This window comes from Gopherus flavomarginatus, chromosome 4, assembly GCF_025201925.1.
Source record: "Gopherus flavomarginatus isolate rGopFla2 chromosome 4, rGopFla2.mat.asm, whole genome shotgun sequence".
NCBI lineage: Eukaryota > Metazoa > Chordata > Testudines > Testudinidae > Gopherus > Gopherus flavomarginatus.
The window spans coordinates 74,661,965-74,734,053 of NC_066620.1; the positions used below are offsets into that span (position 1 = coordinate 74,661,965).

Sequence of the window (72,089 nt, forward strand, 5' to 3'; positions counted from 1 at the left end):
ACCAGGGAGTCCAGCAGGGGGGTGCATATACAGGTCTGAGACAAAAGGTCACTGAGAATCTACGACCTGTTCGGTGGAAACTGTCCACCAGAAATTATTGTCCATGTTGGACCTCAGGGTTGTTGGGGAATCCCCTAGTGCAGCCTCTCTCAACCTGGGGGTTCCAACCCAAAAAGGGGTCGCAAGGCTAGTGCAGGGGAGTCACGAGTAGGGTCACCATATGCCAGAGCCACAGCTGTTGATGCCGCAGTCAGTGCCAGAACCATCGACGCTAGTATGCAAGTCGACTGGCTCACTGTTGAAATCCCGTGTCGAAAGTGTGAGCAGAGGCCAAAAGGACGCCGAGACCACTGATGCCAATCTGGAACTGTGGCTCTGCCCCTGGTTTTCATGCTAGGCCGAGGGCATCCAGAATGGCCACTGAGGAGCTTGCCACTGGACCGGCCATGGTGCCAGGTAGGGATGGTGGTCTCGGTGGGAGCAGCACCTCCTGCTCCTACTGGAACATGACTCTTTTTCCAACTCTGAGGTTTCTGATTGGGACAATCACGAAGGAACAGAGTCCCTTAGTGCCAGTGATGGGTGCCACAAACTGGGGGACCGGAGCGGCTCCTCCATGAGGGCAGCCAGTGCTGGGGGGGATGCGCCGGGGATGGTGCTCACATAGCCATCATCGCCGGCTTGTTCATGGATTCCACTGGGGCCTGAACCACTGCCAGTGACCTCACCTGCCTTGGAGGGGAGGCTGGTGCCATAAGTGCCAGAAGGCCCAATGCTGCTTCGAACGCCTCCAGCGTGGAAGAGAGCTGCAGGTCTTCTTGGTGGGAGATCAGTGAGCGATGAGGGTCCGGACTCGACTGGACCCCCGCTGGGGCAGGAGTTGACATGACCCGTGGCGACTGGGCACTGGATGGAGGGTTACTGACCGCCTGGTCCTTAGACCTGGTTGGGAAATAGCCTCTCTCTGACCTCTTCTTTTTGTGTGGCACCAGGGTTTGAGACCAGTGCCTCACAGAGGTCAGGGTTCTGTGTGCGGAGCCATGGTGGTGCTAAGGGTCTCTAGAGGAGTCCTTCCTCGGCACCAGCTCACGCATCGAAAATGCCAGCGCACTGTGCACCAAGGAAGCGGTGCTTGGGGCTGGCTCCCCCACACCAGTTTTTGACTGAGGCCGAAGCGCTGCCTCCATGAGCAAAATCCGGAGGCGCTGATCTCTGTCCTTTAGGGTCCTAGGGCGGAACCCTCTGCAGATCTTACAACAGTCAAGCATGAAGTGTGCGGGTCACTTCTGGGCATAGTCCTGCCAGTCTGTACAAGCCTTAAATTCCGGGGACAGAGGCATGCCCCGGTACCAGGGACTGTCTGGGGGAGAAGCCCCACAAAGGAAACTTATGAAGCTATTTACACTAACTATACAAATAAGAACTATTCTACAGACGCTCCCCAGGTTATGCAAGACCCGACTCATGCAAAATTGCACTTACAGAAAAAGTTCCATAAGCCAGAAATAGGATTTTCGAGTTGCGGAAATTATTGCGTTACATATGAATATACATTTCTGACTTACGCAAAATTTGAGTTATGCAAGGCTTTCTGGAACGGAACAATTGCATAAGTCGGGGGGCATCTGTACTACTATATACACTAAAAAGAACACCGTGAAGAACATGTGCTTGCCGAGGCAAGAGCAATGGGGAGTTCCATCTAGCCCTCACAGGCAGTAGAGAAGGAACTGATGGGGTGGCGTGTCGGCAGGGTCCTATATTGAGCGCCATGAAGGCACGACTTCAGGGGTGCCCACGCCAACCCTATGGCTACTGCTGGAGAAAATCTTCTGGCTGTCGTGCATGTGGTGCGCGCACACCTGATTGGAATTACCATGAACAAGCACGCGAAGAAGAACCCTATGTTCTGTTCTCAACTCTGCCACTGACACTGTGTGAGATGGGCAAGTCATTTCATGGCTCACTGCCTCTGTTTCCCCATCTGTAAAAAGGTTTTATATGCGTAATATAGGAATGTTCTGAGTTTTGCTCAATTAATGTATGCTAAGTGCTTTGAGATCTTTAGATGAAAGGTGAAACGAGTGAAAAATACTTATTCTGTAAGCTTCCCAGAACAAGGACCATTTCTTTCTTTCTATATGTATTATATACAGAACCAAGCTTACTGTTGATGCTTAACAAATAACTGAGTTAAAAGTAAAAAAAATTGTAAGAGCATAACCTTTATTCACAATGGCCTCCTCAACTGTTCTTCTATAATTTCCCTGTTACACAAAGATTTCTGATTTCCTCACCATTATCTTTCCATTCAAAATTGAGCATAATTGTTATTTAAAAGACACACTGTTAATCTAAATGTGAGCTCTCAATTATGTTAAAAAGGGGTGCATTTTTTCTGTCAATTCCCATATTAACAGAAATGTTTTAATGATTTATTTTATTTTACATTTAAATTAGCAGCATTTTTTGGATTTCCCTGCTCTGTTTAAAACTGAAGCAAAATACTGTGTACTGGTGAAGGAGAACCTGAAATGGAACTGACTAGTTTCATTGCGTAAGGTGGGTAAAATACAAAAAGTAAACAAAAAATAAATGTTGATAATTAGAGTTGTAAAATACTTTCAATTTTAAGTGCTATTTTAAAATAGAAATGTTATTTTAAATATAAAAGTTGATAGATAGTATCCCTTTAAAATTTCAGCCATATTAAGAGCCTCACTGATCTGCTTGCTATCTTGATCTGCAACAGTCCTATTCCCCCCCCTCACTTTTTCAAATGTAATTCTAAAATCATTTCTTGTTTCTTATTTGTCCTGTTTTGTGTCTCACTTATACATCTCTCCTCTTTCCCATCTCCTGTACAATACTTCTTTCAATAACCCTTTTTCAGACATCTTAAATGTTTGTGTTCAAAGATACAAAATCCAAGGAAATGCTTTCATGAAGATTTTACTGGCATTACAAACGCTGTGTCAGATTCTGATTTCTATGATGCCACTGTATATCCAGACTAACTCCAAATTTACGCTGGTGTAACTAAGTGGCTCATTAGTTCTACAGGATAACCCTAATTTTCATCTACTACCATCATTGTAATATAATCCCTGTAACGAACAGTATTTGTTTCAGGATCTACAGCAGCAGACAGCATCTCCTCCATTTCTTCCTGTGTAAAAGGTTCACCTGCAAGAGGACAGAAATGTCAGTTGGTCCTGATACTATATATTACTCAACCTTATCCAATAGACTTAGTGTCTGGGCTCTCCCTTGAAATCCTTTTGGTACTCAGACAGAAGACAGGCAGACCCAGGACCCAATTCTTTCACTTTCACCAGTTACTTGCAGTATTGTTGTAGCTGTGTTGGTTCCAGGATATGGGACACAAAGTGGGTGAGATAATATATTTTATTGGACCAATGTCGTTTGGTGGAAGAGACAAGCTTTCAGTTTTCACAGTGTTCTTCTTGAGGTCTGGCAAAGGTCACCTTGTGAAAGTGTTTGCCCAGGGGTGATAAAAATAATGATACATGACAAAACCACTTTATTTTATGTTTATCATTTTTCTAGGACTTCCCCGTGTAATGGGGAGTGATTTCAAAACAAAAGCTCTAGTCAATCAGGATGAATTCTCTTATAGGCAGCATCTTTTTTGAGGAACCTAGGAATGGCCCTACTGGGTCAGACCAAAGGTCCATCTAGCCCAGTATCCTGTCTTCCGACAGTGGCCAATGCGGTGCCCCAGAGGGAATGAACAGAACAGTTAATCATCAAGTGATCCATTCCCAGCTTCTGGCAAACAGAGGCTAGGGACACCATCCTTCCAGGAAACCTTCCACCATTTCACTAGCACCAGTGCAGCTAAACTGGGATAGTAATAGTGGGACTGCTAATGTAGACAGGGCACAGCCATTTTCACCATGGCTGTACCCTGTCTACACTTGTTCTCCCACAGTTGCTACCACTGGTGGAAGAGCGGCACTGAAATTAGTGAAATGGTGGGAGATTCCCTGAAAAACATTAGCTTCTGATTGTCCAAGGAACTGTAGATCTTTCCTACATTAGCATAACACATTTTTCAACTAGATACAGGTACTTTGGAGGAATGATTTTATTCCTTCTCCCTGCACAGGATGAGCGCCCCTCTGGTGAGCAGTGCACTGTATGCATTAAACTTCTTCCTCCAACAGCTACACTAGAGAAGTTCAAAATTCTCTCATCTAAAACTACCAGAGTTTGTTTTCCCCACATATTCAGTCATAGACTGATCTTAACACCAAAGGCAAATTAGGTTGTAGATGGAGCGGTATTTTCTCTACTACTGTTCTGTTAGGGAATCTTTCTTATGTTTTCAGACATGCTGTAAGACCTTGAGCTTTCAATCACTCCACATGCTACCAGAAAGAGTTGTCAGTAATTGTAATTCTTCAACAGTGTTGTCTGCATATTCACACTTATGGGAGAGAAGCTCCTAGTGGAGCCTGAAGGGAAAAATGAATTATCAGAAGACACTGCTCCCTCATCCCAAGAAATGTTTGCGTGCCTCAAATCCACCATGGATAGCATCAAGGCTAACTCAGGCAGCCCTAGAACTGAGACACTGAGAAAAAGAGTCAGTTACATCCTCCAGATCTGAAGTAGATCTCAGTCTATTGGCTCCCTTCCATGAAGAAGAAAAACAGAGGCACATTGGCACAGATGGACCATCACTGTCTCCCAAGAGAGGGAGAGCCTGAAAGAGGAACCAACATTTCGAATCCACCCAGACAATTCCTAGATCCACTGTGATATTTCCTCTTCCCTCTCTGTGGTGGCACCGAGTCCTTCTGTTCGGAGAACCTCTCTGAGCCCCCACACTTGAGGGCAAAGAAGAGCAGAATCTAGACCTTCACAAATATCAAACTCAACTGAAAACCCTGATCCAAAGAGAGGTCAGTATGTTGGAGGCTCCTTCAGTGCTAAGAGAGACTCCAGAACTGAGGAAATTGCCCTGGCTGTACCATCTGGTTCTTGTCTGGGAGGAGGCACTGTCCAAGTTCACAGCAGTAAGGATGTCTTGGCACTGAGAGACTTAGATGATAGAGCTGGCCTCCTAAATGACTGAGCATAGTGTTCCACTGAGCTGTGCCAGAGAAAGGACAAACTGCAGCACCAAAGTCTTCTGTTTTCCTGCTGCAGGTGGCTTAAAAACTGATGAGGGGCTACTGTGTCCCTGCATGAGAATAGGGCCCTGAACCGAGGAAAGGCCTTGGAAAGTCAGGAGTGAAGTATGTTTGTCTTTTTGAAGTCAAGGCATAAAGAGTTGCTATGCCAAACAACCCATACAACAAATACAAACACTTCAGGCAGCAGATATGTGCATCAAACTCTGGGAAGATGGAAGGGCATAAAATACACTGCTTAAATTTGGTCCTTATGGATTGGACATAATGCCCTTGAACCAGAAAAGAGATGGTCCTGCAAGAAAGATGTGCATTGGCACAGAAACTACCTAAACAACCTACAGTTCTAAATAACGTATTAACAGAAGATCTTTGGTTAAAAAAAAAGTAGCTCCTCATACATGGAACATAGGTCCCTCTATCCACGGGCTGTCATGGAAAGGAAAGAAATGAATTGGTTGGAAACTGTACAACCTCTTATAAATTTGACTATTTGATGCCACAAAATGGTGCTCATCTAGGCACTGATTTTCTAGAAAGTTCTGGAAGCTCAGTGGTATCAGGGTACCTGTCACAAGTGGAAATATGCAGATGCCATCTCAAAGAATTGTTCATGATTATTATTAAACTGTATTTTTTTTCAAGTGCCAGAGGTATATATGACATGGTACAAACAGTTAAAGAGATAATAATATCCTTTCTCTGGAGAAGTTGCAACTGAAAGGTTTTGTTCTGCAGCATTTACTCAAGTGAGTATTCTTTTATTAAATATAAGTTTTATAAGTTAATTAGCAAAAATCTTTACCTTCTTCAGTCATATATTTGACTAACTCCTCTTTAGTAAGATGTCCGCATTTATTCTCATCTAAAACCTAAACAAAATAAATAAATAAAACCTTTTGGCTTTTAAACTTACTGAGTCAAGATTCAGTAACTATTTCCCCCTTAACTAGATGCTTTAAAATTGTGGTTACAGACCTCAAAGGCACGTAAAAGTATGTCTTCTGGAATAGGCCGGTATCTGAAATAATTGAATTAGAACAATTAGTGCCACAACTTGGAGGGCTATGCAGTTTTGGAGGCAGGACCTCACAACAGTAACAAAACAATACACAAATCCTAAACACTAAAGAAAAAGGAAAACACTGAAATGAAAATTTACTTACAAACATACTTGCAGCTTGCAAGTTATGTGTGCTGCAAGAATATATATGCAAGGAAACAGTGTAATCCAATCATGCAGAACTACCTGTCACTGAAGTCAGTTGGAGTTTTTTATGCAAGAGAACTTTGCAGCATTGGATATAAAACAATGGGGTTCACAAAACTTTTAAGTAAAGACACTCTCACCTTTTTTTAAGAATAAAAATAAGTTCATTACAGGTAATACTGTTACAATGAAGGACAAATGAAAATACATCAAGGCCACCTGTAATTGAAAAGACCACTGCATGTCTCTGACTAGTGTGTATATATAGCTTTCTAGTCCAGAGCAGTTAACCTTTTAGACTGCTAATCATGTACATTTACTGTGCATGGCAGTTATTTTGTTAAAACATTAATATGAAGCTGATTTATGTTATTAGAAACATGCTTTGTCTTATCCATAAATGAAACTCGTGTTTGCAAAACCTGATGATTAAAGACCTTTATTTTGATAAAATCTCTTTAGAGACACACAAAATCAGATTAATGGGAAGTTTATTTTGATTCACACTATAATAGAGAAGCAACAAACTATCATAATTGACAGTGACTATAAACTCTGTGATATTATTTGTGTGGTTTTAGTGACTGTAAAACATATTTTTAGATAAAATCAGCTTGAACTAAAATGCTCATCACTATCAAAATCAGAGTTAAAAAAAATCAAAATATTTACTTTTTCCAGTTACATTAAGGCATACTTGATATCTTTGGTCAAAATCAACCACCCATGGATCTGAACCAAGCTACAACACAGGAAAAAAAAAATCTATTTTTCCATTACCTTCTTTCCATTAATACTTTTGTCATCATTGGAAGAAATTTTTCCAAACGAATATACCCAGTAGGTTCTTCTTCTTCTACCTGATATGAAAACAGAAGGATAGTAAATTTAAATCTTAGACAACACATTAGAAAACTAAAAAGAGAACCAGAGAACCAGTTGGCTTCTGCATTAAAATAGCAGGGTTAGATTTTGACTAGTCCTAAAGTTGCCAGGCAGGAAAGAAGTGGTTGGATCTATAAGACCTCACTCATCCCCGAGCGGCCATAAGTAAAGTGGGTGAGTAGGGGCAGAACTCAGCCAGACATAGAGGAGATGTAAATTGCACTCCACTCCCATGTAGCAAGAGGGGAGCATGGGTGGAAGTAAGCTGCACTTTCAGTCACCCCATTGTAGAGCAAGAGGGGAACAGGAGACTCTGAGTCAGAATTCTTTTCCATGGCTCCCTGTCAGGTGGCATGGCTATACCCCAGTCCATATGCAGGGCTGAGCATAAAGGCTCAATCTAGCCTATAATTGTCATGGTATAATTCCCCACTCTGAACCTTAGCATCCAAAACATGGGGTACCAGCATGAATTCCTCTAAGCTCAATTACCAGCTTAGTACTTGTAATGCTGCCACCAACCAGGAATTCCAGTGCCTGGTACACTCTGGTCCCCCCAAAACCTTGCTTGGGGTCCCACAAGACCCAGACCCTCTGGATCTTACCACAAGGAAAGTAAACCCTTTCCCTCACCGTTGCCTCTCCCAGGCTTCCACTCCCTGGGTTACCCTGGAAGATCACTGTGATTCAAACTCCTTAAATCTTAAAACAGAGAGGAAAATCCACCTTCCCCCCTCCTTCTCTCTCCCCCTCCCAGACTCTCCCTGAGAGAGAAAGTAATCCTAACACAGAGAGAAAATTAACCTCTCTCTCCTTCCCTCCTTTCTCCCCACCAATTCCCTGGTGAATCCAGACCCAGTCCACTGGGGTCTCACCAGAATAAAACAAACAATCAGGTTCTTAAACAAGAAAAGCTTTTAATTAAAGAAAGAAAAAACAGTAAAAATTATCTTCGTAAATTTAAGATGGAATATGTTACAGGGTCTTTCAGCTATAGACACTGGGAATACCCTCCCAGCCTAAGTATACAAGTACAAATTAAAATCCTTTCAGCAAAATACAAATTTGAACTCCTTCCAGCCAAATACACATTTGCAAGTAAAGAAAACAAGCATAAGCCTAACTCGCCTTATCTACCTAGTACTTACTATTCTGGACATATAAGAGACTGTATCAGAGAGATTGGAGAGAAACCTGGTTGCACGTCTGGTCACTCTCAGAACCCAGAGAGAACCACCACCAAAAACTAACAGCACACACAAAGACTTCCCTCCCTCAAGATTTGAAAGTATCCTGTCCCCTGATTGTCACCTGACCAGAGAACCAGCCAGGCTCACTGAACTTGTTAACCCTTTCCAGGCAAAAGAGACATGAAGTACTCCTGTTCTATTAACCCTTAACTATCTGTTTATGACAATAATAAATAAATAGTAATGATACATTATATGCAGTAGTTAATTGATTATGCTAGGTGAATATTACTGGGTTTTGTTCTCAAGAGTGTAAGGCAGAAAATCTAGCATCTAACTAAGGCCATGTTTACACTATGAACTAGGGAGTATGATTCTGCTGCTCAAATATTTGCTAGCTCTCATGGAGCTAGTGTAAGTATAAATAGCAGTGTAGCTGCAGTACCATGAAGCAGTGGCAACGGAAGCGCGTCTTAGCTGTGCCAAATACACACTCACCAGTTTCAGGCAGGTTTGTACTCAGCATGGCTAAGCCGTGCCCTCCACTGCTGCTGCCCGTGCAACTGCAGCTACACTACTATTTATACCCCTGCTAGTTTGATGAGAGCTAGCCTGGGTGTGTATATGTGAGCAGGGGAATTGTACCCTCTAGCTTATAATGTAGATGTAGCTCAAGAGAGTGTGCCAAAGAGTGTGCAATAGTAGATTTTTCACTTTAATTTAACTTTTTCTAAGCAATTTATGTAAGTTTTTTATAACTCACTCAATCATCACAGCATGTGAGTGAAATACTTGTGATCAAATAAAAAAATTAAAAGGGAGAGTCTATAGCCTCAGACAAGCTACAGTGGGAGCTCTGAACAATTCAATATTGTCCTCTAGTGGTTAGAAATTTGTGCAAAATGCTCAGTAACCGATACTAAGTTATCATACAAAGTGTTTTTAAAGTTACAGTATACTCTCCCCCAAAGACTGAATGGTTGTTTCCAGGTATTGTACAGCCACACTGTGCTGTCAAGGGAGAGGCTAAAGTGGCAGAGGCTCTCAATTCAAGGCAGCCTAAAACAGACAAAAGGGTGAGGAAAATGACAAAAAAAAAAAAAAAGGCTTTTCTTGCCAACCAAGTATATTAATGAAAGATTTTCTACACACCGTAGAAAAGACTACAGGGACTTCTAGCAGGGATCTCAACGCATTCCTACACTTCCACAGGGGTCAAACAGCATGAACAAAAAGAGTTCCTAATTGTTCAGGAACATGCCTGTGTTGAAGACTTCAAGTTTCACTCCCAAAAGGAAAAAACTCTAGGCTACACTGTGCCCACCTTTGTATAGGCACAGAGCAATGGGGTTTAAACCAACCCCATATGGGGACAAGACACACTCTCAGTCCTTGCACTCATACCAGGCAAGAATGGAAGAAGTCTAGCACAGGCAGTGGTTCCAAATTCTTCAGGAAAGAACGGAGAAAGAAGGGTCCTGCTGCCCTTTTTTGCATGATCAGTGGAGTTGGGCCAGAGGAGGGGACATCACATGGAGCACCCAGTTAAAGCATGTAGCAGCAGCTACTGTGTGTACTCTCTCTGTACTCTGAGAGGCATTTTGGTTGCCTCAGGGGCAATGCTTCTAGCAGCAGCCACCAATGAAAAGTCCATCTTCATCCCCCACCCCTTCAGTGCAGACAGTGTCTTGAAGCTACAGTGTTGCCCTCTGTCTGCTGTGCCTTATAACAGAGAATCTTTTACTAGAAAATGAAGTTGTTCTACACATGAATAAAACTGTCTTTGATCATTACAGGGTTGTTTATTTTAAAGCTGAATCCACTGTAAAGATGCAATAAAATAGATGGCAAAAATTAATTTCTCTCTCATGACATAATAGTCAATAAACTGAACTATTTCATGCTTCACAAATATTGAGACAATGACTGTAGGAAGGGTGTTTTATGAAGCACCTATGTTCCAACGGGCTGTAGGTCAGGAAACCAAAAAGACAGAAGTAGTAATGTGGTAATTTATAGGAACTATACAGAGACATCTTATATTATACGTTAACTAAGGTCCCAAAGGGCACATAAAGATCATACTGCAAATAAATCATGTTTAAAAGCCAAAACCATTAGGCTTGATCCTCTCAGGTGCTGAGCACTCTCAACTGCCATTTCCATCAATGGGATTTGCAGCTGCTCATTACAGGGCTAAATGTGGTCCTAATTTTCAGACTGGGAAGAAAAAAAACATAGCAGCTCCAGAATCCACAACGTAACAAAAACATGTATATGTGACTTACAAAATATAAAGTATTAGATTTGTCTCTCTTAGGAGGTTTACTGTTTGCCTTTTATCCCAATAAAGCATTTCCTGGTAAAAGAATTCTTTAATCACTGATAATGGACCTGCTACTGTGAGGTGATGAGCAACCTCAACTCCTACTGACCTCAAAGTGAGGGAAGCAACCCCCAATTCATTTGCACTGTAGGCCCAGAGATGTCTTGGGGTTTTCTCTACTCTAAAATGCAGAAAGACTGAAAATAGGTTCTTTTCCTAACACTGGACAGGTGGTAATGAGAGGCCAAATAAATGCTTTACTTTAGGTCCTTCAAGTTTTTCAGATGTTTATCTTCATCTTATCCACCTTCATAGTCACTCCTATCTTAAAATTGCTTTTTCACTACAATTTCATCTTCTTACCTGTATTTTTTTGCTCTCTTTATGGGGGCTATGACAGTAACAGCTACTGTGGGGTGAAATATTTAAAGCATTATTATACTCATCTATCTACTCTAGGTTCTTTTGTGATCTCCATTACCATAGTATCTGAACACTGCACAGTCTTGTGAGTATTATTACACTAACCCCTGCTGTGATACAGGGAAGTATTATTTTCCCCATTTTACAGAAGGAAAACTAAGTGACTTGCTCAAAGTCACACAAAGTCTATGGTGGAAAAGGTTTGGATCCAAGGTCTCCAGAGTTCCAGGTCAGTGTCCATCTTCCCTCCATCCCCTTCCACTTCTATTTTGTAAATCTTGGACCAGGGTGAGGATTTTCTTTTATCAATAAACAACAACCCAAGTGGTTATTTTTTTTGTATTATTTATATTTTGGAGCACAATTTCTCTTTCCTCAGACTGTCTTCTACTTCTTGGTTGAAGATAGGAGTTGGGGAACTCTGCTGATAAGGGAAGCAAAACCACAGCAGGCAGGCTGTAGCACACAGGACAACTTTCTATTCTGCTGGTTCTTTGCACTTTCTCCTCATCTAAAGAGCGGAGTCAGCAGGGCCAGGGAGTGGAACCACTGCTATTTGAGACTCTAGGGGAGATGGAGTTGGCATACAGATAAGAGGCAGGGATAGCAAAACTTTTTGGGTGGGAGCCAAACTCCAGCATCATGATGTGTGTGGTTGATATATATACCTCAGGCTACTTCCAAGGGAAGAAATCTTCCAAAATCAAGGGATCTTTCCTTCCCCCAAGGTAGCATTTCAACCTGATATCACCTGCAAAAGAGAATAAGAGGAGGCTGTGGTGGGAAATATTATTTCTGCTGCTGTGTCCCACATTCTGGCTCCACCCTATGCATCATCACTGTGGTGACTCCAGCTTCCTACTAGAAACTGAAAGTAGAGCAGGAACTGAGCAGACAAATTACAATCTAAAATCAAAGTGTTCAAATAAAAAATAAAAAAATTGGACTGGTGTTTACCAGTAGAAGTTTCCTACTCCCTGCACTTAATTAGGGGAGTGGGAACTTGGATTTATAGGATGAAGTAAATGAGCAAGAAAAGATTACTTACTAGTTACTGTGCATCTTCAAGAGAAAGCTTTGGACATTCACACTCATATGACTGGCGTTTCTAGAACCTTCTAGAAAGCCATTTCTGTTGGGGCTCCAAAAGCATCACCTCATGGCACTGAACATTCAGCACTAGGTTATATACAGAGTTGCAGCTTCCAACTATCTCAGTTTTTTGTTGTCTGCAGCAGAAAGCAAAGGAACTAAGTTGCTTGTTCAGACCATTGTATGAGAACTCAAAACCTCCTGTTTTTTTGTAAATAGCTAGACTGTAGAATATTACTCCCTTTAAACCTGAATTTAGACCTGTGGGATGCAATTTTTAGTTTCAAAATGTATTTGGACCAAATTCTGCTTAGTTACACTAGTACAACTGCATTAATTTAGAAAAAACCAAACCCTTTTAAATGTTATATTTAAGAATAAAGATTGCATAGCAACTTTAGGAGAAGACAATCATGGGAGAAAGGATGAAGACTCAAAGAGAATCAGGAAAAAAAGGGTTGGAATGAGGAGGTTGAGCCATTTAATATTGGTAAAGGTACATTAGTTCAATGTGCTGAGACATTCTTAGCATCGGCATAATCTGATAAACTGGTTTAGTAATCCTATTGTCTCTAACTTTCATGCTGTTCAAATAATTGTGACCTAGCATTACAGAAAAGGCAATACAATGTTTAAAAGCCAATTAAAACAAACATTAAAGTTATTACAAACCCACAAAAAGGGGAAAATCACCATTAAGAATACAATCAGATCCTTAGCTCCCCAGTTATGTTGAACTGCTGAAACAAAGGAGGGTGCACTGAAATAGACTAAATAATGCACCAGACATGAAATATGTAGGAATCAAGGGGGACAGATGAAGAATACATGGCAGGTCTTCCCTCAGAAGCTTTTTGAGGTTAAAGTCACAACTTCAATACTATTTCATGAGTTAATTGGTATTACTTGTTCATTCTGTTTGGCCTGATTGTGTCAAGAAGTTAATACAGCTGGGGTTTGTGTAACCTGATCAGTTTGGAACTCACTTTTTTATTTTTCCATCAGCAAAGGAATATTTTTTCTCGGTTCTTGACAAAGAACTTCCCCACCTCTTGGCACTGGGTCACAGTAACCATCCTTACCAGAAGACAGAAGGTATTTCCACATAGCACTTTGGAGCAAGTCTCCCAGACCAGATTGACAGACTTGAGGTTGTGGGCTTGCACTTTAAAAATAGCTGCATAGGCAGCGCTTTGAAGCTGCAGCTTGGGTTGGAGCTTGGACTCTGAAACCTATGGAGGTGGGTAGGCTTCAGACCCTGAGTTTTAGCTTAAGCTGTAACTTCAAAACACTGTCTATACAGCTATTTTAGAGCACTGGTGTAAGCTCCGCTAGCTCAAGTCTGTCAGCCAATGCATAGCCATACCTGGAAAGATTCCATCAGTGTTGCTCCCATATCAGCCTTAGGGGTTGCTCAGGGCAATCTGAGGGACTCCCTTGCTAAGTGACCTGTCTCCATAACATTTCCAGCCTCTGGGAAACAAGCTCAGGTCTCCCACACAGCAATGCAGAGATCAAAACTTTTGTAATTTTTCTTCAGTCTTACAATTTACAAAAGACAAACCGCTTACCTCTGCAAGCATATCATGTAATTCGCTCTCACTTGGGCAGCATCCTAATGACCTGATGATTGTACCAATCTCTCTGAAAAATAAAACATTTTTGTCGTTAAATCTAGAGTACAAGAAAACCTATGGCAGTTATATAGAGTACAAGAAAACCAGCTATCAATCCAGAGCAAGTGTCAGGGTAAATGAGGAGGGTGGTGGTTTATAGTGAGGCCTTAAAACTAAGTTCCTATTTGTTTCTGTGGACATTAAAAATCTCATGGCACTTTTTGAAAGAGTATGGGTTTGCCCTTTGGCCTTAACCCAAAATCTCCTCTCCCCCTGTTGCAGTGCAGTGTGTTGTATGCAGATTGCTTCCTGTCTGCAGTTCTCTTTCTCAGTATGGCTGGATTTCAGCAGGGTCTATATTTATACTGTATACCATAGTTAATAAAGCCCTTGTGATCCACTGAGATGAAAAGTCCTGTATAAATGTAAAATGATTTTAAAGTTATCCATAAAATATAAATGTTACTAGAGGTTCAAGGTGGGTGCAGCATTGCTGAGTGAGCTTCATCGAAGTTGAAACCACCACTACATGGTCAAGATTACCAGCCTGGCTCTATGTTGCACGCACACATTAGTGGTTCAGGAATGGAAGAACATACTATCAAATCTAGTGCACTTGTTATGAAGTTCCAAATAAAATTTATGACCAAACTGGTGATGCCTCAAATAGAAACATAAATTAAATATCAAGAGATGCTATCTGACAAATTTAAAAGGGTGTCACAGTGTGCATATGAATTCATCTGAAGTTTCTTGAAAAATGGGCAAACTGATTTGAATTGATTAAAAAAAGACCCAAACCACCAAACTTAATTTTTTTCCAATTTTGAAAAAACTGTGAATTTAAAAAAATATATCCACCCATCTCTGCACTTCCCAGTTGCATCTTAGGCCTTGTCTATATTAAAAATGCCTTGCCAATATAGTGATACTGGTATTGCTATACCCGTGTAAGTGCTAACACAGGGTGTTTTTCTGTCAGCATATTAACACTTCCTCCCTGAACAACATTAGCTATACTGATAGAAGAGTGCCTTTGTTGGCATAACTGCGTCTATACTGGGGGTTTGGCTGGCAAACCTAAGTCAACTAGGGAGTATGGTTTTTTCACATCTTGACCGATGTACAAACTTTATAGAGTAGACCTGGCCTAGTATCAGAAGAAAAAAAATACTATAAAGAAAACTTCTCATGATATTTCTGGTGTGATGTAAACCAAGAAACACAGGAACTCTTGTGTGTTTCTTGAAATTTTTCCAGTCCAATTCCAGAGCAAAGAAGTTCAGATAACCTTGCATAACATCCATGCTATAGGATGCTTAAACTTTTGAGGTTCATCCATCACTGCCAGTGCATCTAACAGAATTAGAGTTTTCTAGTGGAAGTTGTAGGATGAAAATAAAACACTTACAAAACAATCACATTATTACAGTAACACCCAAAATGTGCTAGGCACTATATAGATGTAGAGGAAGGCACAGTTCCTGAAGAGCTTACATTCAAATCGCACATATGATGAAAAGTAACAGCAGCAGCAGCAAATGGGAAATAGTAGGACGGGTGGACAAGGGTTGTAAAAATAAGGCCATGTAGGTTGTTTTAGGTGTCCAGGATTAAAAGAAGTTAAAAGCCAGGTTGTAGTGGTGGCATAGGGTAAAGAAGCTTTAAAGACCCCAGCTGAATCACTATCTTTCCCTGCCAGCCTCCCCCTCCCAGTTGGTGTACCATCTTTGGCTTCTGCCAGTGTAGTTTCTAGCACACAGAAGTGACAGTGACTCTAAGCATAATGCTCACCTACTTGATGAATCTGAGTTAGTGAATCATAGTTTAATGCTCATCTAGTTAATCTGAGTTTATACTGCAGGTGAAATATAATCCTAATGTCATATTTATCAAATAAAGTGTAATATTTTGCAGGACAAACTTAGCATAAATCACGAAATAAAATCTTTATAATTTATTTTGTGAGGAGAAGAAGAGCAGAACATCTTCCAGTGCAAAGCTTGTTTCTTTTTAGTTTTGTATGTACATGCTTAAAGGTCAGGTCATATATTGGTATTGGCTTTCTGCAAATAGGTTTAAATCTCTCCTTGTCCTCAAGGGTATCTGATGTTCCAAGAAATAATATTCATAATGCTTTTATGACCATGGTTAAGAATTGTGCTGTACTGCCACCCTCTGACACAACATAATCACCTATTATTATTAATGTGATAAACATTGGGATAAAAGAAACTGCATTTATGAATCAGGGAAGGGTTAGTGAAGAAATACTGTTAATGATTTTTATAGGGTAATAATTTTGACATGAAGTAGTGAGTTTGTTACATTTAATAAACCTTCTAACCTCCCCTTCCATATCTTATGGTTTATCATCTCAAGAAAGAAACTGTCAAATAAAAGTTTATTCCCATCATTTCATTGTCCCAGCATTTCCTTCAAAATGAAATGAAGATTTTTGCAAACTTCGTGGTGGGTAGCATGCTTTGACCACTGTCCATCGGTCAAATACTGACCAACACTGTCTCATTGTTTCCTTGTACTCCCCCGCCTGTCTGTATCTATCTGTTATCTCATCTTATACTTAGCTTGTAAGCAACTTGGGAGAGGGACTGGTATTTTTTGTGTGTGCATGCACATGTGCAGTGCCTGTCACAATGAGGTCAGGGCTCCTGTGCACTACAGTAATACAATATACAGAAGCAAATAACAGCTAAAATGAGCACCTAGTAGATAGAAATATCAAAAGGAAAAAGAAGACTAATTTAAAAGCTCTTTCCTAGCTAGGTCAGGAAAGACAGTAAGGTGTAAGCTGATTTCCTCATTGGTATTCAAAATGAAAGAACACACTTTTCTCAAATACTTCCACAGAAGCATGAGTAGCTACAAAGGCTATGGCTACTCTACAGAATTTACAATAGTGCAGCCGCACTGATGCAGTTGTAATGCTGCTAGTGCGGACACTGTAACCCTACAGGAGCGAGCTCTCTCATTGACTTAATTACTCCTGGCTCTGCAAACTGCAGTAGCTATGTCAGTGGGAGGAGCTCTCCCATTGACATAGCACTGTCCATGTCAGCGCTTAGGTCAGTATAATTTATATTGCTCTGGGAGTTGGTTTATTCATACTTCTGAGCTACAAACGTAACTTATACTGAGGTAAGCTGTAGTGTAGACATAGCTTAAGTTGTACATGGAGACATATCCTACAATTCTGCACATCCAGTTCAACTGAAAAATTATTTCGTTTGATGTCTGAGGAAAAGCCAGAATGTCCTAAACTTGGAGAGCTTAGTAAATATGCATGCTGAAAAAGTACTGATTTAGGTCATCAGAATATTAAGAAATTCAATAAAAAAGACTGTGCAGAAAATATAAATAGATGATTTAATTACTAACTCTCTAGCTCTAGATCAAAGAGTAATACTAATTAATAACATTTTTAGATGGTTATATCCAATAAATTTATAAATATATAAAGGAGATCCAGTGGTTATAGTGTATTTAGATTTTCAGAAAGCGTTTGACGAGGTCCCTCACCAAAGGCTCTTAAGCAGGTTTCCCTAGGATAACAGGGAAGGTCAACTCATGGATTGGTACCTGATTAAAATATAGGAAACAAAGGGTAGGAATAAATGGTCCGTTTTCAGAATGGAGAGAGGTATATAGTGGTGTCCCCCAGGGATCTATATTGGGCCTAGTCCTATTTAACATATTCATAAATGATCTGGAAAAGGGGGTAAATCATGAGGTGGCAACATTTGCAGATGATACAAAACTACTCAAGATAGTTAAGTCTCACGCAGACTTCAAAGAGCTACAAAAGGATCTCACACAACTGGGTGACTGGGCAACAAAATGGCAGATGAAATGTACTGTTGATAAATGCAAAGTAATGCACATTGGAAAACATAATCCCAACTATACATATACAATGATGGATTCTAAATTAGCTGTTACTGCTCAAGAAAGAGATCTTGGAGTCGTGGATAGTTCTCTGCAGTCATCCACTCAATGTGCAGCAGCAGTCAAAAAAGCAAACAGAATGTTGGGAGTCAAGAAAGGGATAGATAAGAAGAAAGAAAATATTATATTGCCTCTATATAAATCCATGGTACACCCATACCTTGAATAATGCGTGCAGATGTGGTTGCCCCATCTCAAAAAAGATATATTGGAATTGGAAAAGGTTCAGAAAAGGGCAACAAAAATGATTATGGGTGTAGAATGGCTTCCGTATGAGGAGAGATTAATAAGACTTGGACTTTTCAGCTTGGAAAAGAGGAAACTAAGGGGGGAGATGATAGAGGTCTATAAAATCATGAGTGGTATAGAGAAAGTAAATAAGGAAGCATTATATACTCCTATTCATAATATGAGAACAAGGGACCACCAAGTGAAATTAATAGATAACAGGTTTAAAACAAACACAAGAAAGTATTTTTTCAAACAACGCACTGCCAATCTCTGGAACTCCTTGCCAGAGAGTGTTATGAAGGCCAATACTATAACGGGCTTCAAAAAGGAGCTAGATAGATTCATGGAAGATAGGTCCATCAATGGCTATTAGCCAGGATAGGCAGGAATGGTGTCCCTAGCCTCTGTTTGCCAGAAGCTGGGATTGGGAGACAGGGCATGGATCGCTTGGTGATAACCTGTCTGTTCATTCCCTTTGGGGCACCTGCCATTGGCCACTGTCAGAGGCCAGGATACTTGGCTTGATGGACCTTTGGTTTGACCCAGTTTGGCCATTTTTATGTTCTTATAAATATTGGGTAAATGCATGGCAAAAAAAAATCCACAATCACTTTCATTATTGCCCCTGACCCTACAAATATGCTTAAAGTATGTGGTATGAGAAAGTAATGGAAAATACTCACTTAAAGATAAGCATGTATGAAAGTGTTTCAGAATCAGGGCATGTTTCTTTCAAAATAAAGTATTAAAATAGACACTCTGGGATTCATGAGATATTATTTTCAAGTAATCAGCACAGATATTTTTAAAAATTGAGTTCATGCCCCCCTCCTTTTTTTCCTTTCTTCAGGTTGTATAAAAGAAAGCTGGAACATTTTTAAAGGATTTCTCTCTGGTTTTATTTTATAACTATCAGGAATGTCAAGTCTTCTCCCTAGTTCTGCTGTAAGGCTTCTTGAGGGGTGATTCGTCAGAGGTGTGTACTGTGTGCTCTCATCCCTTAACTGGAGAGGTTGGGGTGCTGAATCTTTTTTTAAAAAAGGGGGAGATGGGAAAAAGGGTTTAAAACTGTCTGAAATAAAAATCTCTTCCACTATCAATTTCAGTCTTTCAGTTTTCAGTCTCTTCTAATGTCATAATGTCTTTAGCTCTCCAGTCACCCTTAGCTATATTTACACTGGAGAACTGAACACCTGGTAACTGAATTGATTTGAGATTCCACTAGTGAAAAAAAATTGTTCAGTGCATCCACACTAGTAAAATATGAAAAGAATAATGAAAACACGACTGAAAGTAAATGCTAATGACAATGGCCTATCTCTGAAGTCTCTTCTCTGAAACTCAATCCTGTGTTTATTATATAAAACAATATATATATATTAAAAGAGTGTAAGGTTGCAAAGCCAAAGACTCAGAAGTTAGGAAATGCCAGAATTAAAGTTAATTGTATACCCTTTAGTTGACCACCTTGTGAGTATGCCTTACGATACACTCTTTAATTACCAGATCACATTCCATTATTTCCACAACTCTCCTGTCTCATTCTGGGCACAAGATGGACAGTGCTCACTGAATGAGGAGCTATTCAATACTTTTTTTTTAATCATTATTGTTCCATGCGTGGACCCCATGCCTTATTTACTCCACATTGTTCAAAACCTGCTCTCAAGACAGAATGATTTATTTCCTCAAGGACTTTTCAGTGGTGTTTATCACTGCAGTATCTCAGTGCTTCACATATTTGTGAATTTATTTTCACAAACATCCCTGTGAAGTGAGAAAGATATTATCCCCATTTTACAGAGAGATTAAGGTTAAATGTGTCCATTAATTTTGGGTGCCCAATTTGAGAAATCTAGGGCCTGAGTTTTCACAGTACTTAGCGTTATATACCACTTTATATATGCAAAAGATAGCTCTCCCCATTAATTTCAGTTGCGAGTGCTCAGAACTTCTGTGAATCAGACTCAGGTCTCCAGTTTGGCACCAAGAAAATGAGGATGACACAATCAGTGCCCACCTATGAAAAGTTTGGCTTTAGTGATTGGTCCAACATAATTTAGGAACTCTGTGGCAGAGGAAGGGATAAACTCTGACTCTCCAGGGTGGCAGTCAGTTGCCTTAACCATGAGGCCATCCTTTCTTTTCCTAGAACGCCTCACCTCAGTCACTACACACTTTCCAACTTCTGCAACAATGATGCACAGGTGCTACAGACTCCTTCATTACACAACCCTGGTTCACCCTGTGACATACTATACCCCATGTTACCCTCTGTACCCACATATCCACCACTATTATATGATTATAATATGTTTTGTACAAAATATGCCTTGTGAAGTATCATTTGAAAAGTCTTAATTTGATGAACCTCACTATCCTGTTTAAATGTGTGTATCATCATTATTTATGAAGTTATAAGATTTTGTTATATGCTTGTTACTGAAACATGTTGAGAGTCTGGGAAACACCCACCGACTCTTCAGCTCTTCAGTAGCAACAAAAGAATGACCAATACCCAGTGTTAAGTGACCATCACTGGCCATGCACCAGCAGGGGAGTTGTAAATAAAAAATGTACAATTTGTAATGAAGGATGGTCAGCAGCTCATGTACACCAAGGGGGGTAGCTTAACCCCCATGATAGCATGGATTTTTCCAGCACCTGGAGGAGAGTATAAAATAAGGGACAGTGACATCATCAGTTCACCTCTCTCCTCCCCCATCTCACGATCTGGAAGCAAGATCATTTGGATGACAAAGAAAAGTCTCCTTGAACTGGAGGGATGGGATGGTCCTAACTAGAAGGCTTTCTAGTTAGTATGAACTGTGAACTGAAAACAAGCTGCAGTGTCCAGTAGGGTTAGAAAAACTGATTCAAATCCTGCTTAGCCTGATAAAGTTTAGGATTTAGTATGCGTGTTTACTTATTTTTTACATACTGTGACAAAAGTTCCTCCTTTACCTTGGTGGGTCCTACAGTTACTGGCAGATTTGCTCACCTCAGTGATCTTCCCCTCTGGTGGAACCCACAGTCTGGGTCAACTCCTCCTGTGTCTGATCAGAAGTTGCGAGGTTTGGGAGGAACCCGGGCCCGCCCTCTACTCCAGGTTCCAGCCCAGAGCCCTATGGATTGCAGCTGTCTATAATGCCTCCTGTAACAGCTGCATGACAGCTACAACTCCCTGGGCTACTTCCCCATGGCCTCCTCCAAATACCTTCTCTATCATCACCACAGGACCTTCCTCCTGGTGTCTGATAATGCTTGATTGTCTGATAATTCCTCAATCCTCCAGTAGCACATCCACTCAGTCTCAGTTCCTTGCACCTCTTGCTCCCAGCTCCTCACATGCACTTCCTCACCTCTGGCTCCTTCCCACCTGACTGGAGTGAGCTACTTTTTAAACCCAGGTGCCTTGATTAGCCTGCCTTGATTGGCTGCAGGTGTTCTAATCAATGTAGCTACCTCCACTGCCTTCTAGAAAGATCTTAATTGGCCCCAGGTGCCTTGATTAACCTGGAGCAACTGCCATTTGGTTACCATAGTATTAGGGATTTGTTTAGCCTGGGGCTAACATACCTGTTCCTCAGTACTTTACTGTAGCCATCTGGCCTTGCCCCATCACAGTACCCAACTCCAATCTATATGCCTATCACTTATAATCACTTAAAATCTCTCTCTCTCTAGTTTATAAACTTATTTTGATGTTTAATCTAAACCAACGAGTTTGTCTAAAGTGCTTGAGGGGGATCTGCTCAGCTTACAGAGGCTGGTGCACATCCACTACACTTTGACAGAGTGGCGAACTAATCAATGAGCTTGCATTGATCAAGAAAGTCTTGAGCAGTGTATGACACACATTTCTGGGTGCAAGGCTGGGGCAGAGCAATTTACTGGGGTCTCCCTGTATTCAGCTCATGAGTGGCTGGAGAGAGCATTCATATAACTTTGGGCATGCCTTCATGGAGCAAAGCCTAAAGGGGCTGCTTGTCATTAGCAGAGCTGAGTAAAAGGCACCCTTAGTGAGAGAATTAAGGAGGCTCAGTAATTCCACAGTGCAAATTATACCGTGGGGCATGTCAGACATCCCCAAACCAGGTCCATCCTGTACAGTGAATGAGGCACAGGTCCTGTGGGAAAAATAGTGTATGATCATATAATTCAAGACTATAGCATAATGTATATACACAAGGGAACCAAGTCTGGGTTGCACCGGCAACCTTAATTTTAGTATTTCCTAACTTTTAACTGCTTCATTAACAATCTTAGGGTCCTTTTAACAGGGATGTGGGGGTGTGTGCGTGCAACTTCCTAGGTTTTCAAAAAAAGGCATTAAAAACTTGAAGGTCCATCTGTGGCTTCATATTGACATCCAAATGGATTATCATCAAGGTTGGACCTTTAGATCCACAGTGCAGACCTCTGCCACTTGAGCTAATGGAGAAATTAATTACAGTAGTAAGTTGTCACCCTCTACATGGACCAGCATTAGAGGAGGAGGAAGCACATACTTTGCCAGTGGATTTTACAGATATTTGCTGACAGTAAAGGAATACTGAGACTTGGCAGCCTGTAATCAAATGCACCCTTGTATTCACACCCTACACATCATTGTAATAATCTTTGTACCAAATATCCCTCTATATAATATAATATATATAATTTGAGAGCTAATAACTTGCTGATCAATAATATCATGGTGAGATGTATATAGTAAAATTATATGTAAAGTAATGACTATAAGCCGACATTATGACTGAAGAGTGTTTACCAGACAAGTTTGGGGAGTGGGTAAACCTGTTTCTCAAAGAAAGGATACACTGACCCCTCTAGTCAGGCATCATCAAAGGTGATGGGCAATCACCTGTCAAATGGCCATTCTTCAGCAACAAGTGGTGTAGAAAAAGATCTATCTGCATTTTAGAAAACAGCAGCATGTTCTTTCACCACCAGACTCCTTGTCTCCATTCTCACAGCAGGAATGAACTTTATCTAGTGGTAACCCTCAAGAAAATGCATTTCAGAGTATGACTGAACTATAAAAAGTGAGGGGCAAAAACCCCGCAAGCTCCTTCCCCCTATCTCTTCTGTTTCCTCTAAGATGACAAAAGAAAACAGCCCCTTTGACTTTGAAAGAGATCCTGATCATTGGGTCAGCCTTGTTGCTGGGAGCACTTGGTCAGAATTTTATCTTGAACTAATTTTAATTTGTTACGTTTTAATACTGGGCAGCATTTTATCTTTATTTCTCTCATAACCATTTCTGGTTTTAATGCCTTGTAGTTGTACTCACATAAAACCCATCTCTTTGTAGTTAAGTAAACTTGTTTTATTATGTAATCAAAACTAATCCAGTGTTGTGAACTGCGTGGGTAATGCTATTTGGGATAGTAAACTATTATATATTGATCCCCTAAGAGGGGCAATGGACCTAATATATCTGAACTGTGCTGGAGAGGGCTGGACAGTGCAGAACACATGTATCTGGAGGAAAATTAGAGACTGGGAGTGTGTTGGGGTCACCCTGCAAATAGTAACCAAGGTTACTAAGAAGACAGAATGTAGCTGGTGTTTGCTGACAGGCTGCTGGGGTCAGAACTGGCAGACCAGGGCTCTGGCTATACACACTCAGGGTGTGACCTGCATGCTGACAGGCTGTTTGTGTGCAGCTCAGGTAGGAGCTACAGTGGCAAAGCATTGTGAGGCACCCCAGGTTGCAGGGCAAGGGTGACAGCCCCTCACTGGTCTGGACTGCACTCCAGAATGTCATTCTTTGGTTCCATTTCAGGTTCTGGAGGGGTATGTATTTCAGTGGCTATAAACCTTTCTGCATCTCTTCTACCCAAGCCTGATATTGTTCCAGTCTTGGTCCTCCCTCTCCCCACCCAGTTTGTCATCTAATCTAAGTCTTCCCCTCCCTGGGCGCCTCATCCCAATCTCCTTGCCCAACTAACCCCATTTCTCCTCAACCCCAGCTTCTTGGTCAGTCCCTTTGCCCAGCCAGCCCACTGCCTCCGCTCCTAATCCAGTACCAGTCTTAAATCAGTGGAACTACTCACACCAGTCCAGTTAAGCATGTACATAAATGTTTACAGAATCAAGGTCACAGGGCATTATTTCAATTTTGTTTCTTGTTTAAGTGGTTTAGGATGTAGGGCAGTGTTTTGCTCTGCAAAAAAATTCCATAATATTTCTATGAGAAAAGATTTTCAAACCTGACATCCACAGTTTTATTGCATTCATGGTCGAACACTTCAAAAGCATCTGTAATCTTTTTCTGAATGTCTGCTATTATGGCTTCTGCAAAACATAAAAACAAAAAAAAAGTTTCACCAAGCTACTCCAATTAATTTTATTTCTTGTTTAAGTATCATCTGAAAGAAAGACTCAAATACAGTCTGCACTCTAAAATGGAACAATTAACTTTTCTCTGAATTTCCCCCTATTCTACCTAACTTTAGGTTTCACACATTTCCATTCTACCAACAGATCTTATGTCAGTACTCTTTCCGCTCCTTTATGTCTTTAAACATTTTGCTCTTTGCCTCTTTAATCTTACAGCTCTGTGTTTGAGAATCCCTTTCTTTTTTGGGAAGGGAGAGATGAAAGGACTCATCTTGCTCCTTCTACTTTCTTTCTCTGTTCAAAAGGTCCCACATCACAGCAACAATCCCTCCATCTGTTAAGGGACAGGTGCATCGCCCTTTAGTGCCCTCTTTGCATTGCTCTCAGCAGAGTAGCTGTTCCTCCTGTTGTCAATCTTCTTTTTCTTCCTCCTTCTCTCAATTTATTTCTCTTTCTTATCTTGGTCTCCTTCCCTTCTAATTTTTGTCTCTTTCTCATTCATCTAGTTTTTTTCTTCCTGCATCTACTTATGAGGGGTTTTTTGTTTTGATTTTTTTTCTCCCCCACTTTGATCAATTCCGTAACTCTTCTCTGGACCCACTCTAGAACCTGTCTGTTCACACAGATGTGCAGTTCCCCAAAATGGATGCAATATCTCTACTGAGTCCTCACCATGGTATTGTACATAGTTAAAATACTGTATTTCCTTGTGGTGTATATTAATGTTTTTGATATAACTTACTGGCCTAATCCTCCTTTGTCTTGCTTCTTGTGTATTAATTTATATCTGTGAAAATAGGTGTAAAATGCTATCACAAGTGTCAGAGAGTAGAGAATTCTGATTCGGTAGCATTTATATATATTTTACATCAGTGGTTCTCATCCAAGGTATGCATACCCCAGGGGATACGCAGAGGTCTTCCAGGGGGTACAACAACTCAGCTAGGTATTTGCCTAGTTTTATAACAGGCTACGTAAAAAGCACTTGTGAAGTCAGTATAAACAAAAATTTCAGACACTAACTTGTTTATACTGCTTGGAATTTACATACTGAAATATAAGTATAATATTTATATTTTAATTGATTTCTTTTTACCATATAATTATGAGAAAGTAAGCAATTTTTCAATAATAGTGTGCTGTGAAACTTTTATATTTTTATGTCTAATTTTGTAAGCAGGTAGTTAAGTGACATGAAACTTGAGGGCACGCAAGGCAAACCAGACTCCTGAAAGGGGTATATTAGTCTGTAAAGATAGAGAGCCACTGTTCTACACAAGTGTAAATGGTTATAAAAAGTACAAGGCAGGAGAGGATCAGGCACAAACATCTTATTTGTCTTTACTATAACTTATTACCAATTTGGCTTCTTCAGTTGTCACAACATTACAATTCTCCATCAGTGTATAGTCTGGTCTACAGTTAGAGCCTACAGGTCTGACCAAAAGTATACTAAATGCAATGGAAAGACTCCCATTCACAGAAATAGGTTTGGATCAGGCTTCAAATGCATTACTTTGCATTTGGTGTCTTACACCTTCTCTACACTACAAAACTGCACCCCACATAGCACCTTTTCAAAAACTGGCTAAAACCCTGAACGTGGTATGTACTTGCATCCACTTAAAGCTAAACTGTTTTCATCATTGCTTTCAGCTGCAGTTAAAACCTAGGTGGACCTGATCCTTAGTGGTGCTGAGCACCTAAAGTCTGATCCTCAGCCTACTGAAGTTAATAGAAGTCTTTCCACTGACTTCAATGGGTCTTGGATCAGGCCCTTACTGAGCAACTGTAATTCCCACTAAACTAAGGCCAGGTCTACACTAACAAGTTAAATCAACCCAGTTACATCACTTAGGGGTGTGAAAAATCTATACCCCTGAGCAGAGGCACCAACTTTCTAATTTCCCCAGGGGTGCTTGACCCCCGCTACTTCCCAGGCCCTGCCCTCATTCCACCTCTTCCCCCAAATCCCCACCCCACCTCTTCCCGTGTGTGAAGATTCCATTGCATGCGACTACTTATTCCCAGAAAAGTCACACATTGAAAAAGGACATAACCTGTTATATCACTAAAATGCTTCACATACTTGTCAATTTTTTCATTTTCTCAGGTTCAATTAGTTTCTAAAACACTTGAGCAACTGGGAAAGAAGATGCCTTAAAATTCATTCATCAAATGTTAAATATAAAAGCTATTTGCAGCCCAATTTCCCCTCATATTATCTTTGGCAGATTTCCCAATATTTTAGGATTTTTAAACTCATTCCTATGAGAGATACATAAAGCTCCAGACACTCCCACTTTTTGAGAAAGGTGAGGATGGAGATGCCCACATTAATTTTCCTGGTTGCTCTCAATCTGGAAAGGATCCATGCTATTCTCTGTGATGAAGAGGCTGTTTAAGCCCACTCCTTAGCAGCATACCTGTCCTCTTTGTGACATTATTTCTTCAAAGAATCATTGCTGCACTCAGGGCAGGGAAGAGAAGAAATTAAACAGATGTCACTCTGCCACCATCAGAATAATAATGAGAACTTTAAAAAGTGGCTCATTAAAAAAAATCACTAAATTTTATCATTAAACATATAAGCTTTTTCTTCCTTTCCCCCCCTGCCCCCCCAGGCCAGTTGCTCTGACAGTCTATGCAATGGAGCCATGTCAGTTTCAAAGCCTGCCATTCCTTTTGCAGAACTGAGAAGTCACAGTTTGAAGAAAGGGCATCAGGAGGACAGACAGGCAGGCTGGGCCAAGATGAAACATCCCCCTAAATGCTAGGTAGCAGTAGAAGCTCACAAGAGAAGGTCTAGTCTCAAGCAGCCTGATGACTTTGTTATACAATGTTACATTCTGAAGTATTCTTGCCTCACATACAAAAATGTTTAATTATGGCCTGCTCCTACTGACTTTACTAGGTGATGCTGGTTGCTCAGCACCCTTGAAACTCACAGAATTAATATATATTGTATTTTAAGCAAATAAAGAAATTAACTTCTTATGCTGGTTATTCACACACATGAATTGGGAAAATATTATATAAATTATTCAGATGTGTATCTATATTAACAATTAACCTAATAAAGTCACACAAGTATAATGTAAATTCATAATTGCAAAGCGATTTCCATACATCTCACCTACTAATTCCACTGTAGGTAACCTACAGAGAATTAAAAGGGCCTCATGCCTCTAGACAGCAATAACATGAATACGTTTAGAACAGGGGTAGGCAACCTATGCCATGCGTGCCGAAGGCGGCACACAAGCTGATTTTCAGTGGCACTCACACTGCCTGGGTCCTGGCCACTGGTCTGGAGGGGGGCTCTGCATTTTAATTTAAATGAAATTTCTTAAACATTTTAAAAATCTTATTTTACTTTACATACAATAGTTTAGTTATATATTATAGACTTATAGAAAGAAATCTTCTAAAAACATTAAAATGTATTATCGGCACACGAAATCTTAAATCAGAGTGAATAAATGAAGATTCGGCACACCACTTCTGAAAGGTTGCCGACCCCTGGTTTAGATGATCTAGTCAATAGCTCATTGTCCATACGTAATGAGATACTCCATCTCCTCCTCATAGTTATACTCAAATACTAGATTTTTTTCCAAATGTTATCCCTTTTTTCAATTATTTTTCCAAGTCTTGACATAATTTGTATTTTCTATTTACAGTCTGCTTATTAGAGATAAATGTGGAAGTAAACATATTTCTGTATCTGGCAATTTGATTTATGACATATTCAGAGTATGTGAAAGCAATGTGAGAGAAGCTGTGTTTGTCACTGGTATCTAGATGTCTTTTAACCCCCATTATGTTAACATAGAGTTAAAAGTTACCCACTGCCTTGCCCTTCCAGCATGATGAGTTACTCATCAACACTCAAACCTCAGGTTTCAGAGTAGCAGCCATGTTAGTCTGTACCAGCAAAAAGAACAGGAGTACTTGTGGCACCTTAGAGACAATGAAAGCTTATGGTCAAATAAATTTGTTAGTCTCTAAGGTGCCACAAGTACTCCTGTTCTTTTTACTCAAATCTTAGAAAATCAGGAACTGAAGAGTTAAGGCAATACAAACAAACTTCTGAAACCCAGGAAATACAGAGTTAAGGAACACACCATTCCCACAGCTCACCCTTAACTCCTCCCCTTGGAGCCAGTAATAGCTATTGGGAATGGTTCTGTAAGTGGGTGGCATAATAAGTAGACATAAGAAAAGACTAAGAGAAGGTGCATTGTTTGTATTGTGTTTCCACAGACACACAACAAAGCTGTAACTAGGCACTTTAGCATCCAGGGCAAACAAGCATATCTGCACCTCATACCAGAGGCGATACATGGGAGGCATGTGGAGTCATGCGCCCCCCTAGATTTTTTGTTTGCACTCCCCCAACCCAGACAGGCTGGGTGGCAGGCTGAGGTGAGGTGGGGGGGGTCTCCCCAGGGGGGCTCCCCCCACATAGAGCTGGCCTGAGCTGCCTGGCATTGCCAGCCCAAGCCACCCCTGTGGCTTTACACTCTGGGTGGCTGCCCAACCCTGGCTGAGCTAAAGCTTAAGCAGCTCGGATCAGTTTGGGGAGGATTTTAAGCATAGTCTGAGCCCCTGGTGAGCATAAAAGAAGTCAGAAGAACCAAGTGATTTTGTAAACAGCTGATTTTAGGAAGATAGTATCATAGGAATTCCTTGCTCAAATGATCCTGAATTTGGAGCACAAGCCCTACCCAGTGGCGCTGGAATACTTTTTATAGTGGGGGTGCTGAAAGCCAGTGAAATTGCAAAGTAGGGGTCCCCAAGCTTTTAACCTTATGCACCCCCCTTACCATGGGACCGACAGCCAGGACCCCGGGTGTGGGGCCAGGAGCAGAGCCCTGTGTAAAACCTGGGGGAGCTGCAGCACCCCCCATACCTCTAATTCCCATACCTCTGGCCCTACCCCATACACTCATGAGGCATAGTGTGGTTTTGAGACTCTCTCCCTAATCACATGGATTTTGGAGCTCTTAGAGTAATCATCCTTTAAACAATAAGGAACTCTCAACCTTAACTATAAAGAGATTCCATTGTGCTATAATACTGTAGTGTGTAACGTCATTTGGGATGAAGGGCACAATATATTGCAAAAAATACTATTCTTTAAATCCTTAAAATCCAGAAGAGTACATTGGATTTCATACAATTACTTTATAAGAAACAAAGTTTTTAGAAGTATGACTTTTGTATACGTATGTACCATAACCACTAGAGTTTTGCTGACAATGCTTGGTCTATGGGTAAAACACACATGTTCTGCCTAGTGTACAATCTCAGATTCACCTCTCTGAAGCACTGGTTTTGACCCTTCAGAGGAAGTCTATGTAAAGCAGAAAAAAACAGCAAAAGGATTAAGAATTTTATAAATTGGTCTTAAAATAATTATTTATAAATACAATAGCACATCTTCTGCACATTCCTCTGTCAGTCAATGAATGTCAACTTTTGGTACGGTGAGCTTTTATCTAGGGCCTTCTATGGCGTACATCACGACAGTATGGGAGCATCACACCACAGATAGAGTGTCCATTTATTGACTAACACACAAAGCTCATCATGTGTTATTGCTTATGTATTATCATTTATTAAGACTGGCTACTAGAAGCCCATGTGCTACATTGCACCTGAGTTTTCTATTTGCCTACAATCAAACAATACTCTGCACTTTTATATATCATGCCACATCTGACATATTCAATGTGGTAAATTTATCAGTTAATTAATCCTCATAAAAGCCCAATGAATTGGTTGTTTTATCTCTGTTTTACAGATAAGGAAGCAGAGGGACAGACACTAATAAGAACAATTTCAAAAGTAGCCTCTAATTTTGGGTGCTGTACTTTAGCTACCTAAGCCAAAATTTCGTACATGAATGCCTAAAGCTAGACATCTAAATCCATACTGGAGTCCCTAAGTAAGTGGCATTATTTTCCAGAGCTTCTGAGCACTGACCATTACCACTTACTTCATTTTGAATTGTGGGCGTTTACAATTTCTGGAAAACAAATCAGATCCTAGATTTCTAAAACTGGAATCCAGCATTAGAAGCCACTTTTAAAAAATTGATGAGACTTTTCATACAACAGGTCCATTGCAGAGGTATGCTAACCAGTAGATCAAGCTCCTCACACGGACTCCATTTTGCCAAATTATACTGCAAATGTCACTGAATATATATTTGTTCCCACAACATAAAAGTACTTCTAAACTGGAGTAAATCTCAGGTGTGAAAAAATTACTGTACAGACATAGAATGAAAACCAAATTCTTCTGAATAGCATATTAACTACTATTGGAGAAAAGATCATTTGTCTGAGCACGGCAAATCCCTTTTAGCACTGTGAATCTGATCTTGGTATTGTTCAGAAGACAAAATATAATTGACAGCTTTTTACAAACCAGATAACTTCTTGTTGAATTAGTGAGCTAGAGGCAGAGTTAATCTGCAAAATTTCTGCACTTGTATGCACCATGGAAACAAGAAAATCTCCCTCTCCAGAGAATCCACAATTGCCTTAAAAGTCAGCTGTGGCTTTGTCTATAAACATAACTGCATTTTGTTGTCTACTTCAGTCTCAAAATATAAGATGAACCTTTAAGTTTGAAAGTTTGTGTGTATCCAGTCCATAATGAAGTATCAGAGGGGTAGCCATGTTAGTCTGTAACCAAAAGAACAACAAGGACTCCGGTGGCACCTTAAAGACTCAGGCCTGGTCCACACTACAGCGTTAAATCGATTTAAACAGCGTTAAATCGATTTAACGCTGTACCCGTCCACACTACAAGGCACTTTAAATCGATTTTAAGGGCTCTTAAAATCGATTTCTGTACTCCTCCTGAACGAGAGGAGTAACCCTAAAATCAATATTACTATATCGATTTAAGGTTAGTGTGGACGGAAATCGAAGTTATTGGTCTCATTCTTTTACTGAGCTACCCAGAGTGCACCGCTCCGGAAATCGATGGTAGCCTAGGACCATGGACGCACACCACCGAATTAATGTGCCCTAGTGTGGACGCATAAAATCGATTTTATAAAACCAGTTTTATAAAACCGGTTTTAATAATTTCGATTTTATGCTGTAGTGTAGACGTGGCCTAACAGACTTTTTTGGGCATAAGCTTTTGTGGGTAAAAAACCCACTACTTCAGATGCATGGAGTGAAAATTACAGGCACAGGCATAAATATATATTGGCACATGAAGAAAAGGGAGTTACCTTACAAGTGGAGAACCAATGTTGAAGGCCAATTCAGCCAGGGAGGATGTGGTCCTTTCATAGTAATGGATGAGGTGTTAACACTAAGAAAGGGAAAATTGCTTTTGTAGTGAGCCAGCTACTCCCAGTCCCTATTCAAGCCCAAATTGATGGTGTTGAGTTTGCAAATGAATTGCAGCCCTGCAATTTCCCTTTGAAGTCTGTTTTTGTTGAAGAATGGCTACTTTAAATCTGTTATTGAATGTCAGGGAGATTGAAATGTTCTCTTACTGGCTTTTGTATGTTACCATTCCTGATGTCTTTAACTTCTTACAAAGAGACTGTCCGGTTTGGCCAATATACATGGTAGAGAGGCATTGCTGACACATGATGGCATATATCACATTAGTAGATGTACAGGTGAATGAGTCCCTGATGGTGTGGCTGGGTCTTATGATGGTGTTGCTAGAGTAGATATGGGGACAGAGAAGGCAACAGGGTTTGTTACAGAGCAGGGGTAGGCAACCTATGGCACGCGTGCCAAAGGCGGCATGCAAGCTGATTTTCAGTGGCACTCACATTGCCTGGGTCCTGGCCACTGGTCTGGGGGGCTCTGCATTTTAATTTAAATGAAATTTCTTAAACATTTAAAAAATCTTATTTTACTTTATATACAATAGTTTAGTTATATATTATAGACTTATAGAAAGAGATCTTCTAAAAACATTAAAATGTATTACTGGCACGCGAAATCTTAAATTAAGAGTGAATAAATGAAGATTCGGGACACCACTTCTGAAAGGTTGCCGACCCCTGTTACAGAGATTGGTTGCTGGGTTAGTGTTTCTGTGATGTGTAGTTGCTTCCGGTTGGGGGGCGGTCTGTAAGCGAGGGTTGGTCTCCCTCGGGAAATCAAGTGGCTGTAATGTGCAAAAATTATCAAAATTAGAAAACATGCAGAAAACTGCATTATCCATTTTAAAGCTGTGACTCAGGACAGCACTTAAGTACATGTGCAACTTAAAGTGCATTAGTACTCCCATTCAGTGGTATTACTTGAAGTTACACATGTGCTTAAGTGGTTTGCTGCATCAGGTCTTAAGCACTGTATTGATTCTACATGCTCTGAGAAGACCTAAAGGACACAGGATTAGATCCTCAGATAATCAATTAATTCCCATTGATTTCAATAGGATTTGGGTGCCTAAATACAGTCCTTAAAATTTCAATAGCAGTCAGCAGCCTGTCTATGCTTGGGCTCCCAGCATTGCTAAATGAGCTCTAGTCTCCACTACAAACTAATATTGGTATAACTATGTCACTCAGGGGTGTAGATTTTATGGGGGGAAAAACAAACACATCCACCCAAGCAATGTAAGTTTAGCCAGCATAAGTGGTAGTGTGCACAGCGCTATGTTGGTGGGAGGGATTCTCCTACCACTGTCTGTTGGGGGTGGTTTAATTATGTTGACAATAGAGCTCTCTCCCATGGCCACACAAGAGATCTTACAGCAGTGCAACTGCATCAGTACAGATGTGCTACTATAAGGCCTCTAGTGTAGACACTGGTAACACATGTGGAAGGAGCCAGAAGAAGGTATCTGTTACACTAATTTAGGCTACCTGTAGTCAATATTGCCAGCTCTTGTTATTTAAATATGAGTTTTGCAATATTCAGTGTTCTTAAAGTCCCATTTCCTGGAATCAGGGCATTAAAACAGAATTTCAGATTTTATCTTAGACACGCCAGTAACCTACCCCAGACCAGAAGAGCTCTGTGAAGCTTTAAAGATTGTCACTTCCACCAATCGAAACTGGTCAAATAAAAGATATTACCTCACCTACCTTGTATCTCCGATTGAAAAAAGTAGTACATTTCTAGCCCTTCATGTTACAAAGAAAAGCTGGGAAATGGATGTAAGAGTAACCTACAGGATCAAAATCCAGAAGCAAAGAACAACCACCCTGGGTTATTTTTGGCTTAAAAATTATGATTTAAAAGAAAAATCTCATAATTTTAGGATGGGGTCTCACTCATGGTTTCTGAATGTGTGTGTCGGCAATGTTCTGTATTTGATTTTAAATGTAATATAATTGTATATATGAAATGTTAAATTGCAAACTGCAGGTAGGGGAATGAAGTTGTCAAGGGTGAATACATATTTCAAACAGTAATCAAACTACCAATAAAAGCAATTGATAACCATTGGAACAAGCTACTAAGGGAAGTGGTAGATTCTCCATCTGCTGAAGTCTTCAAATCAAGACTGAAAGCCTTTCTGGAAGATATGCTTTAGTCAAACCAAGTTATTGGGCTCAATACAAGTTGTTACTGGCTGAAAATCTATGGCTTCTGTTATGCAAAAGTTCAGATTAGATGATCTATTGGTCCTTTCTGGCCTTAATATCTATGAATCTTAACTTCACTCCCACCCCCCTTCCCAAGGCCATCTTTATTATATAAAAGCAGCAAAGAGTCCTGTGGCACCTTATAGACAAACAGATGTATTGGAGCATGAGCTTTCGTGGGTGAATACCCACTATTCACGCACAAAAGCTCATGCTCCAATATGTCTGTTAGTCTATAAGGTGCCACAGGACTCTTTGCTGCTTTTACAGATCCAGACTAAGACGGCTACCCCTCTGATACTTTATTATATAGAAAGTCTGATCAATTACATGACATTCCCATAAAAATATAGGGATGTTCAACACTTGCCTTGTATATGATTACTGAAATCTTAACTGGAAGAAGAGAGACCTATTTTCACTAGTTCTACATGAGGCTCTAGTAGGGCACCATTTAACATCTTGCTTTCAGGTTCTTGCAACAGCAGCATTAACCTATGAGATATTAAAGCTTGGTAGCATTGACATGTTATGTCAAAGTGTAAAGAAACCATAAGCACAAAAAAAAAAAGAAAGACTGAATTAAGCACCATGAAAAGAGAAAGAAGAACAGAATGACAGAAGGGAAAATACATATGTAGAGAAACAGAGAGCAAAAAAAGAGCAATAGTAGAATCAGCTGAGTATAAAATACATTTTCAGAAGACCATTAGGAAAAAAGTAGCAGTACAATAAAGAAAAAGAATAGATAATGAGAATAAGTATAGACTATTGTCCTGATCCCAAACACATTTATGCACATGCATAACTTTACTCACACAAGTAGTCCCATTAACTTCAGTGAGGCTATTCTTGTGAATAATCATTTAAGTTAACAGGATGACTTGTGCAAATAAAGTTCAGCATGTGCACAAGAATTGGCAGAATTTGGTCCTATACAGTCTCTTGCTGTGTACATCCATAAAACAGACTCAGATGAAGAAAAAAAAAGTTTAAAATAATAGGCCCCAAAGGAAGCACTAACCATGAAAACTAGAAGCCTACAACAAAGAATTTCTGGGAATACCCCAAAGGCTAATTTGGCAACGCAATTAATGTACTGTGCTCTCTGAACCACAATATACACAATGCAATTTCTATTTTATACTGTAGAGCACTGGTGAATTGGTTAAAAACTAGGGCCAAGATTGTCAAAAGTGACTAGTATAACCGGCCAAAACTCAAAACTTGCTTAACAAGTAGTTTCAGTATTTACTAATTTGCTTTTGTACCAATATGGAAGTTTTATTCTGAAGATACCAAGATATGGCAAGCCTAAAACAAAATTTGACATCTGTATTCTTGTCAGTTTTATTGCTGTTATTGAATGAATAGCAATTGTGAAACTAACAAGAATGTCAATTTCATTCAGCTGCTTCTTGGCAAGGAGCCAAGGCTTTCAGCTTTGCTATGGTCCCTGTCATGGACCTGGACGTCCTAGGACTGGCTCCTCGGGTCTGTGGGCTTCCTAATGTTTCAGCAAAAGTTTTGTCAAATCTGTAACAGATTTGGCAAACTTTCACTTCAGCAAGTCAGCATTTTCTGACAAAATGTAGCTTCATTGTAAGATTTCCATCCAGCTCTAGCAACTTGTGATTTTCGATGCCTCAATTCTGAGAGCCCTAACTGATTCCTACCTAAAGTCTGCAGAAACACTTCATCTAAAAGGGAAGCAAACCATTCCCATTCATCTCAGCATGGGATTAATTCTCAAGACTAATGAGGCAAGTCACTTTACCACACTGTTTCAGCTCATCATTGGTAAAAAGAAAATAATACTACCTCACAAGAGCATTATGAGGAATAGCAAATGCACAGTAGCACATCCTCACTTCATAGGCCTCCCTTCATTTCAGATCACAGCATTGCATATTTTAGCTCTAGTACTACCTACGGGGGCTCTCCCTTGGACCTGTAATAGCCTTTTAGTCTCTATCTTCTCCTGTCTCCCCCACTAGGTGTTCTGTGGCTTGGCTCTCCAGCCAAGTCACATAAAAGTCTATACTCCTTCAAGAGTAGCACAAATAAGTCCAAACAAATCTTCAAAATAACAGTCCTTTCACCCCTCTCAGGCCTCATGGTAGTTCCCGTTAGCTCTACCTCAAGGTTTCACTCGCAAGAGCTATCTTGCTTCTGTAGTGTGCATTCACCCACAATTCCTGCCTGCCCACACATTTTCTTTCCTCACCCCCTTTCTCCATACTAGAAACTACTCTCTTCTACACAACTACACTCCCTCAGTCTACTTATAAGGCCTAGCTCCACCTTCTCTGGCCAGGAGGCAATTATTTAATTACCCCCCAGGTGCAGAGCAGGACTAAGTTCTTTCCCTTGCCTTGCAGGTGATGGGAGTTAAGCTCCATCACAGCAGGATTTTCACAAATGCTAAAAAAGCAAGGTAGGTGCCTATCTCCAATTGATTTTCAATGAGAGTTAGGCACCTAACTCACTTAGATACATTAGAAAATCCACTGAATGACTGTAAATCTCTCTACTTAGATGGGCCCTATTATTGTATTATCTGGGCACCTCAAAATCTTCAATGTATTTATTCTCACAATCCTGTGAAAGTAGGAAAGTATTATCTCCATTTTACAGATGGGAAAGTGAGGCACAGAATGACTAAGTGGCTTGCCCAAGATAACACAGGAAGTTTAAAAATGTAGAGAACTGCACCTACATCTATCTTCCAAGTCCCAAGTTAGTGCCTTTAACCATTGAACTATCCTTCTCAAAGGAGATATTATTATTCTTAACTAGGCCTATTAGAAATAACGTTCTGGATGATGTTCAAAACTTGAGAAAACAAAACTGAGCAAAAGGTGCAGGATTTCTTCAATATCCCAATGATTCATCTTCAGAAAAAATATTCTCACTGTGAAAACTGTGCAGAATGCCAGAGCATTAATAACATTAGCCACACAATCCACCAGGAACTCTGACCTTCTCCTCTGTCCGGTCTTATATTGCCAAAATGGTGCAAAAACCCAACATCCTATTAAATTATGGCCAGAAAGACATGGAGCCAGAAATGCCCTGTTACTTTTAGTTGGCCAGGACACTAGATAGACCTTTTCCACTCAACTTTCTCTAAGCGGTATTATGGGTCAGTAGCTAGACTTCCTGATTTTTAGTTGTGTACCCTGAGTTCTGTTCCCAGTTCTGCCAACGATATGCTGTGTCACTTTGGGCAAAGCTGCTTAGCTGGTCTGTGCCTCAGTTTCCTTACCTGTAAAATAGGAATAATAATCAAACAACTTAAAGTGCTTTTACAGAAGAGGCTAAGTATGGATGAAAACCACTACATAAGAACTAAGTATTGTTATATTAGAAGATGTGGAACTATTTTGAGGCTGAATTACTGCCTCTCACTCTACCAAATTACTTGAACTACACATGCTTCAACATGCAGCAGCTAGTCCGCTGGGCAGACCAATGAAAGTACATCACAATACTCTGTGTGCGACACTGGCAAATTCCAGTTATTATTAAAAGTCCTGGTTCTTATCTTTAAAGTCCTATGTGTCTAAATGAGGGTCAAGCTACTTCAAGGGCCCTCTTCAAGTCACCATAGTAGCGGCTTCAACATGAACACTGGCTGATACAACCCAGATTCTAATTTACTGGTGAATGCTCAGTAAGTAGAAGGCTCTCAGCTGTGGAATCTGTTATAAGCAGAAATCAGGATGAGACCAAGTCTTACTACTTTCAGATCATGATGCAAGACTTCTCCCTTTTGGTAGGCATTCCCTTAAGATTTATGTATGAAGTGGCCCTGACTACAGGACCGAGTGAACTATATAGATTTAAGTACTCATTTATTAGCCCCATAAAACTGAATGGAGGGAGAAAAAAAATCAGTTCTTTATTCTGAAGGAAGGTTGATGTTTTTTCTTAATTTATGTATGGTGCCTACATATGACAGTGATGGGTTCCTTAGAAATACATATAACAATAATTTCCAATTTCTCATCACAGCTATTAACAACAAATATTTCTGTAGAACTGCTCTATTGATCATACCATTTTTCTTAACTAACAAACGTTACATTGTTCACTTCTGAAATCTGATTATTTCAAATACGTTTAGAATTTGCAAATTATGAATAACAACTGTTAGTAGGGGGTAAAAGGAGGAATAAGGTTAAAATAAATAAAAATATTGAGAATCATGGGAAATCAAATGTTATTGCTCTTTTATCTTGGGATATAATGAGGTTAGCATTCATGATGTTTGAATATTCTTGTTATAAATCAAACTTGTGGTCCATTAAACATAGCCTTTGTTAATGCCTCCTATACTGAAATACCATGAACATTATCACTTCATTTAATATCACATTGATGACTTTTTCTTGGCAGTGATGACTAGCTATATTTGAAAATTAAGTATAACAAATTGTACAGACAGAACAGCTAACTGGTTGAAACATCTGATTCCAACTACTTAGATTCTCTGGAAAAGTCAGATCCCAGGAGGGGATTGGTTGTTTGTTCATCCAAGGTAGATAAACTGAGTTGCATACAGTTTACTGTGAGTGCCTTTCTGCTGTGGTAAAACAAAACCTCTGTCTATTCTCCATGGTCATTAACAATCCCATGACACTTTTTGTAAGGTTTGCCCTAGAGTACTTGGCCAAATGTAATCCCCTTCACCTCAGACAAATACACTTCAGTGATAGATTATTTTCATCATGTACGGTACTGTATGTAGTTTGTTAAATCATTTTATGAACTAATATATATATATATATATATATATATATATATATATATATATATATGTATGTATTATGGTAACAAAGCCCTGCAAAGGGCAAGATTGTGAAACTCCTGGTTTGCTAAATAAAATCAATGACAAACTGAGCAAGACAATATATCCAAAAATTAAAACTATAAAGACAGGTTTCATCCTTGGTTCACATGTGAGCTGATATTAGCTTTTAATTCTGGACTGTGAACTCCCTGAAGTTAGTAATGATAACTGTAATATGATGCATAATACCAGGAAACAAAAGCACAGTGGCTGGATAAAAAGGGTGTGTGTGACACTCTTGACCTCAGCAAAGAATGTGAAGAAACAAACCTACCAGGATGCTCCTTCCCTGTGTTGGTCTGGGCAGGTTTGGTCTTCCTGCCTTACACCATCTTCCAGTGTCCCCTGTGCACCATCTCCCTGCCTGCGCTGCACCACCTCCCAGTGTCCCCTGTACACCACTCCCTGTACCATCTCCCAGTGTCCCTTGCGCACCATCTCCCTGTCTGCCCTGCACCACTCCCAGGGTCCCCTGTGCACCTCTCCCTGCCCTGCACCATCTCCCAGTGTCCCCTGTACACCTCTCCCTGTACCATCTCCCAGTGTCCCTTGTGCACCATCTCCCTGTCTGCGCTGCACCACTCCCAGTATCCCCTGTACACCTCTCCCTGTACCATCTCCCAGTGTCCCTTGTGCACCATCTCCCTGTCTGCGCTGCACCACCTCCCAGTGTCCCCTGTGCACCTCTCCCTGCCCTGCACCACTCCCAGTGTCCCCTGTGCACCTCTCCCTGTACCATCTCCCAGTGTCCCTTGTGCACCATCTCCCTGTCTGCGCTGCACCACTCCCAGTGTCCCCTGTGCACCTCTCCCTGCCCTGCACCATCTCCCAGTGTCCCTTGCGCACCATCTCCCTGTCTGCGCTGCACCACTCCCAGTGTCCCCTGTGCACCTCTCCCTGTACCATCTCCCAGTGTCCCTTGCGCACCATCTCCCTGTCTGCGCTGCACCACTCCCAGTGTCCCCTGTGCACCTCTCCCTGCCCTGCACCACTCCCAGTGTCCCCTGTGCACCTCTCCCTGTACCATCTCCCAGTGTCCCTTGTGCACCATCTCCCTGTCTGCGCTGCACCACTCCCAGTGTCCCCTGTGCACCTCTCCCTGCCCTGCACCATCTCCCAGTGTCCCTTGCGCACCATCTCCCTGTCTGCGCTGCACCACTCCCAGTGTCCCCTGTGCACCTCTCCCTGTACCATCTCCCAGTGTCCTTTGTGCACCATCTCCCTGTCTGCGCTGCACCACTCCCAGTGTCCCCTGTGCACCTCTCCCTGCCCTGCACCATCTCCCAGTGTCCCCTGTGCACCTCTCCCTGTACCATCTCCCAGTGTCCCTTGCGCACCATCTCCCTGTCTGCGCTGCACCACCTCCCAGTATCCCCTGTACATCTCTCCCTGCCCTGCACCATCTCCCAGTAACCCCTGTACACCTCTCCCTGTACCATCTCCCAGTGTCCCTTGTGCACCATCTCCCTGTCTGCGCTGCACCACTCCCAGTGTCCCCTGTGCACCTCTCCCTGTACCATCTCCCAGTGTCCCTTGCGCACCATCTCCCTGTCTGCGCTGCACCACTCCCAGTGTCCCCTGTACACCTCTCCCTGTACCATCTCCCAGTGTCCTTTGTGCACCATCTCCCTGTCTGCGCTGCACCACTCCCAGTGTCCCCTGTGCACCTCTCCCTGCCCTGCACCACTCCCAGTGTCCCCTGTGCACCTCTCCCTGTACCATCTCCCAGTGTCCCTTGTGCACCATCTCCCTGTCTGCGCTGCACCACTCCCAGTGTCCCCTGTGCACCTCTCCCTGCCCTGCATCATCTCCCAGTGTCCCTTGCGCACCATCTCCCTGTCTGCGCTGCACCACTCCCAGTGTCCCCTGTGCACCTCTCCCTGTACCATCTCCCAGTGTCCTTTGTGCACCATCTCCCTGTCTGCGCTGCACCACTCCCAGTGTCCCCTGTGCACCTCTCCCTGCCCTGCACCATCTCCCAGTGTCCCCTGTGCACCTCTCCCTGTACCATCTCCCAGTGTCCCTTGCGCACCATCTCCCTGTCTGCGCTGCACCACCTCCCAGTATCCCCTGTACACCTCTCCCTGCCCTGCACCATCTCCCAGTAACCCCTGTACACCTCTCCCTGTACCATCTCCCAGTGTCCCTTGTGCACCATCTCCCTGTCTGCGCTGCACCACTCCCAGTGTCCCCTGTGCACCTCTCCCTGTACCATCTCCCAGTGTCCCTTGCGCACCATCTCCCTGTCTGCGCTGCACCACTCCCAGTGTCCCCTGTACACCTCTCCCTGTACCATCTCCCAGTGTCCTTTGTGCACCATCTCCCTGTCTGCGCTGCACCACTCCCAGTGTCCCCTGTGCACCTCTCCCTGCCCTGCACCACTCCCAGTGTCCCCTGTGCACCTCTCCCTGTACCATCTCCCAGTGTCCCTTGTGCACCATCTCCCTGTCTGCGCTGCACCACTCCCAGTGTCCCCTGTGCACCTCTCCCTGCCCTGCATCATCTCCCAGTGTCCCTTGCGCACCATCTCCCTGTCTGCGCTGCACCACTCCCAGTGTCCCCTGTGCACCTCTCCCTGTACCATCTCCCAGTGTCCTTTGTGCACCATCTCCCTGTCTGCGCTGCACCACTCCCAGTGTCCCCTGTGCACCTCTCCCTGCCCTGCACCATCTCCCAGTGTCCCCTGTGCACCTCTCCCTGTACCATCTCCCAGTGTCCCTTGCGCACCATCTCCCTGTCTGCGCTGCACCACTCCCAGTATCCCCTGTACACCTCTCCCTGCCCTGCACCATCTCCCAGTAACCCCTGTACACCTCTCCCTGTACCATCTCCCAGTGTCCCTTGTGCACCATCTCCCTGTCTGCGCTGCACCACTCCCAGTGTCCCCTGTACACCTCTCCCTGTACCATCTCCCAGTGTCCCTTGCGCACCATCTCCCTGTCTGCGCTGCACCACTCCCAGTGTCCCCTGTGCACCTCTCCCTGTACCACCTCCCAGTGTCCCCTGTGCACCTCTCCCTGTACCATCTCCCAGTGTCCCTTGTGCACCATCTCCCTGTCTGCGCTGCACCACTCCCAGTATCCCCTGTACACCTCTCCCTGTACCATCTCCCAGTGTCCCTTGCGCACCATCTCCCTGTCTGCGCTGCACCACCTCCCAGTGTCCCCTGTGCACCTCTCCCTGCCCTGCACCACTCCCAGTGTCCCCTGTGCACCTCTCCCTGTACCATCTCCCAGTGTCCCTTGTGCACCATCTCCCTGTCTGCGCTGCACCACTCCCAGTGTCCCCTGTGCACCTCTCCCTGTACCACCTCCCAGTGTCCCCTGTGCACCTCTCCCTGTACCATCTCCCAGTGTCCCTTGTGCACCATCTCCCTGTCTGCGCTGCACCACTCCCAGTGTCCCCTGTGCACCTCTCCCTGTACCACCTCCCAGTGTCCCCTGTGCACCATCTCCCTGTCTGCGCTGCACCACTCCCAGTGTCCCCTGTGCACCTCTCCCTGTACCATCTCCCAGTGTCCCCTGTGCACCTCTCCCTGCCCTGCACCATCTCCCAGAGTCCCCGCAGGATCTTTATCCCTCCCCCGCCCCACCCTGTCACCGGGCGCCTCGCCTCCGGTTCCGGCTCAGGCGGGGTCTCTGGGCTTCGAGGAGCCGGGGGGTGTTTCTAGCGCAGGCGGGGGGCGGGGGCTGAGCCGCTGCCGGGGCCGCTCTCTGCCCCTGCGGTTTCTTACCCGCGGCGGCTCCCTCCTTCTCCTCCGCCATGTCGGCCCCCAGCCGTAACCTTGGCAACGCGGGGCGCCGGCTGCTCCTGCCAGCCCGGCCCCGCCCGCGCGCTCCCAGCTCCGGCCAAACCCCGGCAGCGCCTGCGCCCCCGGCCAAACCCCGGCCCGGCCCGGCCCGGCCCGGTAGCGCCTCCTCATCTGGAGGGCTGGATGCGGAGGCTCCGTCGGGGCCCGCTACTGACAAGACCTGTCCCTGGGCGGCTCCACTCGCCCCTCGCCCGGCTCCTCCGTCCTGGGGAGGCGCCCAGACCCTGCAGACCCGTGTGTGTCGGGGGGACGGAGGCCGAACGCGCTTCCGGGCATGTGTGCTGTCAACCCGCAGTGAGCAGCGCTCAGCCAGGGCCCTGCCCCGCGCTAACCCCCCGTGGCCTGGTCAGCCTGCTGAGCGCAGCCTGACTGTGTGGCCGTAGCACTCGGGGGGCTTTGCCGAGCAAGGTACAGGGCAGCCCACTTTACAGCTGGGGGAACAGGCCAAGGGAGCAGAAGTGACAGAGCTGCAGGGACCCCAGAGAACCCCCACTCTTCACCTTGTGCCTTACCCAGTGGTTTTCAGGCAGGGGTACATGTACCCGTGGGCAGGGCCAGTGCAAGAATGTTTTGCGCCCTAGGAGAAACTTCCACCATGTGCCCTCCCCCCTCCTCTGGCCCCGGCCCTGAGGCGCCCTCCCCCCTGCGGCAGCTCCCCCCTCCGCCCTAAGGTGCCCCTGCCTTGTGACACCTCCCCACCCCCGCACCCTCCGCCCTGAGGCAACCCCTGCTCCGCCTCCTCCCTGAGCACGCCCTGGCTGCTTCACTTCTCCTGCCTCCCAGGTTTGCGGCACCCATCAGCTTAGGCGCCCCAAGCCTGGGAGGCAGGAGAAGTGAAGCAGCCAGGGCGTGCTCGGGGAGGAGGCGAAGCAGGGGTGAGCTGGGGCGGGGAGTTCCCCTGCATGCCACCCCCACTTACTTGCTGCAGGTGGTCCTCCCCACGCTCCCCTGCCCCAGCTCCTTCCACCTAAATGCCAGCAGTGACTGGGGAAACCGAAGATCTGGTCGCTGCAGTCGCTGGTGAAGAAAATGGTGCCCCCACCCCCAAAACCTAGTTCCCTAGGCGACCGCCTAGGTCACCTAAATGGTTGCACTGGCCCTGCCCATGGGGGTATCCAGAGGTCTTCCAGGGGGTACATCAATTCAGCTATATCTTTGCCTAGTTTTACAACAGGCTACAGCAGTGATTCTCAAACTTTTGAACTGGTCACCCCTTTCCCATAGCAAGCCTCTGAGTGCACCCCCCCCCTTATGAATTGAAAACATTTTTTATATATATTTAACACTATTATAAATACTGGACGCAAAGCGGGGTTTGGAGTGGAAGCTGACAGCTCGCGACCCCCCCACATAATAACCTCGTGACCCACTGAGGGGTCACGGCCCCCAGTTTGAGAACCCCTGGGCTACAGAAAAAGCCCTAGCAAAGTCAGTACACACTAATTTTTCACCCCAATGATTTGTTTATGCTGCTCAATATACTAAAACCTGAAATGTAAGTGCAAAATTTATATTCCATTTGATTTATTTTATAATTATATGGTAAAAATGAGAAAGTAAGCAAGTTTTCAATAATAGTGTGCCGTGACACTTCTGAATTTTTCTATCTGATTTTATAAGCAAGTAGTTATTGAGTGAGGTGAAACTTGGGCATATGCAAGACAAATCAGACTCCTGAAAGGGGTACAGTAGTCTGGAAAGATTGAGAGCCATTGTCTTAACCCATCATACAAACTTTCAGCACAGTTTTGGGGTGCAGTTAAAGGTCCACATACCCAGCAAAGCAAAAATAGGTCACTGTTGTTTACGTTGCAGTGCCTGTGGTTCCATGTCTATGCAGCAACCGCGGAGCAATCTCCTTTTGGGTCTAATTTAGTAACCACTGAAAACCACAGCTCCCATTAGTTTCAACAAAAATAAATAAACTCACTTCCCTGTGTTTCTCCCTAGCTCCAATGCTTATGACTCTTCACAAACACTGCAACTACAAACAAACAATATAAAAATGAATAAAATATTTTAAATGGGGGTTTCTTGGAATCTGGCCACTATGTTTTATCTTCTTCAGGAGATTACAGGCCAATAGACAATGTGCAGAGAAGGCAGCACACTATCTTCTGTGTAAAAGTTTCAAATGGTTGGCTACACCCAGATACTGGATTTTATTTGTAGAATTTTGGGTTTTTTATGTTTAGTGTTATGATATTGTTGCCATCAGTATACTGGTAAATTTATGTTTACCCTCATACACTCTTTACAAGTTATGCTGATTTAAAAGCAGAATCAGCACCAACGATGATCAGAAGAAAAGTCCCTGGGCCCGGTCTTGCAAACACTATGAAGTATAGTTCTTATTGCTACATAGTCCCATAGATTTCAGTAGTAAGCAATCCCCTTTCATTCTGTCTGTAGCATAAGTTCCTAATATATGAGTTGTCTATCAAGAGCCCCTTCTCCCCTTAAAATGTTTTCTTTTGGGGTAGCCTTTCCAAATTAATAATATTGTGCTGTGAATTATACAATCTTTCCCTTTCACGGTATCAGTTTTTTTAAAAAATAGCATTTAGTAGCAATGAAAAAAATCTCCATCTATGCATCAAACAATTAAAAGATATTTTATTCTTAAAAAAAGAAAAATGGAGATAGCTAAAATATTCTATATATCCACTGACATTGAGGGGAAATCCAGGTTGGAATTTTGGCTGAGAACAAACATGTATGCAATTCATGTTTTTTCAAACTCAAAATCAACTGTAAAAGTTGAAAAATATAAAATATAGATAAAAGAATAAAATTAAGCTGCACTGAGAGTGGTGTGTCATTTTTATTTTAGAGTATTATTTTTTTTAAATGAGAAAACAAGATTATTTAGGAATATTAATGTTTAAGTCAAGGATTCACTGAGATACATCCACAGTATTCATGGAGGATTTCACATTAAGCACATTCAATATGAAAGTCCCAGAACTAGACCGTTGTCTTTGCCCTAAGTAACTGCTTCTTTTTCTAATGCTGAAGTGCAGCAAAGCAGAGGTGGGTGATTATTTTTTTCTAAACAAACATACAGCTATGGAGTGTTCAGAGTTCATGCAAAATAATAAAAATTTAGAACAGCCAGTTCAGCTATAACATTGAACAGAAGCCAGACCTCGTTGCTTGATAAAACAAATTATGTTTTTCTAATACTATAACATGTTATTTGCTGAAATGACCATACCTTGTACCCCTTGCACCAGTTATTTTTGTCTTTTTCTTTTACTCAAACATAATGTAGAATTAAAAAAATGGGCCTGATATGAGTCCTAAGACAACATATAATTAGCCTACTGGTACAACATCTTATGCTCTCTGAGTAAAGTAGATGCTTTTGAATGGTTATGAATGGACTGGAAACATTTGGGCAAATTACTTTGAATATTACGTACATACATACAATCTCTCTTAGTGCAAAGCACCACAGAATCACATCACAATTAAAAGTTAACACAACATATGGGAGTCTTTGGCCAGCAATTTTCCTCCACATTTCCTGGTCTTCACACAGCTTTGAGAAAAACACCATAATGCATCCCGCCCAGTTAGCCACATCATCGAACCATGTTTGCCATGAATAGCCTCCTGCCCCTGGCACCTGGCACTAGTCCCTGCAAACTTGCTTCAGCAATCTTCCTCAATTCATTCCACCCACATGTCCTGCAAACTCAAATTTTCTTTGATCATCTTGGTGATATCAGGTATCGCTCCAGTTATGCTGTAAATTTGGGCAATTACTTTCTCGTTACTCAGGGGTACAATGTATAGTTAATGTATAGCAATTGCCTGTAGAATTTCAGTTTAAGAGACTTTCTGTCTCCAGTGTCCTATTTCCTAAGGTCATGTCTACACCAGAGCTTACAGCGGCACAGGTGTACTGATACAGCTGCACCACTATCAGATCTCTCATGTAGCCGCTCTATTCCAACAGGAGAGAGCTCTTCCAATGATATAATTAAACCACCCCCAATGAGTGGCAGTAGCTAGGTCAGTGGGAGAAACTCTCCTGGTGTCGTAGCACTGTCTACACGGTGCTTCCGTTGGTGTAACTTATGTCGCTCCTCTGTGTGTTTTCTTCACAACCCTGAGCAACAAAGTTATACTGACAAAAGTGGTAGTGTAGACATATCTCACAAACGTGTAGCAAGATGCTGAAGACAAGAGACGGCAGCAATTTCATTTTACGCTTAATGGTAATTCCTTTGCTTCTCCAAATGTGGCTGAGTGCGGCTAGAACAACAGTTGTGATTCCAGTTCTATGTCAGATCTCTAAGTGATGTTTACCACACTACCTATGTGTTTGAAGTGCTCAATGCACTTCAGTGCCTCCTCAGATTTGGGTAGGAATACTTTTGCCTTTTCAGCAGACTTAGCTGCCACCATTGTCTTTGTCTTTTTGTGTGATATCTTAAGACCTAATTTCTCCTCTTCCACCATTACTCTTTTTAGCTGATTTTGCACCTCTTCTTGCAATGATCCCATCTGATGATTGTCATCAGTGAAGCACAAATGACTAATTTTTCATCCACCAACAGGTACACCCTCCTGTAGGTTTCCATCAGGGGTTCTTCTTAAAATGTCTTCAAGATAACAGTTGAAAAGGCTCAGTGATAGCATGCAGCCCTGTCTGACACCTATCCACAAGTCAAACCAACTACTTTGCTCACACCCTGAAGCCATTGCATTTCCACAAAGATATTGTTTCAGACTTATTACATTTTCACCAACTCCATTCAGCTGCAGAATTGCCTGAAGAGATATGTGCCACATGCTGTCAAATGTTGTAGCAAAATCAAGAGGCATGGGCCACATTCCCATCATCTTCATCACTTTCTCACACAGCACATACAGATTGAATATTTGCTCCACTGTACCTCTTTTGGGTACAAACCCAGCTTGTTCTTTAGCCAGAAAGTTCTTTATCTTGCGTGCAATTCTCTTCAGGATGATGTGCAATAATATTTTGCTCTGATGTGTCAATAATGAGATAGCTTGGTCCCCCTTTTTAGGAATAGGAACCATCAGGGATTGTGTCCAAGTCTTGGACCATTTACCAGACTCCCAAATCACGTTGACAAGCATATGGTATAGTCAGATGAGTGCCTTTCAATCAGTTTGAATTAGTTCTGCTTGTATGTTATCCACTCCAGGGACCTTATTGCTTTTCAGTGTCCACATCACATCTTCAACTTTGTAGATTGGAGGAGGAGGTTCATCAGGATAAGTCAAGCTTCTCAAGTAGATCCCCTCTGCCTCTTTCACTTCCAACTTAGAGTTCATTTTGATCATATTATACAGTTGTCAGCAATACTTATCCCAAATGTCGGGTGAAATGTTATTTTTTTCCTGCCAGGGAAACCTTTCAAGAGTTTTGATGGTTTGGTAGGCTTTCCTAATGGCATTTGCTACAAAGGATTCTGTATATCAATCCACTGTTGTCCAAGCCAATCTTCTTTTGCCACTTTAATCAGTGCATCTATTTCTCATGTCATATGGGAATATTACTCTCTTGCAGTTTCATCCATCTTTTGTTCTCTCTTCATTGATCACACAATTGATAATATTCTCCATGTGAGTCTTTGTATGGAGTGGCTCACAAGCAAGAATACCAACAACAGGGCAGACTGTTAAGAAGAAGGGTACAAAGCCCAGACTTATTGTGAGTTCTGAACAGGGCTGGCTCCACGCATCAGCCCAGCAAGCAGCTGCTTGGAGCAGCCAATGGTGAGGGGTGGCACGTCCAGTTCTTCTGCGGCAATTCAGAGGTGAGTCCCTCAGTCCCTCTCGGAGGGAAGGACCAGCCGTCGAAGACTGAAGCAGCAGCGGCAGAGCTGCAGATCGTGATCATGGCATTTTTTTTTTTTTTTTTTGCTGCTTGGGGCAGCAAAATCCTGGACCTGGCCCTGGTTCTGTATGTAGATTTCACCAACAAAACAACAAGTGTAAACTCCTCAGGCACAATACAAATGTCAAGCTGCCTTTGTTAGAAATCACAGGCCAGAGATGAGAGGCAGGAATGAGGCAGAGATGATGTCACAGTCTCCAATTTATAGCTCTATGTACCTGGAAAAATACTGTCTCAAACATGGAGTCATGAATCACATGTTCTAGTGCCTTGCTGAGTCATGAGGCATCCATTGTCTCTGTGCTCACTGAGGCATCTTCAGGAGGGGCCCACTGGAAGAGTTGATTCTCCTTAATGGCCCATCAACACATGGCTGGCTAGTCTCAATGTAAATCTGTTTTGTAGGTGTTACCCAGGAGCACAACATATTTGAGACACAAACACATAGCAAAATTTCATGACTTCATACCCAGTGATAATACATGTATTTCAACAAGACAACATTGTTCAACAGATCACAACTCTTCCAATGATATCTTACAAGGCACATTTTGTACAAGATTTATTGCAATTTTATGACAGTGGTGACTATATTAGTGCAAACAGTCATCTCCTTTTTTATATGGCATCACAAAAGCCTTAACATGGAGTCACAGACAGTACCCTGGAGCATTCTGAAACACTCTGAAAAACAACACTTGTTGTCAATCCTATAGTAAACTAAGGATTTATTAATTAAGAAAAAGAAATGAGTGTTATTTGCAAGGTTAAAACAGGTAAACGCACACACAAATGAGCTGCAGCCTTAGGTTTCAGATGGCAATAGAGCTGCTGAAATAAGTCAGCTCTATAAATCCTTTCGGGCTAACCCAGGTTAATCCTGGGGATCTCTTGCTTTATGTTTAGGAATCTTTGCCTTTAGAGTCCAAACAGCATTAAAAGACTTTAATTCCTTCTGGTCAGAGATTTTTATCCCCATCTCCATAGAGTCCAAGTTGATGTGATGAGTGCTTCTGGACAGCTCATTTCATGGTTATGCTGGGAGTAATCAACAAAGTTCTTGTTCTCTGATAGCTTACAATGGCCCATTTGGATTCAACAGGCCCTCCTGATGGGCTGGTGTCAAGTATAATTCCCAATTCTGGACCTTTGAGTCCAAAATATGGGTACTAGCATGAATTCCCCTAAGCTTAATTACCAGCTTAGATCTGATAGGCTGCCACCAATCAGGACTTAGAGTAGAGCACCTGATAGACTCTGGTCTCCCCCAAAAACCTTCCCTGGGGGTCCCAAGACTCAAATTCCTTGAGTCTCACAACAAAGGGAAATAAACCATTCCCTTCCCCCTCCCTTCTTCCTCCCAGCTCCTTCCCGCCCTGGGAACGCTAGGAGATTGCCTGATTCAACTTCTTGAATCACCACACCGAGAGGAGTGTTACCTTCCCCCTCACCCAGAGGCCGTACAGATTCAAGCTGCCTGAATCTAACACAAAGAGAAAATTTATCCTTCCCTTCTCCCCACCAATTCCCTTGAACCTTAACTAGGAGGAAAAAATCACACAGGTCTTAAAAGCAAAACTTTTAATAAAAAAGAAAGAAAAAAGTAAAAGGTTTATCTCTGAATTTTAGATAGTAAAAAGTTACAGGGTCTTTTAACTATAAACAATAGAAAGAAACTTTCTCCAGCAGAAACACAATTTAAGCTACTTCCAGCAAGTACACATATGCAAATGGAAAAAAAAAACAAATTAAAAGACTATGACCACCTTTTCTTACTTACAATTCTGAATAGATAAGAGACTGTAGCAGGGAGATTGGCAGAAACCTGGTTGCACCTCTAGTCCCATCCAGGACCCAGAGAGAACAAAGCCAAACCCAAAACCCACAAAAAAAGGCTTCCCTCCATGAGATTTGAAAGTATCTTGTCTCCTGATTGGTCCTCTGGTCAGGTGTTTGCAGGTCACTGTTTGTTAACCCTTTATAGGTGAAAGAGACATTAACCCTTAGCTATCTGTTTATGACAGCTGGAGATAACCCATCCTCATGAGTGCAAACCAGTATTTCACACTTGGTGATGTTTCTTTCCTGACTGGATTTACAGTTTCAGAGTAAACATTTTTATAGTTACAAAACAGACACTTAAGTATTACCTTACAATATGGGTTACAGATACCATAAGTGAGATTAATGCTTGCAGCAATTTACAAGCATTTCATAAAGTCTAAACACATTGTTACAAGTATAATACCTACTTTAGCTATACTAAACACACAGGAAAGCCAGAGTGGTTTCCAGCTATGCATTTGTCACTGTTCAGGGAGGCCTGGGGCCTTGGCATGAACCGGCACTTGGTCTGCTAGTGTCACAACAAAATCCAAAGTTTTGTCTTTAGGATCTGTTTCCCTAGGAGCTCATCCACAGCCTCCGTAATGCAGCAGGAAATGTTATGGTCTATCTGATCTATGCTACCAATGCACAGAAATATTAAGTATTACTAAAAAAAAATATTGACCTCATTAGGAATATAAACCCATTCCAGCTGAAGCTGATGAAAGTTTTGGGGGAGGTGGTTTGGGGAGGGTGGCAGGACAGAGACAAAAAGGGACTCTTGAGACAGGAGAAGGAGGAAGAATCCCAAACAAACATTGCACTCTGACATCCGTCAAAGCTTGCCTCCACCTTAACTATTAGTGGTTCCACCTCCCCACCAAAAGAGAACTCTCAGTTCACACTGGGGAAATGACTAGGAGGGTTTCTGCAGTGTAGCTCCATTGTGGGATAGACTAGGTTCAGAGGCCCCCTGCTGGAGGGCCCCACCCACCCCAGAAAAGGGCAGAAGAGAGGTCTTCCAAACTGCCTAGAGCCACTGTGTGGGACACAGCCAATCAGAGAGGCTTCAGGGAGCAGACAATCAGGGCCCAGCAGGCTAGTATAAGACAAGCTGCAGGGCCAGTGTGAGATCAGTTCCTTGCTAGAGCTGGAGGAGCATGGATGGTGTGTATGGCTGGCTGAGAAAATTGCAGGACCTTGGACAGGGCAGTGCTGCCAGAAGCCAGGGAGAGTGAGGCCTGGGGTGGGGGTGGGGGAGTGTTTGAACTAAGATATGTAACTTCAGCTATGTTATTTGCGTAGCTGAATCGAAGTAACTTAGTTCGACTGACCTGGCCATCCTCACAGTAGCGAGTCGATTTCCACGGCGCCCCCGTTGACTGCGCTTACTCCTCCTGCTGAGGTGGAGTGTGGGTGTCGATCAGTGGATCGATTTATCACGTCCAGATGCGATAAATCGATTCCCGATACATTGAACACTACCCGCTGATCTGGGGGGTAGTATAGACGTACCCTGAGAAGGAGTTCTGTGCTGGTTGCTCAGACTCCATTAGGGCAAGGCCCTGAGGTACGGGTGAAGATGATGTGGGGCCATGAGGAAGTGGTCCAGGAAATTAGAGTGGTGGTGTGGCTTAGATGAAGGAACATGATGGATGGCTGCTATCTACAGGGTCCCTGGCCTGGGACCTGGAGTAGAGGGTGAGTCTGGGTCTCCCTCACCCTATTACTCACTGGGGGAAGTGGCCTGGACTTCGAGGCACCCCAGAAGGGGAACTAAACCTTTTAGCCTCTCAGCAGGAGAGCTGGAGCCTGAAACACCCAGAGAGGGCCAGGAAGTATGGTGCTGAGACCAGTGATAGACTATGGGACTAATTAAGGACCTAAGCCCAAGGAGGGCTACAGGGAGAGAAAGTGCAGGCCTGCTCACACTTGACCAGGTGGAGCTTGTGAGAGGTGAGTGCACCCCACTGCAAGCAGTTACGCTTGAAACTAAGGAATGGTGAGAAATCATAATTCAAAACTAACACAGGGTCTTTCCCATTGCCTCCTTTCCCCATTCCCAGCTGTACAATTTCATTTTTTTTCTATTACTCCTCTTTCCCTGGCATTGGCATTTTGTTTTCCTCTGGCTGCCTAATTTAATAAAAAACTCATTGGAGTATCTGTCACAGAGTGTTTATCACATTCACCTAGCACAGGGGTGGGGAAATTTCTATCCAGGCCATTGACCCATATAAAAAATTAGTTGGAGGTCACATACAGTTCTTGGGGGCGGGGGGCATGGAGGCTCGGGGCTTCCCCTGCAGTGGGGCAAGCAGCTGCTTGCAGCTCCAGCCCTGTGGGGGGGGAGGGTGTGGTGGCTCAGAGCTTCTCCTAGGCTCTGGGGTGGGGCTAGAAATGAGGGAGGTGGGGAGTGGGCTCTGGGTTGGGGTTCAGGAGGGGCTGAGGGCTCTGGCTGGGGGTGCAGGCTCTGGGGTGGGGCTGGTGATGAGGGGTTTGAGGTACGGAGCGGGCTTTGGACTGGGGACAAGGGGTTTGAAGTGTGGGAGCAGGCTTAGGGCTGTGGCAGGGGGTTGGGGTGTGGGCTCCAGAAAGGAGTTGACGTGTGGGAGGGTGTTTGGGGTGCAGGCTCTTACCCAGCGCTTACCTCAGGCAGCTCCTGGTCAGTGGCACAGCTGGGCTAAGGCAGGCTCCCTGGCTCTGTGCTGCTCCTGGAACTGGCTGGCATGTCTGGCCCATAGGTGGAGGGGCCAGGCGGTTCTGTGTGGTGTGCGCTACCCCTGCCCCAGCACCACCCTGCAGCTCCCATTGGCCATGGTTCCTGGCCAATGGGAGCTGCTGAGCTGGCGCTGTGGGTGGGGGCAGCTTGCAGAACTTCCCTGATCACTCCTCTGTCGAGGGGCCACAGGGACATGCTGGTGCTTGCAGCTCCAGCCTGGTGATAGTGGTGGTGTGTGTGGGGGGAGGCAGGTGCTGAGACTTCGGGTTTTTGGCCCACGGCACAGAGACTTGCTGTGGGCCAGATGAAATGAAGCAGCGGGCTAGATCTGGGCCGGAGGTTCCTCACCCATCACCTAACACATGCCTTTTAAAAATCTTATTCTACTCTTTTATTTAGATTTTTTTTGTATCCAACCTACTCCCCTAGAATGTGAAATCTCTGGTTTGAAACTGGGCAGAAACATTATGCTCCTCATCAAGGATCTTCTGTTTCTCACAGTAGCCTATAACCTTGAATAAGTGCTTACAAGAATAAGGAGGTGAGGCAATGACTTCACCCAGACCTGTGCCTTGATATCATCCTAGCAAGTCAATTATTCCCCAGAGGCTTGTGCCATGGCCTCCTCAGCAGACTAGGCCTTTGAGGTCAGCTCTTTCTTGCAGGCCTGTTTTTGTTTCTCACAAACATAAGGGCTGCAAGAATATGTAAAAGCAAATTAAGCAAGCAAGAGAAAAACCTGACTACCCTTCATGTTCCAAATATATCAACATTCCAATGTGCAATGCCCAAGAGAAGTCTTCACTAATGGCCAGAATAGCTCATTCAGGAGAGCATTACACTGAAGAGCTAAAAGATCCCTTCTTTCCACAAGCATTAGCTCTGCTTCCTTTAATGTGGCTGCAGAGTCTTTTTTCGCTTACTATTTAGCATAGCAACAGCATTTAGTCCCATACTGTGAATGGACTCTCAGCTGCTTGGGTGACAGGTATGGTAAAACTGAAATTTCTTTTGCCTGTGTTTCCTGTTCCACTCTAGAGTTTCCTTCTGCTTACAAGTAACTTGTGGCCTAATGTCAGCACCTGTTTTTCTCCTGAATGTTCAAGGCTTCAATCTCTCAGCTGACTACAAGAGCAGAACACAGTGCTGGATGTGTCTTAAAATAGTGATTTTTTTTCTTTAGTTTCCTGGCAATATACCTTGAAAAATGACATGTAGAAAAAGTGTAACAATTATAGTGATAATCAAGTGTTGGGACCAAAACTATGTGACTATGTCCCTTTTAACTTCATGCACAAACATCTCACTCAAGAGTATGAGTGGGTTGAAATTACTAATCATGTTTTGGCACGGACAAATGCTAAAGGAAACCCGGAGCAACTAACTGAACAGCTTGGAATGTCAGCTGCTATACACAACATTTTTAAGAGTTCTGAAAAGAACGTACCCTTTAAAGCTTTTTTAAGGAAAAAATAGTTTCAAATTCTTAAGGAAATAATGGCAGAGAAAGCAATGGAAGAAGCTTACATTGTTGATATAAGAACTGAATCCACTGAAGTTTGACGTTATACTCTTAACTCTATCCATTTGTGCCCAAGAGATTGCATCACAAACAGCCCTCTGTGAGGTTCCCACATTCCAGGGCCCTATTGCACATACTCTGGGCAGTACTTTCCATACAGACTCTAGTACTGTATTTTGAATGCTGAACAAAATGTTAAGTAGATATCTTCCCAATGGTATGTAGTAGTCTGAAGTACAGACACGCTGCCATATAAGATTGTGGCTGGCTCAGATCAGCTGACTTGAGCTCATGGGGCTCCAGCTGTGGGGTTATAAAATTGCAGTGGAGATGTTTGTGCTAGGAGCTGAGTTCTGAGACCCTGCAAGGGGGGAGGGTCCCAAAGGCTGGGCTCCTGCCCAAGCCTGAACATCTACACTGCAATTGTATAGCCCTGCAGTCCAAGCCAGCTGACCGAGGCCAGCCACAGCTGTGCTGCAGGTATTTTATTGAAGTGTAGACATACCTTCTGTGGCCTTGTGGATTCCTCACTGATGCTAAGCTCCCACATGGCAGCCTCCATAAGTAGCTTTTTCTGTAACTTTTGGCTAAGAGAGTCTGTCTCATCCTAGTGGACAATGATCTGCCCTTAGTTATTCATGCCTTTGTCATCTTTCAACTGGACTAAAACAATTTAATATATCTGCGCATGAAGCCCTCAGCACTTAGGATATTCCAAGTAGTACAGAATGCTGCAGAGGTTCTTCTCAGCAATACAGGCTACCGTAAGCACATCAAACCTGTCTTCTGGTCTCTACACTGGCTTCCAGTAGACTGAAAAGGGCTGAGACCTTAAACTTGATAAAGTGCTCTATGGCCTGGGTCCAGGATTTCTAAAATATGGTCTAAAAGGTCCAAGATGAAGATCATGTCCTCTGGTACAATGGAGTGCTCCATAACAAGGCTAAAACTCATCTATGTGGGAGACAGAACTTTTGCAGGGGCCGGTCCAAGAATATAGTGGAATGATCTCCCTGAGGAACTAAGGACCATCACAAACCTCATCACCTTCTACTCCAAGTGCAAAGTACATTTCTTTGACCTTGCCTTCTATAACATAAATACATAGTAATATGTATATTAAAAACACCCAGAAAAGCCACCCTACTATGCTGTTTCAGACTATAATGAGAGCTTCATTGCTACCCTTCAGAATAACCAGCACCAACAGGAAATATCTCAGCAGGAGAAATTAACACAAGTATAACTACTATTGGCATAGTTCAGTCACTGAATTTCTGGCACCCTTCTCCATGCTCTTTCCAGTCTCCCCCTCCATTAATTAGGGTGTGGCCACAGTATGGAGAAAACTGTTCATAGCATAAAAATTGGAAATAAAGTTATTCCCTAATTGACCTAAAGTTTTAGGATCTATGTAACAGATGGTTAATTTTAACATGAACAAATATATTTATTCTGTATCTAAAAATAAGGCAACCTATACATTGCTGGATAAAATATTGAAAATTACTAACTATGAAATGGATTTAGGAATTCTGGTTAGCAGTAACATGAAAGGTGGGAACACACTGTTCAATTGCAGCAAAGACCAATAATGGTATTGTAAGCAGAGTCAGGATAAGCTCTACCCTGACATCTGGTGGAAAGAATTTCAGAGAGTGTATTTGCATAGGCACGCCTAGCCTATCCCAGGCTGCCGAGCGGCGGGACTGCTTTGTGACAAATGACTCAACCTCAGTTGGGTGGTACTTGCTAGACAAGGGACATGGGTTCCAAAACCCAGTGAATTGAGAGAGGCTGGGGACAGGTATCTGTGTCTGGTGGTGCAGTCTCCTTGTGGAGCCAGAAGCACCAGTTCCACCCCCTCCTCTCTCCACTGTGGAATGTCAGAGTTGATTTTTTTATTCCTTTAAGAATCCAGATACAGGTTACTGAGCTGAGCTGAACTCACTTTGGGCTAATGGTGCGCTAGCACTGGGGCTCCCCTACTATGAGCTGAAATCACTAAGAGCTGAAATCACTAAAGAGCTGAAATTACTGAGCTGAGAGCACTGAGTACTGTGCTAACTAGTGAGGGAGCCTGAAGCTACACTGTGGAACAGAGCAGCTTGCGGAGTGGAGCAGTTTGTGGGGATGGCTGGAGCGGATCACGGGACAGCTGGTGGAGCAGAGCGGCTAGCAGAGCGGGGTAGCTGTGGGATGGGTGGAGCAGCCCACAGAGCGAGCGGAGCTGAGCAGTTTGCAGGGACAACTGAAGCAGCTCACGGGACAGCTGGTGGAGCAGAGCAGCTGGTGGAGCGGAGCAGTTTGTGAGGATGGCTGGAGGAGCAGAGTGGAGCAGCTGCTAAAGTGGAGCAGTTCATGAAGAAGGCGGAAGCAGAACCCACGAAGAGGCAGGGCAGTTGGCCCCGGACCACGTAAGGTGCCCCTTTCTACCCAGGCTGGGGGGGAGGGACCTCTGCAGATAGACACTCGAACTTTGGGGCTGCACTGACCCAGGACAGAGACTTTTGGATTGTGGGACTTTTGGGACTGTGGGTGATTTGGGGGTTGCTGGACTCAAGAGCCCAGGAAAACGGACACAGCCCAATTTCCTGGGGTGGGTCTTTGCTCACAGTTTGGTCTAGAAACTCTAGTTAAGGTGTTTTCCCAATTTAGTGTTTGTTGTTTATCTCATGTAATTAAACCTTTTCTGCTACACCGAGCCTCTGTGCTTGCGAGAGGGGAAGCATTGCCTCTTTGAGGCGCCTAGGGGTGTGTGTAAGATTTTCCCAGGTCACTGGGTGGGGGCTCGAGCTGGTTTGCCATTGGGTTATTAAAATGGAACCCCTGGATACTGAACCCAGCCCTTGTTGCTGCCAACTGAGAGGGGCAGAAGGGTTACAGTATGATAGAGTGCCTGCATTAAAAACAAGACAAATTTGTACAATTGTACATGGTCATGGTGAATCCCCTCTAGTAATACTACAATGAGTATAGATACTTTACCTTCATATTAATATACAAATTCTAGGAAAGCATAGACAGGAGCCACTAAACTTAGCAAATGGCCTTTGCCTACTCTGGGTTCCATTTTGGGAAATATTTAAGCATGTGCTTAAGCCCTATAGGCCTTAAGCACATACTTATGCCTTGCCCTGGAATGCTGTAACCCTGAGATTCCCTTTATGCCAGGTGGCAAAGGGCACATTCAACACACTGTTGTCAGAATATTTAGTCAGTGTCTTATGGTGTTACCAAAATATTGGGTCTGCCTAGCTGAGAGCCAATTAACAGCCTGACAGGGATAAGGAAAAATGCTTTATTCTGCAGAAAAAGGAGAGCCTGTACCTTGGTACAAAAGACTCTGTCTTACACAAATTTCACAAACCTTTTATACACATTCAGACAAAGATCCTTGCGTGTTAATACTTGATTGGTAAGTGTAAAATCTCATGTTCCCCTTATCTGGGTAGTACTGACTGGTTTGGAGCAGGATCTTCCTCCTTGGAGGCAGAGGAAAAGAGATAGTGAAAAAGTTCAGGCTACTGTATCCATGAGCAGTACTCACCCCACCCACCTACTGGCCGCTTGTAATCTATTAAGGGGGGTCAGCCAGCTTTCACATAGGGTATAAGAACTGGTGACACGCTGGTCAAGAATATCCTTGCTTGGTGTGTTTATGGGTTGTGTATAAAGAGTTATGTATGTGTGCTGGAAATATGTTGCTGAAATATGTTGTGGAGAGAGTTGATAAATAAGCCTGCCTTGGGTAAAGGAATATGGATTTACCTGTCTGTCTATGGCGTATAAACCTTGACCCAATGAAAGTACATTTTTCTATATAAGGCAAGCAAAGCAACAAGTTAACAAGCAGCAGAGGTAACAACTTGATGAGTACACTGAGGGACATACTAGAGTCTGAACCCGCAGGAGGTTTTCCTAGCTCTTAAGACAAAGGCAATGGACTCTGGCAAAAATAAGGGGATCAAAAAGATATTTTAGTTATCCATTACTTAGGGGATAAAGAAGACAGCACCCTCTAGTTCTCAGAATGCTGGATCCTCCTGACAGAAGGGCTAGAGATGCTGGTAACTTGACGTAAGTGAGAAAGCTGTTTAGGCAAAGATTGTGGCTTGATAAAGTGAGTCTTGGACACTAGAAAACATGTTTTGTTTGTAATCCTGCCTTTTTCTCTTGCTTAGTATCACTTAAATCTATGCTCTTTATTAACAAACTTAGTTTTACTATGAACTAAGAATATCTCAGTGCTGTAACTTTGAAGTAAAGGGTAAGTCCTCAGCTAAACCAATAGGTTGGTGCGAGTATTGTCTCTTTGGAGTCAGTGAACGTAATTTTGTGAGTCCGGTGAGAGGGACTGGACACTACAGAGAGATGTCTCTGGGGAACTCGGGAAGAAGAGTTCACTGATTGTTACCTCTAAGGCCAGGTTTAGATGGGCGGTGTCTCGAGGAACTGGCTGGTGAGACAGACAGACGGGTATGGCAGGGAGCTGACACACAGTTTAAGCCCCAGCAAAGCTAATTCTTGCTGAGGCAGAGAGATAGCCCAGTGGCTTATGGTTCTGGGTGCCCTGAGGAGAACATCAAAGATGCTGTCCTGAGTTGGGGCCTTTATGCCAATAGGCTCAAGTGCTTAAAGAACAGATCGGCTGTGGAAAAATGACTCTGTAAAATAGGTATAATGGAAATGGCAGGTTTGTTGTCTCAGTGACACCATACCAAGAAAAGCTCAGTTCACAAGTAAATGGATGTGTTTCTAGCTGCCAATTCTGCAAACTCAATCTAGGATCTGAAAGTCAAGCTGGGTTCTTTTGGGCTCGTGCATCATCACTTTTAATTCACAGTCTACAGGCCAAATTCTGCCATTAGTTACATTATTGAAACCTCATTGCTTTTTCCTTTTGTCAGGTGTAACTGAGGATAGAATTGACTCTGTAATATAAAGTCACCTATTTAATGATTCTGTTGATGATTCACAATCCAAATTAGAACCCAGTTCATTTTTAAAATTATTACCCCTCCAATAGTTTGGGTTCCAGCTCTTTGAGAGACCATCTCTGTCTTCATATACGTAAAATATGTGGAACCAGTCAATTTCAAAAAATAAATATCTTAAGTAAAGAGTTTTTATTTTCAGAGGCCAATCAACATTTGAAATCCTCTGTCTCCAGATACACTGTCAAAATCTACCTTCTAGGAGTCAAGGGCGGTGGGGTGGGGATCAGAGGAGGAAAATGAACAATTACTTAGTTACCAATAGTATCTCAGAGCGTAAATAGGATTAGAGGTTTAACCATAACAAAGTTTGGTCACATGCTCAGGGCTTAACTGGTTGTCAGATTCGGGATGGGAAGAAATGTCTACCCCTCTCCAATCAGGGTATGACAACAGTAATCTTGAGATGTGGGGAAAGCTTTGCTTTCCACTGGATTCTCAGAACAAGCCCTTAATTGCTCCATAGCCACATGGCTCATTGCTGCTTTACTTTAGGCATTCGCAAATGGCCTCTGTATTTAGTCGTAACCCAAAATGGAAGGATCAAGAGCTAAATAAGCTTGGTGGTTTTTTTTATTCTCATTGTACAAATGCAAGGAAGGATAAGACACAGAAGAGCATCAATGACATCTTTTCGAGGATTTATTCCATTCACACTGACCCCTGCAATATCTCGATGGTAAAAGAATGAACATCTAGGACCTCTACTAGCAGACTGTCAATACCTCCTTTTATAGGGAATTTACCATTCACCCCCAAACAAGCTGTCACAGGTACAGGGCGAGCTGCGTGTTAGATCTTTTTTTTAGTCCCTCTCAAGTGTCGCTCTCTTATGACAGGTGCTACTATCTTGCCCTGTCTCTGGGTGGAACCACACAGTCCTACCACATTTGGACTAAATTCTTTACCAATTTTAGAAACACAAAAGGCTCAACTGTGTTTTGCACCTCTAAACAGTTTTTCTCCGGGACCCTGTTACTAACAGCTGATTAAAGTGACTTAAAAATAGCTTCTTCAAAATAATGTTTTATTTATTCGCCCAAAGGTACATAGCAAGCAGAGAAAAGTAATAAAACAACAAAAGGCCTATATGTCTGGGTCTTACCTAAACTTGATTCTTTTCCTTACATGTTTTTGGTAAGCTTCAATCAAGCGAGACATCCCTACTCCTGGCCTGAGAGAGACAAACAGTGCATGAAAAATTTTAACAGTGTTTCTCTGTCAAAGATTCACCTACAGCTGCTTCTGCCCACCAACTCCTTGTTCCTCTTGATACAAGGGGCTTTAGTGGGTTAGTGTCCATTTCATCTTAGGCAAAGGCCTGGGAAAAATAAACCCGATAGCCTGGCAGAAGCCAGCTAGGTGGGCTTTTCCCAGTTAATAGATCCCTCATCATTTTCCTAATGATCCTTGATATTCTCACTATCATTGTTTTGTTTCCTGTTTGTTTCCCCCAACAGCCTCCTTTGATGTAAATTCATGCAGACTCTTAGAATAATACCAAGCAGATAAACTATGGTGCATATGGTATTCATAAAAAACAGAGAAACCTTCTTCATTCTTTATACAAGCAATATTAAAGAAACTATTATTTTACACTAGAGGCCTTCCAAACTACCAATCATTATCTAATCTCCTTTTTCTAAGCAAGTTAACTAGAAGCTAGAAAGAAAAAAAAATACAAAAAAACTACAGTGCCACCTCTAAGGTGTCAGAATTCCAGTTTCCTCTCAGCCAGGCTTCTGGTGAGGGTATGGTACAGAAACAGCCCTGCTGGATAACCCTGCCCCCCAGTGACAAATTATAATTATATATATATCTCCCCATACCTATACTGCTGGACCTTTCAGCAGCACTTGAGCCTATTGATTTCCAAATACTTCTTTTCCACTTCCACGAAGAAGTGTCTCAGATCCTTCACTTCAGACTGAACCCAGAGAGGAGTTATGGGTAAATGTTCCTCTACCGGCAAATGTCTCATCTGTGAGTCCCACAGGACTCAATCCTTTCCCCAGTATTCTTCAATATCTACCTGAAGACCCTGGGAGAGTTGGTGAGACAACATGGGCTGAAGTGTCAGCAATATGCAGAGAACACCATTCCTGCTCCCTCACATTAACCATGAGCACCATTATCTCCCGGCTTTCTCCATGCCTATCAAAATCAGCACTTGGATAAAAGCAGCCCAGCTGGCAAAAGCTGGACCTAGACAAGACAGAGGTGATACTAATAGGCAGAGGGAAGCACTTGAATGAACTTACCCCCTCACTAACATCTCTCACTGTCAAGAGCCACTACTGAGGTTCCTCAGTCTTGGGGACCTTTTGAACTCTACGCCCAAGTAGCCATAGCAGCAAAAACTTCCTCTTCAACCTGCAACTATCCAGATGACAGTGCCCCATCCTTTAAGACATAGCGATCCGTGTATTGGTAACCTCCAGGCTTGATTACTGTAATTCATTATAGCTAGAAACTAAGCCCTTGAGAACACTTCAACTGGAACAAAATGCAATAGCCCATCTGCTTAGCAACATAGGCTGTTATGAGCACTTCACCATACCTCCACTCTCTGCATTGAAGCTCTATTGAATATAGTCAAGTTCAAGTTTCATATACTAATAATCGAAGCCTAACTACCTGAATGATTGCCACTCCTTCTATGACTATGACCTTCTACAACATCTCTGTTCTACCAAAACAACGAAACTGTCAGCCTACAGGGGAAGGTCATGACTGAGGCAGACCGAACTTTTACTGGAGCTGGACTTAGACAATGGAACTTAGTTTTACAAGAGATTCATAACTAAATGCAAAGCTCATTCCTTCAGCATAGTTTTCCTTCAATAACTTCTTCACACTCACAGCCAACACACAACATAATCCAATTTCGACAAGCAAAAAACAAAAAAACAAATCCTATAAACTAATCAAAATATTACTTGTACAGACTTGGAAGGAAGGAACAGAGACAGATAATGATATATACTGTTATTGAATATATGGCTTTTTAATATGTGGGAGGCACTCAAATACTACAGTGAAGGGAGCCATATAAGAATACAAATAGATACAGAAAGTTAGACAGATATCCAAAGTAATCAACTTCATGTTGTCAATTAAGCAACCATAATGGGATGAGAGTTTAAAGGACTTGGAAGATGGCTGTAATATTTGATGAATATTACATGATCATCTGTTTGCTTGTTATTCTGTTGTTTGCTACATGAACACAAGGGATTGAATCAGGCATAAGTTAGGCTGCACGTGGAAAGGAAAGTGAACAGACACTTCTGATAGTCACCCCATTTACTGATAATTAAAGGACAAGCAAAAAAAACCAACTGCTTTTAAATCTATCCTTCACCCCCCAGTGGGGACACATAAACTGGTGTCACCAAATTTAAGAGACACAGGGAAAGACAAAAACAACAAGGAGTCATTGTGGCACCTTAGAGACTAACAAATTTATTTGGGCATCAGCTTTCATGGGCTAGAACCCATTTCATCAGATGCATGAAGTGGAAAATACAGGAGCAGGTATAAATTCATGAAAGGAGGGGAGTTGCCTTACCAAGTGTGAGGTCAGTCTAATGAGACAATTCATTTAACAGCAGGATACCAAGGGAGGAAAGATAACTTGAAGTGGTAATGAGAGTGGTCCATTTCAGACAGTTGACAAGAAGGTGTGAGTAACAGTAGGGGGAAATTAGTATTGGGAAAAATAGGTTTAGGTTTTGTGATGACCCAACCACTCCCAGTCTTTATTCAGGCCTAATCTGATGATGTCCAGTTTACAAATTAATACCAGTTCTGCAGTTTCACATTGGAGTCTGGTTTTGAAGTTTTCTTGTTGAAGAATTGCCACTTTTAGGTCTGTTACTGAGTGACCAGAGAGACTGAAGTGTTCGCCTACTGGTTTTTGAATGTTATGATTCCTGATGTCAGATTTGGGTCTGTTTATTCTTTTGCATAGAGACTGTCCGATTTGGCCAATGTACATGGAAGAGGGGCATTGCTGGCACATGATGGCATATATCACATGGGTAGATGTGCAGGTGAACGAGCCCCTGATGGTGTGGCTGATGTGATCAGGTCCTACAATGGTGTCCCTTGAATAGATATGTGGACAGAGTTGACACCGGGGTTTGTTGCAGGGTTTGGTTCCTGGGTTGGTGTTTTTGTTGTGTGGGATGTAGTTGCTGGTGAGTATTTGCTTCAGGTTGCGGGGCTGTCTGTAAGCGAGGACTGGCCTGTTTCGCAAGGTCAGTGAGAGTGAGGGATCATCCTTCAGGATAGGTTGTAGATCCTTGATGATGCGCTGGAGAGGTTTTAGTTGGGAGCTGTAGGCGAAGAACTTACGGATGAATAAAGAGCCAACCATTAAAGCATGAGGGGGAGAGAGGCAGAGACTGCAGGGGTGCAGACTGTGCCCCAATCCCAGAGGTGGGGTTATCCAGGACAGCTTTAGGAAGTCAGATAAGATACATGTGTAAACTGTTTGTTGTGTTAAACCCTTTGTTCTTATGCATTCTTCTTAATGTTAAGATTAAACACTAAAAGACTCTTTTAAGTCACTGTATTCACACACCGGTCACAGTTTTCAAAGGGAAGATTTGCAGGGCTTGAACCCAGCCAGGTCTGCCGAGCAATCACAGTTACACAGGAGGCTGCATCCCAGCACGCAGTCTGCAAATGGGAAAATCACAAGTTTCCACACCAAGGAGAAAAAAGCTTGAAGCCTGGAAGGGCATGCAGTTAAAGAGAGACCACCAAAGGGATCAGAGGTGCCCCTAACTGGATTATGACAGTGAAAATTCTTATCTCACTTTCAAGGGTAGATACTTTAGGGTAAATAGTAAAAAATGAGTCAAACTCACTTTTTACATAACATGAATATCACTCATGTAGCATACAATTATTGAGACTCGTTCTTATGGCATATGGAAGAGGGATTCTTTTTGTTCTTTATTAGGCCTTTTATTAACATGTTCTTAGATATCAATATATCGCTGCACTCACTATGCTGGTGATCATCAGGAACACAATAAATCTGGGCACAAGAAAACCCATAAATTTAAGCTCTTCCCATGGATTTTACTGTTTTCCTCAGAAGTTAGGTTTTCATTTATTTTTTTTTAAAAAGCTAGACCATCTGTTTTTGCAAGATATTTTTCCAGAATATAATTTTATACAGCAATGTTCTTTTGATTCTGCAGACAGACTGAAACAATAGTACAAAGAGATAATTCCTGGTTCCACTGAAGTCAATCTGTAAGACCCATTGACTATAATGGTACAGGATTTGGGTTTGAGGATCTGATCCAATGCCTATTGAAATCAATGAAAAGATTTCAATGGAATTTGAGACAGGCTCCAAGGGCTCAATCTTGTTTCCATTAAAATCAGTGCAGGATTAAGTCCTTAGTGAAGTGTGGACTTCCTCATTCATCTCAGTTGGGTTTTTATAAGCTAATTTTAACTTCCATTTAAAGGTTAAAATTATAAACCATTTCAGGATGAATCCTCTTATTAAAAACTGGTAAGTTAACTTGCTTTTCCAATGTCCTGACAGTCTTTTCATTTGGCAGAGCATTGTGTAAGTATGCAAAGGGTAGACCAGGGGTCCCCAACGTGTCCTGGCCGGTGGTCGAGCATCCACCGAAACGCCGCCTAAATTTGGCGGCGACGCCTCTCGATGATGCCACTTGCCACCGACAAGCGGCGTCATCCAGAGGCATCGCCACTGAAATTCGGCGGCGACACCTCTGGATGATGCCACTTGCCGCTGAGAAGCGACGTCATCCAGAGGCGGTGGATGCTCGACTGCTGCCACAGTCCTTCATCTGGCGCCCACCAGACAAAAAGGTTGGGGTAGACTATTCTATCTGATATTCTTTTGCATGTTCAAACAATTTTAAGGCTTGCCTACACCACAACCCCCTTCTGACAACAAACATTACTACATGACTCCATCAGGGAGGGAGAAGAGGGGGCAGAGCCTGAGCCCTGCTGCCCCAGGCTAAAGCCCTCAGGCTTCGGCTTCAACCCAAGGCCCCAGAAAGTCTAACGCTGGCTCTGGTGACCCCATTAAAATGGGGTCACAACCCACTTTGGGGTCCAGACCCACAGTTTGATAACCACTGAGCTAGGTCAATGGAAGAGTGCTTCCATCAGCCTAGCTACTATCACTCAGAGAGATGGCGTTCCTCCAGCTAAGAAGAAAACACTTCCCTCCCTATAGGAAACATCTACACCATGGCACTACAGCAGCATAGCTACTGCACCACAGTTGTGCCGCTGTAGCACCCATAGTGTAGGAGAGGCCTTAGAGCCAGAGATGAAATAAACTGCTGCTAATGGACACTCCAGACATATTAAGCATTGTCCTAGCAGAAATAGTTCACTTTAATGCCCTAATAAAGCTATATGAATTAGTCACGTTTTGTGTCTCATAATAGTATCCCATGAAAATATTTGAATAGGGCCAAACACAGCAGAAATAAAAACAAAATCTCTGGAGAATTTATACAGTAATTCCACAAAATTAGAGTGGGTCACGGGTTCTGTCATGGATTTCTACTGTCTATGGTGATCAAATTGTGCTCAGTCCTGAAAACACATGAGCAGTTCTATTGACTTCAGTGGGACTACTTGAATGAGTAAAATTACTCCTGTAAGCAAATATTTACAGAACTAGGTATATATAGGAATATTGTGATCATGTATATTATACAGGCAGGAGGCAAATGAGTAACCAGTGCACATACACGTTTTAAATTGATTGTTAAACTTTTGCAGTGTTGAAATACAAATCTAATAATCCACCTTGGATTAAAGGTTGGTAACCCACAGAGATTAAACACTTCTTCCTGTTTCATTTTAAGTGCACCATGATTTACTATCACGGATGGGATGCCTATATAAATTTGCCTAAAAAATGGTTTTGTTTACAGTATATGATAGCCATTTTAATTTTTTTCTTGCTGTTCAGGGTTTGCAGTTTGTTAAACTGTGTGTGGCTGGTTATTAAACTATACAATGAAATCAACACTTTATTTTGCCTGCTGCATAAATGATCGAGTGGTACCAAAGTATCAGCTGGCATTGGTGTTTGTTTCATCTGAGTCTCTAAAGATGCATTGGTAGTTTGCACTGAATGAACCAAAGAAACTGAAAGTATAGTTTAGAGGAAGGATGGTCATGTAGCTAAGGCGCAGTTTGGATCAACTTGCCTAGAAAACACATACAGAGAAAATAGAAGAGGGAAGTGTGGCAGCCAGAATAATGTGAGGGTTAATGTCCATCATCTGCAACCATTTAAGGGGTGCATAGTTTGTTACTAGATCAAAGGCACCCCTAACAGGTAGTAGCCTCATGCTCCCACCCCCCATCTCGTTTGATGGCCAGTGCTCTTTCTCAGTGATAGAATACCAGGTCTCTCATTGCTGCAGCTACCATCTTAGGTATAGTATTGGCTGTTCCAACCTCTGAAAGTTTTGTGACAGCATGCTCCCAGTCCAACTGTGGAGGCATCCATTTGTAATATAAAACAGGAGTCAAAAGTCCTGACACCATAGCTCAGGTTGTCGACCGAAGATATCCTTCATTAGGCAAAGGCCTTGTTATTCTCAGTTATCCATTGGACTGCTTGGGGTACACTGGCCTTCACGAGGTTTATCAATGGTGCAGCATATGTCATGAAGTGGGGCACAACATTTTGGTAATAACTGGCTAGACCCGGGAAAGCCTGTACCTGTTTTTTTTTGTGTAAACTGGGGATCTTCCTTCCTGTGTAATCTTGCAGTGGTTGAACCCAGCCAACTCCATATGAGACACTGGATTTCCTGCATCCCAAACATACCTTTTTTTGGATTAGCAGTGAATCCTGCCTCCTTCAGTGATTGCAGCACAGAGGCCAAGTGTAGCAGATACAACTGCCAAATTGTACAATATCATCTAAATAGTCTGCTGCGAACTGGCTATGGTGGTATAGGACATAATCCATAAGTATATGGAATGTGGCTGAGGCCCTGTGCAATCCAAAGGGCATGGCTGGAAATTGAAAAAGCCCAAGATGTGTAGCAAGTGCTGTCTTTCCTTTGGAATTTGGGTCCAGAGGTATTTGCCAGTGCCCTTTTGTTAAATCAAATGTGGTTATAGGTTTAGCCTTCCCAAGATGGCCAATGAGTTCATCAATGCATAGCATTGAGTAGGCATCAAATTGTGATACCAAGTTAAACCTCTTGAAGTCCACACAAAAATCAAGTGGCCCTCATCAGGTTTGAGATCCAGAACCACCAGGCAATACCAGGGGCTCTTGCACTCCACAATGATTCCAAGGTCTAACATGGCTTGTACCTCCTGTTCCATGGTTTTGTGGAGTGGCTCAGGAACATAAATCTCATGTTCCTGGGTTTACTTCTGGGCTGGTTTGGATTTGTTGTTTCATAGATGTGTTCACTCTGGCTGGATGGAGAACACCATGTCATAGTAGGTCAGTAAGTTCCTTGCTTGCTAGCGTAAGAGAAGAGGAAGATTTTTTTTTATTGGCACATTTTTAATGCTTGCTGGCTCTTGTATTTGGAGACTCAGATCCTCAGGAAGGTCCCTAGGAATCTATTAATAAGCTTTCTTGAGCTCACCACAGTTTTATCATATTTTTCTGGAAGATTTGCTAATACCTAACTTAACTAACTGAACTTAAAAGCAAAAAGGTTTTGTCTCACCATATGTTCACAGCAATCTGTACTGGCTGAAAAGCCTCCCAGCCAGGACTCTCTCCCCCACAAGTTTAGTTCTTTAAGAGTTGTTGACGTCATGAACACAGATGAAGGAGGAGAGTGAAATCAAGTGTTTTCCTCCCTTTTTATAACTCAATTTCTTGTGCTTGGAAATATCCTTTCTGAGTCATGGTGACAAAACAGTCTCTTGTGGATGTGCGGCTTAAACCATCCCTGTGATGAAATGTAAATTTTTTGTTTATCCCTGCCCCCTGCAGGAAAATGGCTGCTTAAACAGGTGATAGCCCTTTAGCACCTAGCTCAGGTGCTAGTGTGTCTTTGTCCCTGAAAAACTGGTTTGCCCCTGCTTTTCTTAACCTTGGAGCATGTTATAACAATGTTATACAGTAGAGTCTTGTAACTTTACATACCATGTTGCCACTCATATTGTACCAGGTCAATAATGTTCAGCAGATTATGACTTTGCAAATGATACCTCACAAGGCATACTTTGTACAAAATATATCATAACCTTATAATATGGTGAATATGGGGAGAGGCTGTCACACATGGTATGTTGGGGAAGAGTCAACACAGCTTTTGTAAAGAGAAATTATGGCTCACCAATCCATTAGAATTCTCTGAGGGGATCAACAAGCATGTTGACAACGGTGATCGCACTGATATAGTGTACTGGACTTTCAGAAAACCTTTGACAATGTCCCACACCAAAGGCTGTTAAGCAAAGTAAACTGTCCTGGAATAAGAGGGAAGTTCCTTTCATGGATCAGTAACTGGTTAAAAAATAGGAAACAAAGGACAGGAATAGTCAATTTTCACAGTGGAGGGAGGTAAATATCAGGGTCCCCCAAGGATCTGTACTGGGACTAATGCTTTTCAACTTTTCCATAAATGATCTGGAAAAAGGGGTAAACAGTGAGGTGGAAAAATTTGCAGATGATACAAAACGACTCAAGATAGGTAAGTCTCAAGCAGACTGCAAAGAGCTACAAAACGATCTCACAAAACTGAGTGACTGAGCAACAAAATGGCAGATGAAATTCAATGTTGATAAATACAAAGTAATGCACATTGGAAAACATAATCCCAACTATACATACAAAATGATATGGTCTAAATTAGCACTCGAGAAAGAGATCTTGGATTGTGGATAGTTCTCCGAAAACATCTGCTCAATGTGCAGCAGCAGTCAAAAAAGCTAACAAAATGGTAGGGATCATTAGAAAAGGGATAGATATTAAGACAGAAAATATAATGCTATTATATAAATCCGTGGTATGCCCACACCTTGAGTACTAGATGCAGTTCTATTCACCCCACCTCAAAGAAGATATATTAAAATTGGAAATAATACAGAGAAGGATAACAATAATAGGGATATGGAAAAGCTTCCATAAAAGGAAAGATTAAAAGGATGGGGACTCTTCATCTCAGAAAAGAGATGACTAAGGGGGAATATGATAGAGGTCTATAAAATCATGACTGTTGTGGAGAAAGTGAATAGAGAAGTATTATTTATCCCTTCACATAACACAAGAACTAGGGGTCACTCAATAAATTAATAGGCAGCAGGTTTAAAAAAAATATAAGGAAGTAGTTCTTCACAAAATACAGTCAACCTGTGGAACTTGTTGCTAGGGGATGTTGTGAAGGCCAAAAATATAATTGAGTTAAAAAAGAATTAGATATGTTCATGGAGGATAGATCTACCAATGGCTATTAGCCAAGATCAGGGCCAGCTCCAGGCCCCAGCGTGCCAAGCGCGTGCTTGGGGCGGCATGCCGCGGGGGGCGCTCTGCCGGTTGCCGGGAGGCCGGCAGGCGGCTCCAGTGGACCTCCCGCAGGCGTGCCTGCGGAGGGTCCACTGGTCCAATGGCTCCGGTGGAGCATCCACAGGCACGCCTGCGGGAGGTCCACCAGAGCCGTGGAACCAGCGGACCCTCTGCAGGGACACCTGCGGGAGGTCCATTGGAGCCGCAGGACCGGCGAGCAGCAGAGCGCCCCCCGAGGCGTGCCGCTGTGCTTGGGGCGGCGAAATGGCTAGAGCTGGCCCTGGCCAAGATGGTCAGGGATCTAACTCCATGCTCTGAGTGTTCCTAAACCTCTGACTGTCAGAAGCTGGGATTGGACGATAAGGGATAGATCACTCGAATTGCCCTCATCTGTTCATTCCCTCTGAAGTATCTGGTACCAGCCACTGTCATAAGACAAAAAGAACAGAAGTACTTGTGGCACCTTAGAGACTAACAAATTTATGTCAGCATGAGCTTCCGTGAGCTACAGCTCACTTCTTCGGATGCATAGAATGGAACACACAGACAGGAGATATTTATACATACATTATACATACATCTATGTGTTCCATTCTATGCATCCGAAGAAGTGAGCTGTAGCTTACGGAAGCTCATACTGAAATAAATTTGTTAGTCTCTAAGGTGCCACAAGTACTCCTGTTCTTTTTGTGGATACAGACTAACACGGCTGCTACTCTGAAACCTGTCATAAGACAGGATACTGGGTTAGATGGATCACTGGTCTGACCCAGCATGGCCGTTCTTGTGTATGTCTCTCCAAGGGCGTTATCTCCTCATTGTTTCTGAGCCAAATCAGAAGGTCAATATCAGGAAAAAGGTTGTCCTGAGCTGGTTTTGTTGAGCTGCCAGCTGGTTTGTCAGTCACCAGGCCTTCTCAGCTAATGGTCACTGTTTCGAAGTCTTCTTGGTTCGCAATGAGTCTTCACAAAGTTCAGACATGGCAAATGGAAAGATGTCAGACAATCAGGCTGGAGCAGTACCTGGATTCTCTGGGTCAGGGGTAGCCAAGCTGTGGCTCTGCAGAGGTTAATGTGTGGCTGTCATAACTTTAGTCCCAGATTTGGACCTTAGCGTCCAAAATATGGGGGTTAGCATGAAAACCTCCAAGCTTAGTTACCAGCTTGGACCTGGTACTTGCTGCCACCACCCAAACAATTAGAGTGTTTTGGGGCACTCTGGTCCCCCTGAAAAACCTTCCCTGGGGACCCCAAGACCCAAATCCCTTGAGTCTCACAACAAAGGGAAATAATCCTTTTTCCCTTCCCACCTCCAGGTGCTCCTGGAGAGATACACAGACACAAGCTCTGTGAATCCAAACAGAGTGACTCCCCCTCTCCGTTCCCAGTCCTGGAAACAAAAGCACTTTCCTCTTCACCCAGAGGGAATGCAAAATCAGGCTAGCAAATCCAACACACACAGATCTCCCCCTGATTTCTTCCTCCCACCAATTCCCTGGTGAGTACAGACTCAATTTCCCTGAAGTAAAGAAAAACTCCAACAGGTCTTAAAAGAAAGCTTTATATAAAAAAGAAAGAAAAAATACATACAAATGGTCTCTCTGTATTAAGGTGACAAAATACAGGGTCAATTGCTTAAAAGAATATTGAATAAACAGCCTTATTCAAAAAGAATACAAATCAAAGCACTCCAGCACTTATATTCATGCAAATACCAAAGAAAAGAAACCATATAACTTACTATCTGATCTCTTTGTCCTTACACTTAGAAACAGAAGATTAGAAAACAGAAACTACTTCTCCAAAGCTCAGAGAAAGCAGGCAGACAGACAAAAGACTCAGACACAAAATTCCCTCCACCCAGAGTTGAAAAAAATCCGGTTTCCTGATTGGTCCTCTGGTCAGGTGCTTCAGGTGAAAGAGACATTAACCC

General features: G+C 42.8%; 1 protein-coding gene across 1 annotated transcript; it reads right to left on the reverse strand.

Annotated features, from left to right (window-relative positions):
• Window positions 1-2,230: 2,230 nt before the first annotated feature.
• EFCAB2 (EF-hand calcium binding domain 2) lies at window positions 2,231-42,687 on the reverse strand. The gene is made up of 7 exons (XM_050950468.1): window positions 42,621-42,687; window positions 24,317-24,401; window positions 13,860-13,932; window positions 7,153-7,232; window positions 6,141-6,183; window positions 5,968-6,034; window positions 2,231-3,186 (listed from the first exon to the last, which is right to left on the reverse strand). The coding sequence occupies exons 1-7, from the start codon at window positions 42,649-42,651 to the stop codon at window positions 3,071-3,073; spliced, it is 495 nt and encodes a 164-aa protein (XP_050806425.1). The 5' UTR covers window positions 42,652-42,687; the 3' UTR covers window positions 2,231-3,070.
• Between the last annotated feature and the right edge of the window lie 29,402 nt (window positions 42,688-72,089).

Bases quoted from the DNA above. Each gene is read 5' to 3' on its own strand.
- EFCAB2 (XM_050950468.1), bottom strand. From the start codon at position 42,651: ATGGCGGAGGAGAAGGAGGGAGCCGCCGCGG. The intron at 7,233-13,859 runs GTAAGCGGTTTG...TTTTCATATCAG, and splicing joins TACATGATATGCTTGCAGAG to GTAGAAGAAGAAGAACCTAC. The intron at 6,184-7,152 runs GTAATGGAAAAA...CAATTATTTCAG, and splicing joins AAAGTATTAATGGAAAGAAG to ATACCGGCCTATTCCAGAAG.